This window comes from Vitis riparia, chromosome 2 (assembly GCF_004353265.1).
Source record: "Vitis riparia cultivar Riparia Gloire de Montpellier isolate 1030 chromosome 2, EGFV_Vit.rip_1.0, whole genome shotgun sequence".
NCBI lineage: Eukaryota > Viridiplantae > Streptophyta > Magnoliopsida > Vitales > Vitaceae > Vitis > Vitis riparia.
In genome coordinates, this window is record NC_048432.1 from 6,302,313 (window position 1) to 6,374,401 (window position 72,089).

At 35.6% G+C, this 72,089-nt stretch overlaps 2 protein-coding genes across 5 annotated transcripts; one reads left to right on the forward strand and one right to left on the reverse strand.

Annotated features, from left to right (window-relative positions):
* Positions 1-9,132: 9,132 nt before the first annotated feature.
* LOC117907624 lies at positions 9,133-25,192 on the reverse strand. Of its 3 annotated transcripts, none has more exons than XM_034821241.1 (5): positions 24,921-25,192; positions 24,385-24,485; positions 24,210-24,294; positions 10,453-10,579; positions 9,133-9,470 (listed from the first exon to the last, which is right to left on the reverse strand). In XM_034821241.1, the coding sequence occupies exons 1-4, from the start codon at positions 25,143-25,145 to the stop codon at positions 10,490-10,492; spliced, it is 501 nt and encodes a 166-aa protein (XP_034677132.1). In that variant the 5' UTR covers positions 25,146-25,192; the 3' UTR covers positions 9,133-9,470; positions 10,453-10,489. The 3 variants fall into 3 exon arrangements, with proteins under 3 accessions (XP_034677132.1, XP_034677138.1, XP_034677122.1); XM_034821247.1 differs by having other exon boundaries at positions 9,133-9,483; XM_034821231.1 differs by lacking the exon at positions 9,133-9,470 and having other exon boundaries at positions 10,149-10,579.
* A 9,499-nt stretch (positions 25,193-34,691) lies between these two features.
* On the forward strand, positions 34,692-56,857 carry LOC117932296 (CSC1-like protein At1g32090). Of its 2 annotated transcripts, XM_034853484.1 has the most exons (11): positions 34,692-35,194; positions 36,577-36,731; positions 39,431-39,564; positions 41,713-41,814; positions 42,014-42,136; positions 42,290-42,370; positions 42,607-42,947; positions 44,413-44,658; positions 48,019-48,343; positions 48,846-49,079; positions 56,473-56,857. In XM_034853484.1, the coding sequence occupies exons 1-11, from the start codon at positions 34,881-34,883 to the stop codon at positions 56,737-56,739; spliced, it is 2,322 nt and encodes a 773-aa protein (XP_034709375.1). In that variant the 5' UTR covers positions 34,692-34,880; the 3' UTR covers positions 56,740-56,857. The 2 variants fall into 2 exon arrangements, with proteins under 2 accessions (XP_034709375.1, XP_034709383.1); XM_034853492.1 differs by lacking the exon at positions 34,692-35,194 and having other exon boundaries at positions 36,608-36,731; positions 39,430-39,564.
* Positions 56,858-72,089: the final 15,232 nt, after the last annotated feature.

The following is a 72,089-nucleotide window of genomic DNA, read 5'->3' on the forward strand; positions in this document are numbered from 1 at the left end:
CTCACCTAGTTTGATTTGGCTACCCACTTACCTTTGTTGGACATCCAAACATCCTACATCTGATACCATTATACCTACATCTATCTTGTCAAAGCCTTGCATATCTTCTTTTGAGCCCACCTATTTTATCATCCTACATGACTTTATCCCCTTCTCTTGATCATGAGAGGATGTAGACCAGTCTTGAGTTTTTTGGTCGAGTTTTCACATGCCTTTGAACATTAGGTTCAACATCTTCCATGATGGCATAACCTATTAGATTGTTGATGTATTTGTGATGATGTTTTCACATTGATAGTTGACATGTCATGTCTTGACTTGCGTGCATTTTAGACTTAGAGTCTTGGTTAGCATTTGTTTGGCCTATATTTTAGTTTTTGTGATGCATGGTCTTGTTTGAACATTTGTTGATTGAGCCTATATGTTTTCATTGCATCATCGTTGAGCACATCCTAGAGTGTCTTGTATGGTGACATTTTTTGTCTTATGTTGGTTACTATCTTACACTGGGGCATACCTCCATTTTTGAGTTCATCATATCTTTTTGCAAATTTTCTCACTACTTGATCTATTTCTTGATCTTTGTGAGCGTCATACTAAGGCATACCCCCTTTAGCGCTCTTACGCTAGGGCATACCCCCATCCTTAAGTTCATCAGATCTTTTGCAGATTTTCTCACTACTCGATCTATTTCTTGATATTTCTGAGTCGTCATATTGGGGCATACCCTCTTTATCATTCTTCTACTGGGGCATCCCCCCTTCTTTGGGTTTATCACATCTCATGTTGATTTCATGGTTGTTAGACCCATTTTTCGATCTTTACGAGTTATCACCTAGGGCATCCCCCTACCGTCAGTTTGTTTATGGCATCCCTTCTTCTTCAGTTATCTCACCACCATGGATTAGACATCCATGGGCATTTCAGTGTTTCTCACCACCATAGATCAAACATCTATGGGCATTTCAGTTTCACCACCACTGATTTTCATCTATGGGCCTTGATCAGTATTCACCACCATAGATTGTGTATCTATGGGCATTTGTTATAGTTATCTCACCATCATAGATTTTCATCTATGAGCATTTGTTTCAGTTTTCACCACCACATATCAGACATCTATGGGCATTTCAGATTCACCACCATAGATTATCATCTATGGGCCTCGATCAGTTTTCACCACCATAGATTAAACATCTATAGGCATTTTAGATTCACCACCATAGATTTTCATCTATGGGCCTTGATCAATTTTCACCACCATAGATTGGATATCTATGGGTCTTTTAGATTCACCACCATAGATTTTCATCTATGGGTCTTGATTAATTTTCACCACCATATATTAGACATCTATAGGCATTTCAGTTTTCATCACCATAGATCAAACATCTATAGGCATTTCAGATTCACCACCATAGATTATCATTTATGGGCCTTGATCAATTTTTACCACCATAGATCAGATATCTATGGGAATTTTAGATTCACCACCATAGATCAGACATCTATGGGAATTTCAGATTCATCACCATAGATTATCATCTATGGGCCTTGATCAATTTTCACCACCATAGATCAAACATCTATGGGCATTTCAAATTCACCACCATAGATTATCATTTATGGGTCTTGATTAGTTGTCACCACCATAGATCAAACATCTATGAGCATTTCAATTGATTCACCACCATAGATTATCATCTATGGGCCTCAATCAGTTTTCACCACCATAGATCAGCCATCTATGGGCATTTCAAATTCACCACCATAGATCATACATTTATGGGCATTTCAGATTCACCACCATAGATTGTGTATCTATGGGCATTTGTTATAGTTATCTCACCATCATAGATTTTCATCTATGAGCATTTGTTTCAGTTATCTCAACACCATAGATTAGACATCTATGGCCATTTCAATTGATTCTCCACCACAAATTTTCATTCTTGGGTCTTTGAGATTATCACCACCATGGATTTTTATATGTGGACCTTTGAGAGTTTCACCACCATAGATTGGCATCTATGGGCATTTCAGTTGTATTACCACCATAGGACTTCACCTATAGGCTTTTTGATTTAGCGTTTAGAGTTAGCTTTTTGGTTTGGCTTCCAAAGCCATTCTTTTCTCAATTTAGCGTTTAGAGTCAGTCTTGTCATTTAGAGCCACAGCTCTTGATATTCATGATCATTAGCATTACATGCTTTGTTCTCACAGTTTCACATTTCATCTTACTTCTCTCTTCGTTGCATATGTGTTTCTCACTTCATTATGATATTCTAGAGTTTCTTCTCATCCTTTATGCAAAATATAGCTCTATGAGCTAGTAACATGTGTCTTGATTGAATCATTGGTACCCTATGCCTTGTGCCCTCGTATGGTATACGTATGATTTTTCTCTTTGTACTCATTCCTATGTTCTTTGGTAGTTCAACTGCTACTCGACTTCAACATCAATTTTCAAGTCACTTTTGGAGACTTTTCAAGGGTAGTCTGGATCCCTAGTGTAACTTTAGGGGCACTAATTCGTCCCCAATTGGTGTACCTATTTGATTCAGTCCTCAGACGGGAGTTATCAACAAAATTTATAAACCTAATTCACCATATACTAGGGTAGCATAGCATAAGGTTCTAAGATCATCCATAGGGATGGGTTTTCATTTCACACATGATAATAGTTTAAAGAACTGGATTGGTGTTTTTTCTTTTCTGAGTTAGCTTTAAAAGAAAACATGAAGATGGTTGAAAAGGTTTGGTTTTAAGCTAACCAAAAATAGTAACTGGGTTTAATTACAAAGAAAAGGTTTCTTGGAGTTTCAAGTCACTAGGTTCAGGTTCCTTATACAAAATCGGAGATTCCAGATCTTTTCCTCGCATTGGGGATTTAACCTATAGTTATTTCCCAAACCAGTGTGTTACACTGCTTCCCATTAATGGTTTCAAACACTAAATCCCAATCACTGATGCATCTTGCAATGGTTCATACCTCTCACCTAGTATTGGCCATTCAAGGTGATCTTTAACCTTGGATTACCCTTCAAAAGCTCGCAAGAAATAACTAATGGATGTCTCCAGGGAGTCCAAAAGCTTACCAAGTGTTGGCTATTCTAGGTAATCCTACCTTTAAACCACCTCCTAAAGGCTCGCAAGAGATAACTAATGGATCTCTATGGATTAAGTCCGAAAAGCTTACCAAGTGTTGGCTTAAGTGATTATAAGGGATTTTAAGTTAACTAAAAATATAAAAACCATTAACGGGTCACAACTTCTCTTCATTTAAAACTAAAACAAGGAGAACTCATACTTTTGTATCCGGATCCCTTACCTAGCTTCCTTCAGTCCAAGAAACAAAAAGTCTAGCCACTCATCCTCTTAGAAAACAACCTCAGAGGTTGTTTAGCTAGAAAGAAAATAAATACAAAATGAGTAGGTAAGGCAAAGCAAGGCTTTGTATATTTCTTACTAAAAATGTACAAGTGATCCCTAAGAATTTCTTCCAAGATTCTGAGATATTACAAAAAAAAATATCTTAAGACATATATAGATAGATATTTTTAACCCCTCAATTAGATATCCTAAATATCTAAAAAGATCTTTAGCTGATTACAAGGAGAGAATAGGTAATTACACAAAATATCTTGAGATAAAAATCTAATGGAGTCGGTGCAAAAATATCTAAAGATTACATGAAGATTTCCTAAGGCTGCGAAATTCATCAGTTTCGTAAGGCTTGCGAATTTCCTTCTAGCTTGCGAATTTCCTTCTGGGTTGCAAAATCCATCCTCAGTTTTGCAAGGCTTGCGAAATTCCTTCTTGGCCAATTCGCAAGCTCGCGAATATTTCGCAAAGGGTTGCGAAATTCTTGAATGATAGATTCCTTCTCTATTTCTCTTCCTTGCATACTTGATTGATTTGGAAAAGGCTTCGAAGCTCTTCATAACTTGGATTTTTCATGTACTTTAGCTTCAATCTTGCTTTGCCATGGACTATACCAAGTTCTCCCTCATTCTTGGCTTGTTTTAATGATCAAAAAGCTATCAAAAACACTAAAACTTGCCAAAAACTGATTAGTAACACTTGCAAGGGTCCTTAATGTGCCAATTGAGTTAAAAGGTAATAAATACTACTCAAAATTGTTTAAAAGAGTTTACAACTAGCTATAAAAGAGCACTTTTTGAGGAGTAATCAGGCACCTTAGGAGTTTTCGTTCTTGCCATTTCATTTTTGTAGGGTTTTAGAGCCTCTTTTTTCTTGTTTTGATTTAAGAGAGCTTGTGTCATACTGGGACAAATTTGGTGGTCTTTCTTGTTCTTCGGTAGAGTTCACTTCATTTTGCTTGTGTACACTCACTTTACTCTTCACTTCATTTTGCTTGTGTACACTCACTTTACTCTTGGACTTATTATTATTATTATTATTATTATTATTATTATTATTATTATTATTATTATTATTTCTTTTCTTTTCTTTTTTTCCTTTTTTTTCTTTCTTTCCTCTCTTCTCTCTCCTCTCTCTTCCTACCTTCCCCAACTACCCCACCCACTCTCTCTCACCCATACCCCCATGTCACCTTCCCCCCTCTCTTCTCTCTTCCCTCTTCTCTCTCTTCTCATTTTTCTCATTTTTTGGTTTTTTAGCTTCCCATTCCCAAGGTTGGCCGACCCCCTCCCCCCCCATATTTTTTTGGGTTTCCCCATTTTTTTTTTTTTTTCTATTTCTCTTCTCCTCCCCCCAACTCCCACACTACCGGCCAGGACCTCTCACTTCTTCTTTCCTATTTTTCTTTTTCTTCTCCTACCCCCAACTCCCACACATGGCTGGCTCCCTATCTCCTCTCTTCTTCTTCTTTTTTCTTTTTTCTTCCCCCCTAAACACCCACACACCAGTCGACCCCCCATTCTCGCTTCCTCTTTTTTTCTTCTCCCCCTACACCACTCCCCACTGCCACACGACCAGACTCCCTCTCATTCTTCTCCCTAGCCTTTTCTTCCTTTTTTATTTTTTTTTCTACTCTTTCTTTTCTTCTTCCATTTTTCTTCTCCACACCACTTCCCATCTTCAGCAATCCCCATCGCCACTACCGGTGGCGTGACACCAACACCATTTTCGACACCCCTCCATCCCTTTTTTCTCCATTTTCTTCCTTCAATTTTTTTATTGTCTTCCTTTCTTTTTTATTATTATTTTATTTTATTTTTAGTTTTCAAAAAGCCATCAACTCTCATCGTCGCCAACGAGCCACTATCGATCAGCGACCCCCTCCTCTTTTCTCTCATTCCCCCACTTACCCATCTTATTATTATTATTATTATTATTATTATTATTATTATTATTATTATTATTATTATTATTATTATTATTCTTTATTTTTCTTGATTTGATTTTAATAGTAATTGTTGTTTGTGAGATTTGAATTATTGAATTAATATGAAATTTGAGTTTTGTTAATTAACATGGAATTTTGGTTAATTTGTTATTAGAGAATTAATAGGAAATTTGGGCTAATTTATTGTTGGTGAATTAATTTGGAATTTGTTAATTTGGTCTAAATTAGTTATAATTTATATGGTTGTGCTCATTTGAATTATTTAATTTGGATATGATATAATATTGTGGTAAATTTTGAATATGGATTTACATATTAAATTGGGTTGATTTTGGTTGTGGATATAGGTTTGCATATTAAATTGGGTTTGGATTATGAGACATTAAATTTAGGCCTAACAATATTTATTTTAATTTATCATGTTTTGGGTTTGATTAATTAACCTTATATTTTGGCTATTAATTTGGAAATTTTATATTATGGCCTATGACATGTGAAATATTTTTGTTGGGCTATATTTGCTAATTTGGGCCCATTTGGATTGACAAAATTTATCGGACTAATTTGAAGTTTGGATTTGGGCTCAAATATTTGTTTTGGACTTTGTACATTTCTAGATATTTACTTTGGGCTATTTTTGTTTTTGGATTGGCCCATTATGCAATTTTGTTGGTTGAGTACGGATTTATGACACGTCGAGCACGAAATTTCATGGAAGAAAGTGAGAATCAAATAGTTTTGGGAAGACATTGAGCTTGTTGTAAGCTTATTTTGATAAACGTTTTGTTTCCCACTTTTATTTGGTTTTGTTTTTATTAGTTCTAGAAATATTTGTTTATAGATATTTACTTGTTGTATACAAAATTAAACATCGAACAAATCATAAATTTTGTTTACATGAGAGGAATAATTCAATAAATATGTTTTAATAAAATAATAATTTTGAAATATTTTTCTTCATAAAAGAAAGTTTTTTTTTATTAATAAAAATTTAGAAAAACCCAAAAAAAAATTATTTTTAATAGAATTTGAAATTTTGTTTTTAATAATAATTGTCTAAAAATTTCTTTGTTTAATAAAAATTGTCCAAAAATTGTTTTGTAAATAAATTCGTCCCAAAAATTAATTTTAAATTAAAAATTCTTTTGCAAATAAAGTTATATTTTTTTTAATAATTTGTATAAGTCACTTTTCTTAAATGAAAACAAATTGAAATACTTTTGTAAATAAAATTATAAAAATTCATTCTTTTCTAGTAAAAGCAAATAAAAATAATTTTTGTACCCAAATTGAAATTTTGTAATAAATTCTTTTGATACAATAAGTGTAAATAACTTTTCTAAAATTGAATACAAATGAAATTTAGAAAATAAATTGACTCTTTTTCATAAATAAATAAATTGAAATCATTAATTCAAAATCATTTTTTATAAAATCCTTTGAAATTTCTTGAAAACTATTTTTTTAATATCCTTTTTTTTATTTAGTTTAATAAATCATTTTGCATAATTCTTTTGTTATTTATTTTGTATATTCTTGTAATTAGATTTCATTATTATTTTTGTATATATTAATTTTTTATTATGACTTGTACATACTTATTTGCATGATTATTTTCTTGGTATCCATAATTAATTAATTAATTGTCACAATTCTCTTAATTCGTTTAGTAGAGGTCGTATGTATACGGGCTTAGAGGGGTGCTATGGCTCACCATCGTACCTTCCCAATAGGTAACCTGATCCCCGGATCCAGATTCTGTTTTGTATACATGTCTTTTCCAAATAAGGAGACACATAGGGTTTTCTTTCTTATTTTGTTTTCCCTTTAAAAAAAATTAAAATAAATAGCAACTCCAAGTTTTTTTTCTAAAAATCATATTTTTCATCAAATAAATAAAAAGTGAGTTTCACCGTCGAGTGAGGACGCACGTAAAAAACACGGGTCCACACATTGTTTCTTACTTTTGGACCGTACATATTGGATGTTGATACATTTGACTTATATATGATATGTTTATATGTTTGATGACTTACATTGTTTCTTATTGCAAATTCTCTCTAGCATGTCTTGATTATCTTGGTTTTAACTTCGTAAATTTTGATTGTTAATCCATAATTGGTTTAAGGGGGAGATTCTTTTTCTCCTAGATAACCAAGGTTTATCATCATCAAAAAGGGGGAGATTGTTAGTCCAAGGGTTCTCCTAATCATGTTTTGATGATAACAAATCATAATTAAGTTACTAATTGGTTTGAATTATAAAGAATTTCAGGTGTTAGTTTGGAAATTCATCAAATGATCTAATGGATGCAAAATCTAGACTTTTGAAAGACCTTTAATCATAGGAAGCATATGTAAAATGAATGCATGGTGCACTTAGGATTTACATATCATTTCATGCATCTTTGAAAAACTCGGTTTATGCTTTAAAGTTACATTTCCATCAAAATTCAAGATCTATCAAATGAACCTTAAGCAAAACGTTTCAAAATTTGCATATAATTTTACCTAAAGACCTTGCCTAAGTGCTAGAAGCAAAAAGACCAGAAAGAGATAGGTTTTCAGGCCAAGTATGGTGAACCGATCGAGGCATTGGCCAAATCGACTCAAACAGCTAAGATACTAATCGACCAGTTACCCCTTCCCGGTCGAGGTCCAATCGAGAGGTGCAAAAAATACTCTCTCTCTTCCAGTAGCCTTTCTTTCCCGGTCAAGGGATTTGTCTTCCCGATCGAGGGTAACAATTATCTGTCAAGCATTAAATGCTCAAACGGCTAGTGAACCAATTGACCCCCAACTCGACCGATCGAGGTTGTTTTTTGGTTTTTTGGCTCCCGATGTAATAAACCTATAAATAGAAAACTCCACTTCATTTATGAGCAAGAGAACACCTAGATTTATTTGTTTGCTTACTTGTCCTTGCCTTAAAAACTCTCATTCTTTTCTTAGCGCATTAAATCTCCATTTGCATATTCTTTAGTGTACCTTTGTGATTCATCCTAGCCTTAAGTTGTATTTGAGTCATTGTTAAGCTAGGTTGAGAGACTTAAACTTATTATTTGAGTGATAAAGCCTTCAAATAAGTTGAGACTTGAAGAGATTATGTAAGAGTTCATTGGAGTCAGAATCTAAGTGTAAAGGTGATTAGAAGCTTGATTGAAGTTTCAAGTTAATGGAACCCTTACTCAGTTAGGAGTTTGAGGAGAGTGGACGTAGACAAGAAAGTGTCGAACCACTACAAAATCTTAGTTTGATTTCTCTAACCTTATCTCTTTATATTTGCTCTTCTTGTGCTTAAATTTGTTATGTTTAAAAGAAGATTTTTTAAATCTCAATTCACTCCCCTCATGAGTGTTTTCTCTTTTAAGATTAGTCTTTACTTTCTCATATACCATTATTAAAATCTAAACAACTTTCAATAGTAAAAATCTTATTTTATCTTAATAATTAAAATTTAAATATTATTTAACAAAATTAGAAATAGTAATAATTCAATAAATCTTTATATTATCCTTATTATAATTTAAGCTATAATATTAACGATAAAATAATAAAATATATTTAAATTTTTTAATTACTTATATTTTTTTAAATTCTTATAATTATTTTTAATCTTAATAATATATAAATTATATATTTATAACATCATCGATTCAACTAAAATTAAATCATTAAATCATGAATTAGTAACTTTTCCCATTATAAAAACATAGATCTAACTAGCTAATTTGCATACCAATATTATTTACCATCACTTTTCATAACTAGTCCCATTTGTTCACAAAAGAGGCACTCCTATGACAGCTTGTTAACCAGCAACATTTATGGGCTTTGTTAGAGAAAACATAAAATGAATATTTTACAAGTCACCATGTTCATATGTCATAAACACATCTCCCACATATTAAACTTAAAGAGAAGCTTGTCAACCAACATTTATGGGCTTTGTTAGAAAAGAGAGAGAGAAGCTTGTCAACTAGCAACATTTATGGGTTTTGTTAGAGAAAACATAAAATGAGAGAGAGAGAGAGAGTTGACAGCAGCATTTATGGGCTTTGTTAAAGGATGAAGTCCCCTGGAGGTTTACCCGATTATTAACTTCAAGGCCCTGTGGGATTAGTCGAGGTGCGTGTAAGCTGGCCCGAACATCCACGGTTATCAAAAAAAAAAAAAGGCTTTGTTAGAGAAGAGAGAGAGAGGTAAATGCGAATAGGTTGTTTTTATACAAGTGAAATATCCTCTGTTGATACTTGACAATACGAAATACGTTGGGTCAATCGTTGAGAGAGAGAGAGGTAAATATGAATAGGTTGTATTTATACAAGTGAAATATCCTCTATTATTGAGGATACGTTGGGTCAATCACAAGCACATATTTCCCTGGGCAATTGCTCTCCATGGTTTTTTTCCTAATCATGCCCAGAAAAAAGGTCCACTCATTAAAAAGGCTAACTGTTGTTTATGCCTTCTGTTGACACTGACAATACGCTGGGTCAATCACAAGCTCATATTTCCATGGGCAATTGCTCTCCATGGTTTTTTCCCTAATCATGCCCATATTAATTAAAGTGCATCACCATGAGTGAAGAATTTAATTGAATTTAACATAAGACTCAATCAAAATTAGAAATCCAGAAAAATGGTCCACTCATTAAAAAGGCTAACTGTTGTTTAAGCAACAAGGGCGCCCCTAACTCCATCCTTTTTTTGGTTGGATATGAAGACTAAGGTGTCCATTTCGGGCAACAAAACCCTTGTCCATCTCCATAACTGGATTGACCGTGTCTTCGCTAATTACACCAATCTAAATGCTCTTAAATAATACATCTTACATAAGCCACTGACTAGAGATCAATATTCTAATAAACCCAAAAAACAAACAAAGAGGCATAGTCAACCATTAAGTTCAAAGCAATATTCCTTGATTTAAAAAATTTGAGTTTCAATCTCCTAGTGATGACCCAGTTCCAACTGGAACTTATCAGTGATTGTAATCATCCAGACACTGCTCTATAACCGGTCTGGGATTCTGATATTAATGCAATTGAAAGAAAGTAGAAATGTGAAGCCAACCCAAACCACCCACAACACAAAGATGATATGTTACTTTTTTTATACCAGGAATTGACAGCACTTGGAGAGAACTCCCGATGTTTTAAGCACAGAAGTTGAGCTTCTTCATCACCTTGGCATAAGCTGCAGGAACAAGAGCAGGCTGTCTAAGTCTGCGCTTTGCTTTCTTGGACTGCATTGAGCACCAGATTTTCATTAGTTTCAAATACAAGTAATCATGCATAAAGTTACCAAAATCTCCACAATCAGGAAAGAAATCTAGGTTAATAGTACCAGAATCTCCACAAGGAGAGGAGCAAGGATAATGATAATTATTTAACTAAGAAAAGGTTTAGTGATTCAATTCCAAGGACATGAGAACAGATGAACAAGTTCATTTCAAGGGAAAACTCAACTGGCCACACAACCAGATCACTGATTATTCGCAAGTAGAAAAATGTTACCACAAACCATCTGACAAACTCAAATGTCTGAATGAAATGATTTCACCCATCATGTAATGAAGAATTTCACCCAGCTGTTTACAAAGTACAATGTTCAGATAGGGATCATTTCTTCAATCTTCTCCCAGAGTATCTGCTCCCTGCACTTATGCTAGTCAGAAATGCATCATATATAATAACAACTACTCCGTGTGTTTCCGGACAACATACAAGTTACCTATATTCCCTTATTAGGGTTTCAAATTTTTCTCCAACCCACTAGTCCTACCCAATCGAACTTGGAAAAAATTAGTTTATGAAATCATGTGGTTCTGCCAGATCAGTAGATTTAGACATTCTACATATCATTCCCTTAGAAATGGTAGCTGAAATATAACTAAATGTTTTTTTGGAGGATAATTTAAAACGACCACACTTTCCCTTCTCTCCTCTCTTTCCTTCTGTCCTTCATTTTTCCTCTCAGATTCCATGACTACTCATCTCTGACTCACTCCTCTAGTCAACAACCATAGCCTCAAAATCCTCCACAATCCTGAAGAGATCCAGAAATCTTTCCATTAGAGGGTGATCATAGTTTGTCCAGTTATTCTGTTCCCCTTAAGGATCAACCAAACCCATTGTTGAGTTACTTTCTTAGTCCTAGGAATTTTCTGCTAATCACCTCTCCCCTTCTCAGTTAACAAAAAATAAATTAATAAAAAAATAGAGCAGATGCAGTGTTTGGGTTTCTAGAGTCTTGTTGGTTGTATGTAGGTCATTGGTCTTGTTATTCTTATAAAGATGGTTGCAACATACTCAAGAAGTCACTTGTATCAGTGCCTACTAATTGCCCAATGTGATGGATTCTAAGCAATTAAGTGGATCCCTATCCGTTTTCACTGAGAGAAAATATAGCTCCAACACTCTGATAAAATATATATATAGCTCCAACACCTTGACTCTGAAGATGCTATTAGGAGCCTAGGAGGTGGTGGAATGAGGTCCAGAATAGAGGGCAGTATAATCACAGATTTGTGCAAAGTTTAGGGTGATTCAATCCAGTCCTACAGTGGAACAGGATCTGAGAATGAAGAAAGCATTGGTGCTTGAGAATGTTGCTGAGATCAATGCCTCAAAGGTTGGACCAATTAGCAGAGACTCTTAGGTTTTCTCAGAAGCTCCAGGACAGCAGATCTGAGAATAATCATGTTAAGAGATGAGGTGTATCGGAGATAAAAATACAGAGTGAAGTGGCGTATGATTGGGGATTGTAATTCAAAACTGTGCTATAAGGTGGTTATTATTAGGAGTAGAAAGAAGCTGATCAAGTTTATACATAATGAAAATGGGTCTAACTCAAATTATCAGGATATCATCTCAAGGTAAACTTAAAGGTTTTACAACCTTATATATCTGAGGATTATAAGGTTGGTTTGGTCTCTTATATCTAAGAAGAAATCAAGATAACTGAAGAAGCCATTATGAGAGGAGCAGATTAGAGAGTACATTCTTCAGATTTATAGAATTGATGTCGCAGTTCTAAGCAAAATGAGGGGCCTATTAACCACCTCTTGATTCCTTATTCCATGAATAGAGATTTGTAGTCTAGTTTTTTCTTCCTTTTTTTTAATTTTCATCTATTTGTCATCATTTGGGTCCTTCAAAGTCAATAAAAGAGTCTTCAACCAATCAACTGTCGAATTTATTCAAAGGTGGAGGAGGAAGGTATGGAGTTTAGACTTGGCATAGACCAATGGTGTATTTGAGAGGGAATAAGATAGGGGGATCTTTATCAGAAGTGGGAACTTGCGAAGGAAGCTTAAAGGTATTGTAGTACACTCTATTTGTCTATAATTGGGAGCTTGCTCAAGATTTTAGCCACTAGTTCCTAGCCATCATTAACAGTCTGCACTGCAGTTGGTGATGGGTAGCATGCCATTGCATTTTGTTTGTTGTCCCTATCCTTTTTTGTTTATTATTCTTGGTGTATATGCTTTTGACAAACTGGGTCTCCCTACCTTCAGTAATCTACCATGTGCACTCTAATTTGCATTTGTTCACTAAAGAAAGAGAAACACACAACTTGGACATGAGTTAATTTCAATCAACAATGAAAACTAAAGTTAACTTAAAACAGTTATTTATCTTAGAAACAAGCAATGACTCTCAAACAGAGACTTAGTTAAGGAACTAGTAGCTTCATACTACAGTTGTAATAATCTAGTGAGACCCCTCACAAACTCTTCAAAGGAAGGGTTAATACAGACTACCGACAGCAACCCCCTTGCAACTTACAAAGTAAAATCCAAGGGAGTACGTTGGAATAATAAGGTAAGAACTCTTCCATTGTTCTTTACTATTGAAAAAATCCCTTTGTTGAAATAAACAATACCCGAAAACAAGAGATAAAGACATAAGCTATCATTTCACCCAAAAAGTCCCAATGGTTTGACATGTCTCTAACAACAACTCCACAAGTTCCCATTATCTTGTACCAGGCTTCTAATTTTTTTTGCTCCATAACAACCATGAACTTCTTCCCACTATGAGTTCTATAAACTAAAAACAAATGAAAATCTGTATTCTGTTTTTTCTTTTTTTGATAAGAAACAACAATTTCATTGTGATACAATATTAAGTACCAAGAATGAGGAGAAATCCTTCCAAGAAGTATGTAATCCTCTATACAAGGAAGGATAAAAAAGACAAATGAGTGTATACTAGTCCAAAACATCAAATCTAACAACAATTCACAACAGTAGAAAATAACCTACAAAAGAAACCATATGTCCACATTTTGCTAACATATTTGTTGTGACATTGCCTAAGCAAGGAGTCCAAGAAAGGGAACATCGTAACTCTAAAGAAATGTCTAAAAACTAGCGCAGCCACCCGTGAAACTTCCATGGTCCCCTTTCTTTCTTAGTCTCTCATGATATGATAACAACAAAATTACCTTCTACTAGAAAATTGGAAAAACCCAAAGCTTTCGCCTCTAACAACCCTTCTTTGGATGGCAATGGAGTGGGTTTTTTAAGTACTGTCCTGCCCCACCCCTAGTGGAATGAGTTTGAAATTTAAATAAATAGGTTTAAGGGGGAATGGGGTTTGAAATTTTTTTTAAAACTCAAGACGGGTTCGGGTATTGTCTTGTCCCACCTCGCCCTGATTATATATAAAATTAATTTTAAAAAATAATTTAATTTAATTTTTATTTTCCCATTTTCAATATTATTATTATTATTATAATAATAATAATAAATACTTTTATAAAAAATTATAATATTTTAATTATTTATAAAAATATATTTATTTTAATGTAATTAAAAAAATTTACAAATAATTGTTTTAAAAAAATTTTCAAAAATTTCAAAAAAATAAAATAACGAGGCGAGGTGATGTGGGTATGGGAAATTTGCATACCCATCCCACCCTGCCCGTCCCATTTAATTTTTTTAATGGGACGGATATAGGAATTATTTTGAATAAACGAGGCGAAGTTGGGATGGGGGTGACCCACCCCGTTGCCATCCCCAAACTCTTATAAAAGGGCCAAAATTTCTACCTCAATGGCTAGACCCTAATCTACAGTTTTAGAGAATTCTCCTATTAGAATGATCTCTAATTAGCCCTCCAATCCATAACTACCCTAGGTTGCCTAAAGAACATCAATCAAAATTTAGCTTGACAAAAACCTACTAATGGTGGTAGTCATTCACAAAGTGACTCCTTGGTTAATCTCGTGATTCTGCAAAGTGGGCTTTAATGAAGCATAATAAGGGTTAAATGGATGCCTGCAAAAACTTCACCAATAAAAGCCCACAATGATGAAGAGAAATAGAGCAAGGCCCAAAATGCTTCTAAGGTCCTCTATCTATCCTAAAAAATCCTTGCGTTCCTTCTTGCCAAATGGTCTAAATCAAAGTGAGGCTGGCAATGCGCTAAAGAGTCCTACCTCGAGGAAGTACCCCAAAACCTCTAAACAATATAATCAACATGTCCATCTTTCTAAGTGGAATCTAATCAATTCTTACAAGTCAGAACAATCTACACCATAATGTCAATGCAAAGGTCTTCACTTTGATGGGCTTTGGATTTCTATATAAGATTAGCAAAGTTAAGAGGAATTGAATCAAAGCAAAGATAGCATTAAAAAAGGAGCTAATTGAAAACGATCACAAGGAGGTCAAGAACCAAAATTGGGTAACAAGCAAACATTAGAAAAGCTAGCTCCTCAATTTCCTACTTTAAAAGGTTATGGCAAAACTAAGGGCTCGTTTCGTAACTATTTTCGAAAACAATTTTGAGAAACAATTTTTGAGAATAGTTTTTTAACATTGTTTTTTAACATTTTATAGAACAATTCGAAAGCTAAAATGTTTTTAACCTATTTTAATATTTTTAAATATATTTTAAAAATAATTTTTATATCTAGTGTTTTAATTTTAATCATTCTACATGTTTGTATAATTATTTTTTAAAACAACCCTCAGAAAACAAGTGAAAACAACAAAAAACAATTTAAAAATATTCTCTGAAATACTCTGTGTTTTATTGTTAAGAATAACAAACAGAAAACAGTTATTGATTGTCAAACAATGTTTTCCTGATTTTTTGTTATAGAAAACAGAAAACTATTCTCGAAAACAGTTGTCAAACAAGCCCTTATTTTATGTTTTTTAAAACAAAATCATAAAACAGTTTTTCAGTTGTCAAACATGTTTTTCTTTTTTTTTTTTTTTTTTTTTGTTCTGAAAAATAGAAAACTGTTCTTAAAAACAGTTGTCAAAAATACTCTAAAACTCTTAAAACATCATATTTTCCGTTTTTAAGAAACATCAAGTCATTTAGCTCTTTTTGCTCTACCTTGTTCCTCTTCTTGGTATGAATTCATAAACATTTATCAATAAATGTTACAGCATGCTATATGACGACTTAACTAATAAAATTTCTAATTTTATAAATTTATATATTATATAATTAACAAAGTATTAAATACTTACTTGCTCAAACACACTCTAATTACATTCACAACCCGATGCACTACAAATCAAGCTAAGAATCTTTATGGCTAGTTGTTACAAATTTAGGGTTGTGTTTGCATATAGTTTTCACCATTTAGCTATAATGTCAAATGTAAGTAAAAAATTAGTAAACTAGCAAGTAACATTTGATCTAATAGCTAACAAAATCAATAATCTAATATCTTATTTAGAAATATAAACTTGCTTAAAGTACTTAATGCTTGGAGCTAGCATCTTTCTTGATCTAATGGCTATCAGAATACCAAAGAGACCCTTCTGCGTTTTTATGAGTTGACAATTCACAAATGATCTTATCTTACACATCAAAGACAGAAACTAATCTATCCATGCAAGAATATGATCCTGATGTCACTTCTTGATCAAACTTCATATAAGGGTTGTCATAAAAAAATTCAAGGTTTAAGAAGTGACCTGTTGCATGCAAAGGACAATGGAGTTGACATTCTTTCTCTCATCAATTATAGAGAATATCTCTTTGTACCTATTTTCATTCTCATCAATTATAGAGAAGATCTCCTTGTACCAAATAAAATCTTACCTACCAAAGCATAGTTAGATCCATTGTCGGTTATTACTCGAACAACATTCTTCTTCCCAATATGCTCCACTAACTTGTCCAATAATTTAAATGTCTTCTCCCCAGTTTTCATGAATGAACTAGCATCAATAGATTCCATAAACATTGTTCCAACTGGGCAATTTACCAAAAAATTCATCACGGTTCAATTTCTTCTATTTGTCTACCCATCAAACATACGAGAAACTCCATACTTCATCTATGAAACATTATGATCTTTTAATAAATTTTTTATGTACTCAACTTCTTTCTAAAGGATTGGAACTCTTAATTCATAATCACTTTGAGGTTTCATATTTAGATTTTATTTCCCAATAGCTTCAACCATCCATTTAAAACTATCCAAATTTGCACAATCAAATGATATCCCTACTTGATAGAAGAATTGACCAATGTATTGGCATACACTTTCCCTTTTCTTTTTATCAAACACATCATTTATAGAACTTTGTTTCCATTTTCTTTTCGAAGTTGAACTACTTTTTTTGGCTTTTGAGACACAAAACCATCAATAGGATCTTTTGATGTTGACTGCATCTTCTTATTCTCTCCCATATCACTTCTATTATCGATCATTTTTTTTTCGATTCAAATTGACTTCTTTAAGTTCCTCTTCCTCATTAATATCGACAATGTTTTCTAAACCACCAACCTTAGGAAAAGAACTATAGTTGTCTTTTTTATCATCTTTACTAGTCATGTACTACTCAAGCTCTTCTCTTTCTTCCTCCGAACATTTTAAACACCTTGTAGCATTTCCTTTTTTTTCTATTTGATGTTGTTGTTTTGCTTTAAAGATTCCACCATTTGTCTCCTTCCCACAAAATAAACATGTTATTGAATTTGTATCCTTGGGATCTTTCAAATAATTGTTTTTTTTTTTTATAAGTAAAGTATTTTCATTAAAGGCCAAAAGGCAAAGGAAAGAGTATACACGGAGAATACCAAGATACAAAGAAGCAAAACACCAAAGGGCAAACAAACCTCACCCTTAAGTGGTGGCTAGCCAATCTACAAAATCTATCAAAGAGAAAGTGTGCTCCTTTATATATACCCTAGCCCAATTCACAAAAGTGTACAAAAAAATGAACTTAATATCTTGGTCGTTCCTCTCAATATCATCGAAGGCCCTCCTATTCCTTTCTTTCCAAATGGTCCACATCAGGCAGAGGGGGGTCGTTCTCCAAGCTTTCTCTCTTTTCTTGCCCACAAAAGAACCATGCCAACCCAGGAGGTTCTTTTTCACAGAGGAGTGCATCACCCATTGCACCCCAAAGAGTGAGAGAACCAAAAGCCATAACATTCTGGTCTTTTCACAAAACAAAAGAAGGTGATCTATGGTTTCCTCCTCATTTTTACACAAAAAGCACCTGTTGGGGATGCTCCAACCGAATCTCTTCAGACGGTCAGTGGTGAGCAGCCTACTCCAAGCCGCCTCCCAACCAAAGAAGCTAGCTCTAATTGGGACCCAAGGCATCCAAATAGTTCTGGCCGGGAAGGGGGTTTTGATACCCCTTGAGAGAGAGCTATAAAATGATTTAACTGAAAAGGTTCGATTCTTGTTCTCTTTCCACCGGAGCGAATCGTTCACACCTCTTCTAAATGGTCATAAGGAGAAGCTTGCCTAACAAGCTTTCAACTTCTCCCACCTCCCAATCATTAAGGTGTCTGTTAAAACGAGGCGCCCTGCTTCCCCCAACTTCGTCTTCCTCCCAAGCCTCAGCAACCCAGCTGTCTTTGTTAACAGAGAGATTAAATAAGGTGGGGAAAGCTTCTTCCAAGGATTGGTTTTCACACCACACATCTTTCCAGAACTTCACTCTAGTGTCATCCCCTACAAGGAAGCGGGAGTGAGAACAGAAGCTCTCCCAACCATTTCTGATGGCCTTCCAAACCCCCACCCCATAACGATCTCTTACACCTTTGGAGCACCATCCCCCATCTTGAAGGTCATACTTACTAGAGATAATTTGCTTCCATAGGGACTCATTCTCATTAGCAAATCTCCACAACCACTTCCCAAGAAGGGCCTTGTTAAAAATAGCTAGATTGCGAATGCCCAAGCCTCCATCCTTTTTAGCATACAGATAACCTTCCAACTTACTAAGTGGGGCTTGTTCTCTAAGGCACCACCACCCCATAAGAAATCCCTTTGGATCTTTTCAAGCCTTGTACACACCTTCTTAAGGATCACAAAAAGGGAAAGGAAGTAGGTTGGGAGGCTGGAGAGGGTGCTTTTTAACAAAGTGAGACGGCCGCCTTTGGAGAGGTATTGCCTTTTCCAGAGAGACAACCTTTTCCTGAATCTTTCTTCCACTGTGTCCCATACCCTGGTGGATTTGTAGGGGCCTCCAAGGGGGAGACCCAAATAGGTGGTAGGAAGGCTCCCTATCTTGCATCCTAAAACCGAGGCGAGGGTCTCCATAGGAATGCCTTCCCCCACTGGAAAGGCCTCAGTTTTGCTCAGATTGACTTTTAATCCTAAAATCGCCTCAAACCACATGAAGGTCCAGCTAAGATATTGCAGTTGATCTGCTTTGGCGTCATAGAAGATCAAGGTGTCATCGGCAAATAAGAGATGGGACACGATCAGCCCCTCTCTTCCTCTTCCTCCCACTCTGAAGCCAGAAATAAAGCCCTCGTTTCTTGCACAAGATAATAGTTGGCTAAGGGCTTCCATGGCGAAAAGGAAAAGATAGGGGGAAAGGGGGTCCCCCTGTCTCAATCCTCTAGAGCTACGAAAGAAACCCGAGGGGCTCCCATTGATGAGGATCGAGAAGGTTGCCATAGAGCAGCACCATTTCATCCAATTAATCCATCTATGCCCAAATCCCATCTTGGACATCACCTCCATGAGAAAGTCCCAATTGACATGGTCAAAAGCTTTCTCAATGTCCATCTTAAGAAGGAGACCCGGTTTGTTGTCTTTCAATCTAGAATCAAGGGTTTCGTTAGCAATAAGAACGGCATCCAAAATATGTCTCCCTTGGACGAAAGCTTGATGAGAATCAGAAATCACCTCCCCCATCACTGATTTCAACCTATTTGTTAGGACTTTGGCCAGCAGTTTGTACACACTCCCTACCAGGCTGATTGGTCTGAAATCTCTTAGGTCTTCGGCCCCCTCCTTTTTGGGAATGAGTAAAAGGAAGGTGGAGTTTAAGCTTCTCTGGAAGGTTCCGTGGAGGTAAAACTCCCTGAAGAGACCCAAAATTTCTGGTTTAACAGCGTCCCAACAAAACAACCAAAATGCCATTGTGAAGCCGTCCGGGCCTGGGGCTTTGTCCCCACAGCAGCTACTAAGGGCTGCAAAGATTTCCTCCTCAGAGAACATCACTTCCAGGCTGCTGGCCACTCCTTCTCCCAGCTCCTTGAAATTGAGGCCATTAATACTAGGCCTCCAATCCCCAATTCTGAAATGAGGGACTGGTAGGTTCTGCAAACACTATCTTTTATATCTTCAATGGAAGAGAGAGTCACCCCATTCACTCTAATTTTAGACAGGAAATCTCCTTGCCCTGGCATTGGCCATTTTGTGGAAATATTTGGTATTTTTGCCGCCTTCTCTTGACTTCTGCCTCCAAGAAGTATCTTCCATAAGGGTCCATTTCTTATTGTCCTCAAGAGCCAGATTTTTAGCCTCCATATCTCCAGGGTTAAGCAGGTTCTCCTTCTCCTTGGCTTCCCAATACTGCAGGCGGGCGAAGGCCTCTGCTCTATTGGAAAAGACGTTGCATACCACCTCCTTGTTCCAGATTTTTAGGTCCTTCTTAAGAGCTTTGAGTTTCTCAGCAATGCAGTGGCTAATATAGCCTTCTACAGAATACCCATTACACCAGCTCCTTACTAGGTCTTTGAATCCGTCTATTTTCAGCCACATATTTTCAAAACGGAATGAGCTTTTTCCTGAAGAAAAACCTCCAACTTCTAGGACTATGGGGTTGTGATCGGAGACCAAACGAGGTAGAGCTGACTGAGTGATGGCTGAAAAGTGGTCCTCCCATTGATCCGAAATCAGGAAGCGGTCTAACCTAGAGGCAGCTTCAGAGTTCAAACCCCCTATCCAAGTGAAGGGACCTCCGGTCAGTGGAGAATCCCTTAGCCCCAGCTCCCCTATCACCTCTAAAAATCTCCTCATTTCAGCTGTGAGGCTAGGGGCGTTCCTTCTTTCCTCTGGGAATCTTACAAAGTTAAAGTCCCCTCCTACGCACAAAGGGTCATCCCAGTGGCCACGGATGGCTCCAAGTTCCTCCCAAAAATCTTCTTTTTCGCTGCCAATCACTGGCCCGTACACTCCAAAGAAAATCCAAGAGAAGCCATCAGCACAATTTCTAAATCGAACAGAGATGGAATACCCTCCGCTTTCAACCTCCAAATTTTCCAAAACTCTGTTATCCCAGAAGAGAAGGAGGCCTCCTGCCGCTCCCCTAGCGTCCACTAACGCCCAATTAAGAAATCTTCCTACACCCACACTTTTTACCATTTGCAGAGACATTTCTTTCACCTTCGTCTCTAAGAGGCAAACCAAATCTGGTTTTTGATTCCTCACAATAGAAGCAGAGAATATTTTTTTATATAAAGTTGGATTTAAACTGTGAAGGACGGAAAAAGAAAACATGTAAAAGAGTTATAGAGAAAGAGGTGAAAAACTTGTCAAAGTAAACCACACTGCCAAAGTTAACCATGCTATTGCTGAAATCTTTTTCCCTCCACCTCATCTTCTTGCTAAAAGGTAACCACGAAAACTTTCTTTTCTTCTTCCCTCCATCTCATCTTTTTCTTAATCCCTAAATCTTCTTATTCTTTTTTTTTTTTTTCTTTTATCAAGGCTTTGTTTTCAAGCTTTCAAATTCCACATATTTCATCTTTCAAAATTTTATTTTTAAAATTTTACTCATTTTTTTCTAAATTTTCAGCCTTGTGAAAGAAGATAATTGTTGTTAAAGTCGCCTCGCTTGGGTCTTCAAGAGGCGATTTTTATTTTTCTCACCTCACCTGGTGGCCTAGGCGAACCAGGGAAACCAGGCAATCACCTCTGACAATATTGTTTGTTGTCATACTCAAGTTTGACTAATATTGATACCTATCAAGGATGTCATACTTAGCTAGCACAACTCTTTTGTTGGGAAGAAAAGGAAAAAGGTGCAGAATGCAGCCCCTTTATGCTTATTCTGGACCTTATGGAATGAGAGAAATAGAAGAGCCTTTGAAGACATCGAACTAGCAGACCAATCTATTTTACGGTCCTTTTTGTACATGTTTTTGTAATGGATCAAGGTTCAAGTAGGTTTTAGCTCGTGGTCTTTATTTGATTTCATTGATTGATTGGGATGTAAGTAAGGTGGTGTTTTTTTTTGTGTTTTCCCTTTTCTTTTTGGCCTTAATGCCTTGTATGCATCATGCATACTTTTAGGTGTACTTCTTTAGGCATTCTTAATTCAATTGCTTTTACATATGAAAAAAAAAAAATTATACCAGACAAGGTACTCTTATCCAAATTCACCTTAAGCCCAAAAAATGTGTCCAAAAACCAACAAAGTTAACTTAAGGTTGTACACATCCTCCTCTCTTGCTCTTGAGAAAAATATTGTCATCAATGAAAACTATAAATGCATCACTCTTTTTTTATTTCTACCTACCAAAAAGCCCTCTAAGAATTCCTTCTCTACTCTCAACATCAAACTACTCAACACATTTGCAACAATGGTAAAAAGAAAACGGGACAACGGGTTGCCTTGCCTTAAGCCCTTACATGTCATATTAGTATCACTTATTTTTTCCTTTCTCTATCCTAAATACTAGTAAAATCCAAGGATGAAAATATCGGTAATCACAGATATATCAATATTTCGTTTTCACGAATATATCAGATATATCAGCGAATATTTTGGAAAAAAATTCGGTATGCCTAAAATTCATCAAAACTCATGGAAATGTAAGAAAAACCTCATAAAGAAAAAATCAAGGCATTTTTTAGCTAACTATGCCTGACTCTCCCATTTGATTGCACGATTTTTGCCAAAAAAATCGATGATTTTTCGCCAAAAAATCAGTGAAAAAATGCAGCAGATGGCGATTTATTCCACACTTTGTCAAATAATCGCCAAATACCGAAATTTAAGTGAAACATGCTAATTTTTTTCGACATTTCTGTCCTCCGATATTTCTTTTTTTTTTTTATGGGTATATCTATCCTCCAATATTTTGACCCCCTGTTTCGCTTCCACAACCCTCAAAACGCGATATTTTGGCGATATTTCACCAAAGTTTATGAAAATTTTCATCCATGGTAAAATCAAACCACAAATACAAAACAACAATATAAATGTACTTAGGCATGCACAAGATACAAACACAAAAGAAGGCTAAATAAGCCACAAGCATTGTTGTTAACTCATAAAATGTATCATGTACCATTTTTCTATTTTTCTGTATTGTATATCATAAGTGTTTTTATATAGTGAAAGATGAATAGAAAAATATGTATATGTGTGCATATTTATTCCAAGTGTGAAGTATAAAGTAATATATAACCAATTTTATGAAAGATAGCATGATCTAAAGAGTTAAACTATATCATATAATATGAGAACATTGAATATTAGAGTTTTGACAAGTTCAAATTAATAAAATATGACTTTAATATATTGATTCGTCACATAATCCACACTAGCAATGATTTTTAGTTCCAAATTCTAATTATGAATATACACTTATTATGTTTTTTATCAATATATCTATATACCCTAATATTCAATTCGAACTTGTCAAAACTCTAATATTCAATGTTCTCATATGTACCTATTGTGGATTATATATTGAATATTAGAGTTTTGACAAGTTCAAATTGACAAAATATGACTTTAATATATAAGTTTCATCACATAATCCGTAAAAATAAAATTTTTTCAATTTTTAGCAATGATCTTTAATTCCAAATTCTAGCTAGGCATATGCACTTATTGTGTTGTTGATTGATATATCACATATTGTATCATGTATCATTATATCGAGTATCGTATCATGTATCATAAATGTATTGAAAGATACACTTTAAGATAAGATATGGATTGTGATACACATCGATTTCCATAAAAAATGTATCTTATCGTTGTATTGTATCATTTATCGTAAGTTTTTAACAACTATGGCTACAAGTATAAGCAACAAGTCATACACAACTATATCCCACTCACCAACATTCAATCAAAAGTGCAGTAAGATGTCATCATAAGCAAAATAGATTTTGCATACTGTCACATTTGGCTCTATGAAATCTTAAGTGAAAGAAAAATGAAACCAAACTTCTAAGTCTTACATTTTTTACTTTTATCAATCTATTTGGTTCCAAATTATCACAAAATGAATCTAACTAAAGGAAAGGAATTAGTCATTGCCGTTTATCTTGTTTAGGAAAAGGAAACAAAAGAGTTTATTTTCCATTGAGTTCTACCGCCCTTAGTTTTATATTTAAAATAAGGGCAACTTTTCAATGCATAAATATTTAATTTAAACCTCTAGCAAGTTCCACTTTTGCAATCATGTAAGCCAATTCCTCCAATTTCCTTCCTTACCAATTCCAATGGTTCCCAATAAAATTCAAATTTTTAAAAGCAAACTTTCTACCCCTATCCAAACAAAGTGTCAAAACAAGAATTTCAACAATTTATATCAATGATGTTGAAATGCAATAATCCTTTTGAGAAGTTTCCTTCATTGGGTTACCAGTAAAATTGATAGGCAAGAAAAGGTAAAAACCTTTAAATGTGCATTGTGGCGTTTTCCCTCTCTCCAACGCCGGATATTCCCATCATTCATCACCCGGAACCTCATTTTAAAGGACCTGATCAGAAAACTCAAAGCCATATAAATTTGATATAATAGCAACAATTTTAAACTAGAATAAAACGAAAAAATGTATGCAGAAACCCACGAATAAGATTTCATTTTGATCTTCTTGATCTTGGAAGTCACTGGTGTAATTGGCCTTCTCTTGTTTTTGTCTTTGGAAGAAAAATGACGGACTGGAACCACCTAAATATCAAATGAAACCATCAATGGACAAATCAGTGTTTCGCCCTCCCTATGACTAAAGACTAAGGGGTTCTAATTTTATTCCTTTCTTTTCCTACCTTTTCTCGCCAACCAAATGAGCAAAAAGAGAATAGAATGGAAAATTTATAAATGATTAGATTACCCTCCATTTGGTTGCTGAGAAAAAGGGGGGAAAGTAAAGGAAAAATGGCAAATTGTCTATGCTTTTCTTCTATACATTTTCTCGGCAAGCCAACGGATGAAGAGAAGACAATTGTAAAATGAAAAGTCACTAAATTACCCTCTGGTGGGTTTCGGGCATTAGGGAGAAAAATATGTTATCTTTATGAGAATGGTTGCCTTTCCCACATTTCTCAGCATCCCATCAGAAGGGGAATAAGAAGGGAAAAAAAAATGGAGAAAACCCTAACTTACATAGAGAGGGAGAAGAGAAGAGCGAAAGAAGTGAGCTGCCATTGAAGAAGAAGCTGCGGCACTGAAAAGGGGCACAAAGTGGGAAGTGGTGATTGAAGCAGATGGGAGAGATCGATGAAATTGAGGAGAATGATGGAGGAGACGACGCCATTGAGGTGCCATAAATGGTTGGTTTTGCCATGAAGAAGTGGCCAGAGAGCCAAGTTTGGCGCACCATCTCTGCATCGCGTTTGCTCCAAAACTCAGATTTCCCACAATTGCTTTACCCAGAGCCTAGACCCTGGTCCATAACATGTACTAATTGACCGGGCCTGGGTTTCGGGCCTAGACTGAGGGCCTGGGTTCGAACATTCATGCCAAATCTATTTTGCTTTTATTTTTAAATTTATTAAAAATAAAGACCCGCTATAAATACTCGATTGATTCGTTACCAAGGATTAAACTATAGAAAGTAACAAAAATATCGGTAATTTGATTCTACGAAAATATTTAAAATATCAATAAAAATTTAATATATATATATAATTTTAAGAAATAATAGAAATAATACTATACATATTAAAATCATTGTACTAGAAAAAAAAATTACATAAATATATGTGATATATAAAAAAAATGATTTATGTAACTATTTTTTTTGTTTAAAAATGTTTATAACTTATTTATTAGTTATATATATAAAACATTGTTTAATTGTATTCATTATAAAAGTTATCATGATGTTTTTATATCATGAGATAATTAAAATTTTATTTTTATTTTTATATTTCATTAGTTTTGGAAAAAGTTTTAAGTAGTATATATTTAATATGACTTAAAATAAGTAAGGGTAACTTGCCCTAATGGATGGAGTTATCTTTTGTATGCCCCCGGATCATGGGCTCAAGCCTCCTAGTCGTTGTCAAAAAAATATGATATAATCTATATCTGATATATTTTGTTGAAATTTGATTGTATTTCCTATTGGCGTAACCAAAATCCGAATTTTAATCCATGGTCCATGCTTACTCATGTCACACATACAATTTGGTCTCGTTGTAATCAAGTTGCATTACCTTGTTTTAAATGTTAATCTCATGCTTTTGTATGTTAATGTCATTTATTTGTACCTAATTTCATCTATTTGTATAATAGTAATTTATTGTATACTTTCAAAGGTTGAGATCATAAGTTCAATTGGTACCAAATTGATACCCTAAAGTTTTCCTAAATTAAAAGAAAAAACATAAATTTTTATATGCTCATTGGCACCTCCACCAATCCACATAAGAGACAAAGATCTATTATATGTAATTACTAGTAGAAACAAAAAAAAAAGTACATGTTGTAAATGAAGAATAGTGAATGACCACATTGATGGTCATTACGAACTCCATTTACTCATCTTTAAGATGAGTAATGGGAGTTCATATTATGAAGCCTATAAAAGGCTTCTTACACCCCATGTAAGAGCATCCCGAGAAAAAGAAAGAAAAGTTCTTCCTCTCACTCTCTCTCTCTCTCTTTCACTTTCTCAATTCTCTTATTTGATTCCTTCTTCCATATTATATATCAAAGTAAGATATATTTTATCTCTACTACTTTGATTTGCATTATATTTGTCTTTGTTTTACAACACGTTATCAGCACGAATTGCTCTGAAGGTAATTCTCGTATCTTAAACTTGAAGTTATTTATATAGAATAAAATTTTACATATTTATATTATTGTTGATTTGTTTTGTTACATATTGTTAAAAGTTATAAACAAATTATTTGATTTTGTTTATAATCAAAGTTATACCAATGCTATCAAGTTATTATAACTGATTTTAATAATATTGTTTTGTCATATATATGAAGTTATTTGACAATGTCGAATATCACAAAACTCGAATTTGTGGCACTTGACATTTCGGGAAAGAACTATCTATCTTGGATCCTTGATGCTGAATTACATCTTGATGCAATGAACCTTGGAGCTACGATCAAACAAGGAAATCAAGCATCCCTGCAGGATCGCGCAAAAGCATTGATTTTCCTTCGCCATCACCTCCATGAAGGTTTAAAAAATGAGTATCTTACGGTAAAGGACCCATTTACTCTATGGAGTAATTTGAAAGAAAGATATGACCACCAGAAAACTGTGATTCTCCAAAAGCTCGATATGATTGGATGCACCTAAGGTTGCAAGATTTTAAAACTGTTAGTGAATACAACTCTGCACTTTTCAAAATCAGCTCTCAATTAAAGCTGTGTGGAGAAAAAATCACAGAGGAAGACATGTTAGAGAAAACTTTTACTACGTTTCATGCCTCGAATGTGCTCCTGCAGCAGCAATATCGAGAGCGTAGATTTACAAAATATTCTGAATTAATATCATGTCTTCTTGTTGCTGAACAAAATAATGAGCTTTTTGATGAGAAATCACCAGTCTCGTCCAACTGGATCTGAACCATTCCCTGAAGTGAATGCAATATCGTCCCAAACTCGTGGACGTGGACGAGGACGAGGACGTGGTCGTGGAAGAAATCCCCGATACCATGGTTCTTATAGTAATAATTCTCAGAAAATGAAAGCCTCATTGCACCACCAGAAGTGGAACAATACTGAGACAATACAAGAAAATGGGAAGCGTATACAAGATAAACCTCCTAAGAACCATGAGAATAATTGTTATAGATGTGGTATGAAGGGGCATTGGTCGCGTACCTGTCGTACGCCCAAACATTTGGTCGACCTTATCAAGCATCAATAAAAGCTAAAGGAAAAGAGATAGAGATGAACTTTACCGATGGTGATGGATTGGACCTAACCTACTATGACATTGATTTCTTTGGAGGTCCCAATGAAAAAACAGACCATTTGATAAATGATGAAAAAATTAACATTGATTGATGTTACTTTATATATAAAATAATATATTATTATGTCTTATATTTACATCTGATTTACTTTGTTATTTACATTATGCCCTGTTTTTTTTTGTTATATTGAAATCCATGTGTTATTTGGTCTCAAGATGAATGAGGATGATGTATGTCTCGCGGACTGTGCGACCACGCACACAATTCTTCGAGATAAAAGATATTTCCTCGAATTGACATTAATAAAAGCTAATGTAAGTACCATATCTGGTACTACAAACTTAGTTGAAGGCTCTGGAAGAGCAAACATAATGTTGCCAAATGGAACTAGATTCCATATAAATGATGCGTTATATTCTAGCAAATCCAGAAGAAATTTGCTCAGTTTTAAAGATATCCGCAGAAATGGATATCATATTGAAACTATGAATGAGATAATGTAGAATATCTTTAATTACTTCTATTATATTTGGTCAGAGGGCTTATAATGGAAAAACTCCCGGCTTTCTCCTCTGGTTGTATCATACAACTATAAAGCCTATTGAATCATATGTTGTCGTGAACCAGAAGTTCAACGACCCAAAAGTTTTTATCCTTTGGCATGATAGGCTAGGTCACCCAGGGTCTTCAATGATGCGTCGAATAATCGAACACTCACATGAGCATCCACTAAAGAACCAGAAGATTCTTTCGCCCAATGAATACTCATGTGCTGCCTACTCACAAGGTAAATTGATAATCAGATCATCTTTACTAAAGTCATATCTGAGTCACCAATCTTTTTAGAAGAATACATGGGGACATATGTGGGCCTATCCATCCACCATGTGGACCATTCCGTTATTTTATGATATTAATAGATGCTTCGACTAGGTGGTCACATATTTGTCTCCTTTCTACATGTAACGTAGCTTTTTCTAGACTCCTTGAACAAATAATCAAATTACGAGCACAATTTCCAGATTATCCAATTAAGACAATACGTCTTGATAATGCTGGCGAATTTACTTCTCAAACATTCATTGACTATTGCATGTCAGTAGGGATAAATATTGAGCATCCTGTTGCTCATACTCATACCCAAAATGGTTTAGCAGAATCCTTCATCAAACGTCTCCAATTAATAACTCGACCATTACTAATGAAAACCAAATTACCTACTTCCGCCTGGGGACATGCTATTATGCATGCTGCAGCTTTAGTCCGTATTCGACCTACAACTTACCATGAATACTCCCCTTCACAACTTGTGCTTGGAAAACAACCAAATATCTCTCACTTGTGAATCTTTGGTTGTGCAGTATATGTACCAATTGCACCTACACAACGCACTAAAATGGGTCCCAAACGAAGACTTGGGGTTTATGTAGGTTTTGATTCTCCATCTATCATAAGATATCTTAAACCTTTGACAGACGATGTTTTTACAGCTCGCTTTGCGGATTGTCATTTTAATGAGAGTGTTTTCCCATCATTAGGGGGAGAAAAGTCGATTCCTGAAGAATGACGAGAAATTAGTTGGAAGGCATCTACTATGACCCATCTTGATCCTCGTACAAATCAATGTGAACTAGAAGTTCAAAGGATCATTCATTTGCAAAATCTTGCAAATCAATTACCAGATGCATTCATTGATACAAAGAAAGTGACAAAGTCACATATCCCGGTTGCAAATACTCCAGCACGGATTGATGTCCCTATAGGACAGTTAACAAATGAACCTAAGATACGCCTGAAGCGTGGTAGACCTGTCGGCTCAAAGGATGTAACTCCCCGGAAAAGGAGAACCCAAGAAAAACTTGGCACTTTAAAAGAGACCATCAAAATGACTTATCAGTTTAAAATTGATAAATCTATAGCCCTAGAAGAGGCACAAATAATGTAGAAAGCCCTTGAAGAGACACATATTGAACAAGAAGCCCCTGAAGAGGCACAGGTACCTGAAAATTGTGAAATCTCAGTAAGTTATGTACAAACAGGAGAAAAATGGGATCAAAATAATATTGTTATTAACAATATTTTTGCTTTCCAAGTGGCCTCTAATATCATAAGAAATGATGAAGATCCCGAACCATGAAATGTGGAAGAATGTCAACATAGAAATGATTGGCCAAAATGGAAAGAAGCTATACAGGCAGAATTAAACTCATTAACAAAACGAGAAGTTTTTGGACCTGTAGTCCAAACACCTGAAGATGTAAAGCCTGTTGGGTACAAATGGGTATTTGTACGAAAGCGCAATGAGAATAATGAGATCATAAGATATAAAGCGCTATTAGTAGCATAAGGTTTCTCGTAGAGACCTGGTATTGACTACGAGGAAACATATTCTCCCGTCATGGACGCAATCACATTTCGTTTCTTAATTAGTTTGGCAGTCTCAGAAAGACTGGATATGCGTCTCATGGATGTTATTACAACATATTTATACGGATCCATGGATAATGATATATACATGAAAATCCCTGAAGGATTTAAATTGCCTGAAGCAAATAATACAAAGCCTCGTAGCATGTACTCAATCAAGTTACAACGATCCTTGTATGGATTAAAGCAATCTGGACGCATGTGGTACAATTGCCTTAGTGAATACTTGCTAAAAGAAGGGTATGTGAATAACCCTATATGCCCATGCATCTTCATTAAGAAATCAAAAATCGGATTTGCAATTATTGCAGTATATGTTGATGACTTAAATCTTGTTGGAACTCCTGAAGAGCTTACAAGAATAAGAAATTACTTGAAAAAGGAATTTGAGATGAAAGATCTTGGAAAAACAAAGTTTTGTCTCGGCCTGTAGATCGAGCATTTTCCAAATGGAGTTTTAGTACATCAATCAACATACATTAAGAAAGTTTTGAAGCATTTTTATATGGATAAAGCGCATCCTTTAAGTTCTCCAATGGTTGTCTGATCACTTGATGTGAAAAAGGACCCATTTCGTCCTTGCGAAAAGGACGAAGAATTACTTGGTCCTGAAGTATCATATCTTAGTGCTATTGGTGCACTTATGTATCTTGCCAATTGTACACGTCCAGACATTGCTTTTTTTGTCAATTTATTTGCAAGATACAGTTCCGCTCCAACTCGAAGACATTGGAATGGTATCAAACATATATTGCGTTATCTTCGCGGAACTACTGATATGGGTTTATTTTACTCAAGGGAATCAAAGTAACAATTGCTTGGATATGCAGATGCAGGATATCTTTCAGATCCACATAAAGGCAGGTCACAAACAGTGTATGTGTTTAATTGCAATGGTACTGCTATTTCATGGAGATCTGTCAAACAAACAATGGTGGCCACATCATCAAATCATTCAGAAATACTGGCAATTCATGAAGCAAGTCGTGAATGTATATGGCTAAGATCTATGATCCAGCATATTCGGGAATCATGTGAACTCTCCTCTATCAAAGGTGACCCGACAATATTATTTGAAGATAATGCTGCATGCATTGCACAAATAACATGGGGTTATATTAAAGGAGATAGAACTAAACACATTTCACCAAAATTCTTTTATACACATGAACTCCAGAAGAGTGGTGAAATTGATGTACAACAAATACGCTCAAGTGATAATCTAGCAGATTTATTCACAAAATCATTGTCAACCTCAACATTTAAGAAGTTAATACATAGGATTGGAATGCGTCAACTCAAGGATATCGACATGAGGGGGAGTATGCTTGTAAAAGGGTGTTAGTGTACTGTACTCTTTTTTCCTTCATTCAGGTTTTGTCCAACTGGGTTTTACTAGCAAGGTTTTTAACGAGGCAGTCCTAATATACCAAGAAAAGAATATTGTACTATTTTTCCTTCGCTAGGTTTTTCCTATAGGGTTTTTTACTAGCAAGGTATAATGAGGCATATTCTTTTAATATGGTGGTCATCCAAGGGGGAGTGTTGTAAATGAAGAGTAGTGAATGACCAAATTGATGGTCATTATGAACTCCATTTACTCATCTTTAAGATGAGTAATGGGAGTTCATATTATGAAGCCTATAAAAGGCTTCTTACACCCCATGTAAGAGCATCCCGAGAAAAAGAAAGAAAAGTTCTTCCTCTCACTCTCTCTTTCTTTCACTTTCTCAATTCTCTTCTTTGATTCCTTCTTCCATATTATATATCAAATTAAGATATATTTTATCTCTATTACTTTGATTTGCATTATATTTGTCCTTGTTTTACAACAGTACCATCTATTTAAAAAAAAAAAATCATAAAGGAAAAAGGAGACAAAATTTAAATTTAACCCCATGCACTAATTGATAACGTAAACATTATCTTTAGCATTACTATAATCATGATCAATAAATAGATATTTTATATCTTCAAACATTTTGTATTTTAAATTTAGTTCTTGTTTTGGTATCATCTGTCATCACAACATAAGGAAATAACCAATGTCTAGGCAAGGTTGCTAAAATTGACCCTTCTTCAATGATCAAATTTGTCAAGGTTTAAGGAAGACAAACAAATGAGAGATTATTGAGTAGGATCGGTGTTGGTGTATAACTTATTCATGGTGAAGTTTTCTTCTTATAGTTGCCCCCTTGTTAGGCAGTTCTGGGAAATCATTAATGGTAATTTAAGTGATTTGATGTTTTTAATGACATCTTTATGTCCCTCTTTAGTGCCTTAGGAGAGTGAGTTTTATGATTCATCCATTTAATAATTGAATATGGGGTTAGATGGTTACGTTGATATGCTTTCCTCTAGGACAATATGGGGTTTGAGTCATCGAGTAAAAGATCTTGGGTATAGGAGACTTTTGGACTTTTCAGACTTCATCTTCATTGAGTGGAATTGATATGGGAACATCCAAATTAAAGGTAAAGTTTTATAATGACTTTTCTTTGGATCCTAGAATGTTAAAAATTTTATTTTTTGCTTCCATTACATTGGATCTAGAGGCCTAGGGTAATTTGCATGCATCTATACGATATAGGGTTATGGAAATAGAGAGATCCAAGGTTCTTAGTGTAACTTGCATTTCGTTTGCAGTGGTTTGTACTCAATCAAAATAATTTGAGATCAATTTAAATTCATTTATGCAAAGAGACTTGAATTCACTTCTTAATGTTTACAACCCCATTCGTTTGATACGATCATCACATTTATAGAATTGTTGTAGAGTAACCTACTTTTTTTTTTTTTTTCCTCTGAGATTTTTTAAAATATGGTTTCATTTATTGCTTGGAATATTGCATAGAGTACTTTCTGATATTTCTTTTGAGAATCCTTCAATGAATCTTTATACTCTTTAATAATGTTTTGAATTCTTTTGAATTTGTTAGTTTGATGTAACCACTATTTACTATATCTCATAAATCTTGAGATCTAAACAAGACATATATTTGAATATATCAATTATCAAATTTCTTACTAGTGAATTTTGGGAGTTGATGATAAATTAAGTTATTATTTGTAGTCATAATTTCACCAACAAAATCAAAACTTTCTTATGATTTTGCATATTCCTTTGTAATTTTGTTTTGATATGCCATTTCACATTCCCTAATCTTTTGGCTTTGATACCATTGGTTGGAATATACACAATTGGGTATTGATAATATTTTCGCTAAAATAATATTTTATTGCATTATATTATTCAACATAATAACAAACCTATTCACAACAAACAATCATACTTGCATTAAGACTTTAATTCATATTATTTGTAGTCATAATTTCACCAACAAAATCAAAACTTTCTTACGATTTTGCATATTCCTTTGTAATTTTGTTTTGATATGCCATTTCACATTCCCTAATCTTTTGGCTTTGATACCATTGGTTGGAATATACACAATTGGGTATTGATAATATTTTCGCTAAAATAATATTTTATTGCATTATATTATTCAACATAATAACAAACCTATTCACAACAAACAATCATACTTGCATTAAGACTTTAATTCATATTAGACCAAAAGTCCTAATTAACATAACAAACCTAAATAACTAACAATTCCTAATGTTTCTCAAATTCTTAAAATTCTTTTAATTTGACTTTAAGTCAAATTATAATTTCAACATGTTCATGTCTAATGCACTTTGGGTAAACAACTTCATATCAATTCTATTTCTAAGTCACCTATGATTTTTTATTATATTTTTATTGCAATTTTTTCTTTACAAATTGTGACTTTTTCTTTAGTTTCAATTTTCATCCGAAGAATAAAAAAATTACAATGGAAAGATAATTGAAGAGTTAATTCTCACATGAAAGAGAATTAAATGAAAAATAATTCTTCATTTAAGTTATAACATCTTTGAAAAAAAAATATTAGGAAAGGAATTAAGAAAAAAGACAATCTTAGGTTAAATAATCCATAAATAGGATGGCATTTATGAAATTGGGATGATATTTATAGATTTTGAAATGTTTAATCAATTTGAATATTTTGGACTAAAACCTTCGTAAAAAATGGGGTAGGGTGAATAATAAGAATATATTGAAGTTATGAATAGAAACTACAACATCCGGGTGGCATCATCATAACTGAACAGGAGGAGATCTGGAAAAATAAATACAAAAATGGAAGAAAGGAGGAGGGAGAGGCGATGATTGTGGACAGCTTTCCGCCGCAAGACGCATGTTACGGAGAAAAGACTTGTTTTATTCCTTCAAGAAACCGTTGGAAAAGGTGGAAACGCACGCATTCACTACACGACAACTTTCCAAAAGCTGCAAACCCCACCACCTCCACCCCAGCCTCTCTGTCTCTCTCTCTCTCTCCCTACCTCCTCTAAGTCCTCTCTCCCCTCTTTGAATTGAGAATTAGAGAGGATTATTGTATCACGAAACATAAACGAACGAAATAAACAACATGCCACGAGTGACGAGTGTGAGTCACTTGTTCTAAAAGAAGAATGAAAGCATGTGAGGATCGAGTTTGACACACCAAAAGGGCACCATGGCATTCTCAACTTTCCACTATCCTATAGACTACCGATAATGGCAAAAAGTAATAAACAAAATAAAGTAGCACAGCTCACGTTATTCTTTCCCTTCTGCATCTGCTATTCCTCTGCTTCTCCATTCCCATTTTCATTTCCATTCTCTCTCTCTCCTTCCTTCTCTGCACTCTTGGCGTCCAATGGCCACTCTTGAAGACATAGGGGTCTCGGCTTCCATCAACATACTTGGTGCATTTGCCTTCTTGCTGGCCTTTGCTCTCCTCAGGATTCAGCCCATCAACGACAGGGTCTATTTCCCTAAATGGTACATCTGTGGAGGAAGAGCCAGCCCAAGGCGCTCTGCGAATTTTGTGGGCAAGTTGGTCAATCTCAATTTTTGGACTTACCTCACTTTCCTGAACTGGATGCCTCAGGCTCTGAGGATGAGTGAAGCTGAGATCATTCAGCATGCCGGTCTTGACTCTGCTGTTTTCCTCAGAATTTACACTCTCGGGTATCCTCTTTCTTCTCTTCCCAAATCTTGTTGTTCCGGACAAATTGAATTATGGGGAATTCGTGTTTTCCTTATTTTTTTCTTCTCTCAGCGTTTCTGCTTCTGGGCTATGTTTGTTCCCTTTGGAATTTTGTGCTTCTTTTGGACTTGCATCCCGGGAGTTCATTTTCCTTATCTTTCTTATTTCTCAGTGTTTCTCCTACTGGGTGTTGTTTTCTCCTTTGAAATTTTGTGTTTTCTTGTGAATTTTGCATTCTGGGGAATTTGTTTATTTATCTTTCTTATTTTTCTCAGTATCCTGCTTCTGGGTGGCATTTGTTCTCTTTGCAAGTTTGTGATTTCCTGAGAGCTGGGGAATTCATTTTCCCGCTCCTCCTTATTTTATCAGTGTTTCTGCTTCTGGGTGTTCTTTGTGTTCCTCGGAAGGTTGTGTTTTTCCTTAGAATTTTCAGTCCAGGGATTTCGTTTTTGGCATCTTTCTTATTTTTCAGTGTTTTAGGTTCTGGTTGTCCTTTATGTTCTTTTTCCTAGGATTTTATGTTTTCCAGAGAATTTGAATTATGGGGAATTCCTTTTCCTTGTCTTCTTTATTTTCCCAATGTTTCTTCCTCCCTCCGAGTAGTGTTTGTCTTTCTGGAAGTTTGCATTTACACTCTGGAATTTATTTCATCCTTTTTCCTTTGGGCTTTGGTAGGTAGAGCTAGTTTGTTGATGGCTCCACAAAGCGCATCGTTTTCAAAACGGTTTTGACCTGTGAAATCGATGAAATTGAATACCAGGCCGTTTTCATATTTTTGAACGTTTTTGGTTCAAAATTCTCGTGAAAACGGATTGATCTCTACCAAAATGTTTGAAAATGATATTTGAAAACGCCCTGCCAATTGTGTTTTTCTTGTCAGCGTTTTATTTTTTTCTTTTCTTGTTGGTTTATTTCCAGAAAAACGGAAATAACATCAAAACCCATGGATGTTATAGCGTGCTTTCTTCTATCTTTTCTTATTTGCTCAGTAATTTCTACTCTTGCTGTTTCTTTTCTTTTTTTTTTTTTTTTTCAGAAAAATCTAGGCTCTCCTGCTTGACTGGCATTAAAGTCTGAGGATATGCTGTTATATTTTATAGTTTTTTTTTTTTTTGGTGTAAAGTATTTTTGGGCCTCTCTTTCTTATGCTGCAAATAGATTGGGTAAAGGTAGGAAAGAGCATTCATGAACAGTGGGTCATCTCTCTCTTTCTCTCTCATCTTTTTTATTTTTTTACTTTATTGTGTTGAAAAATGACCAATTTCTTAGCTGTGATTTTGACATTTATATTTGATGTATTTTGAAGCTTCATGGTCTATGGATAATCTTATCACCAACCAGTTTTTGGTTTGTTTTTTGCCAGATTAAAAATTTTCTTACCAGTGACTGTTCTGGCGCTCCTTATTCTTGTTCCAGTCAATGTATCTAGTGGAACATTATTTTTTCTGAGGAAAGAACTGGTTGTGAGCGATATTGATAAGCTTTCAATATCTAATGTCCGTCCTGAATCAACAAGGTAACTTTGCTTTTCTCTTAGACAAGGAGATATATTTTCAAAATGTGAAGAAACATATTTATAGCTTCCTGCCATATATGTGATTGACTTTGCTGTTGTTTCCCTTTGGTCAGACATAAATCACTGTGTTAATGAAATATAAAAACATTTCTGGATGAAATAAGATTAAAGTGAAACTACAGAAATGCATATTGGAGGATTTAGATGTAGTTTGTTAGCAAATCTTTGAGATTGGTTGACAATGTGCTTTCCCAACTGAATTAAAGAGGTTTGATCTATTCTCATTGGATGAACACAAGTTTTGAAGCACATGACTTATCTCAAGAGAACTTGGGGCAAATTTTTAATGGTGCAGACAATAATAAATTAGGAGAGGATGCAAGATTTTAATTAGAATGTTTCTTAAAGATGCTCCAAGTGGGCAAAGATAAGAAACCCTTGTCTAAAGTAGCTGTTGATGATGCAAATGGGCCATGAAAAGTGGCCTAAAAAGCCAAGCACTTGTAAGATGACGTCCTCTCAGTTGAGAGAGTGGCACTATATGGCAGAGAAAAAGAGAGAAAAGTAGTGAAGGAAGGCCAAGTGTGCAAATTCTAGACCTTGGTTTGCACCACCTTAGCATGTTTGTGCCAACACATGAAAGAAGAGGGTAACATGATTCATCAAGCTTGTCCAATCCAGCTCATAATGCCACCCCCACTGTAGATGATTCAAGGCTTAGGAACCTTTTCCCTTGGTTGTGCTCCAATTCTTAGGTTGTACAACTTATCACTTACATCATAAATGCATGTTGTCAGGGCTATTGTAACCTTGAAAGCTCCCTTAATTTGCCCTATTCTCCTTCTTGAGCTGCATTCCTTCTGTCCATGTCATTGCTAAGGTAACAAAGAGGGCATATGTTGGATTTTGTTGATTTATTAGACTCTAGCGCATTCCTTAGTTTTCCCCATTATGTTAGACACTGTATAGGAGAGATATCTATGTCCATGTTAGATTTTGTAGATTGGTTGGGTTCAAAGTAGGCGTGGGAAGGATCTACACTTTTCTTTTATCTTGTTTGCTTGGCACCCTATGTATATGCTCCTTGTATACTCTGGTTTGTCCTTGTTGTAGCTTCTTTTGTATCTCCTCTTTTTATATATTCTGAATATATCTTATGCTTATTAGGAAAAAAAAGTGCCTCGCATATGATGAAACTGAAAGAAAAGTACAAAAGTTTCAGTACTGTTAGTGCTGACTGCTTGAAGCACTGATTTTATAGGTCCAAAAACCCGTAGGTTAATTACTGATTTCACTTAATAGTTTGGTATTGCTTTCCAGATTTACCATTTCACTCTTGTGGTGACATTCTTTAGACTTGCAGTGATATTATCTCCATAGATATCAGTAACTACATATCTTTATGTACAAACCTTTCTATAAAGCTATGATAAGATTCAGCAACTTGCACGGTAAACATTATAGTAGCGAATTTCTGCGCTTACTAAGAGCAATTCTTTAGTTGTAAGTTCTCAAGCTAATTTCACTTGGAAATCTCAAGTTTTTCCCAAAGAGAGCCTTCAGATGGTTAGGGGCTAATAAAAGAGTGAATATTTATCTGTTACAGATAAAGAGACCATTTAAAGCTTTTCAATACTAAGTATTCTGTTCTTTACTTAAATAGCAACAAGCCAGCCAGTGGTTCATCTCTTTCTTCATTGTACTATGGCTGGGAGTTTATGAAAATGTGCTATTTCAGGAGGTGGGGTTGCTTACATACCCCTAGAGGTGTTCTGAGATGATATTCGTTCTTCATGTATCCCTTATTTCTGTTTATAATTTAATGGAATGCTTGTTTACTATCAAAATAAAAATGTTATATCTTGTTTAATTTTTTGAAATTCATTTCTTTACCTGTTTGACAACTAAGAAATAAAGCAGCAATTTTTGAGGGCCTCCTAGAAGGGAATGAGGAGTTCTTATGGGCTCAAGGAATTTTGACAGGTTATGCCAACCTAAGATTTGTTTTGAAACAGTTCATTTCAAGGATGTAATATCATATCCAAGATCTGAGTGTGGCTTTGAGAGAGCTGCAGTTCTTTGCTTGAGATTGAAGCTGCATTGTTTTATAGCTTTTTGAATAATTGACTTATTAGATTTATGGTTGTATTGTGTGCAACATTGAGGACATCCAGCTCATTATGGCCGGAAAATTACTTTCTGTAGAGGGCAAGATAGAAGTCAATTAATTTTGGATGTCACAGGATATGCATTTGCTCGCTTCATAGTAGCAGGACCATGGGCAAAAGTTATTTCAATTAATGACTATTTTCAATTGCTAGCTCAATGCCATTTTCAGCTATCAGCAAAAAGATGGCTCAAATACTGTGCAATATTGGCTGTTATTGACTTCATTCTGTGTCAAACATAAGTTTAATATGTGGTCAATAAATAGAAAATTTTCTACTGTTATAGATATCATTTTTTTTCCCTGATAGGAAATGAATTTAGGTGTCATTCTTATAGATGATGCTACTTTGGTCAGAATCCAGAATTTACTGTGGGATGATATTGCTCTATTGCCAATTGTAATTATAAAATGTTTAATTTACTTTTCTTCTCTCTCACCCACTTTTATCTCTCTTTTTCTGAATGAAAAAGTTATCCTGTAGATATTGTATGCTTGTCCTGTGGAAAAATTGTTAATATTTGAATTTTCAGGTTTTTTTCCACATAGGGATGGAGTATCTGTTCACGATGTGGATTTGTTACATGCTCTACAAGGAATATCATAATGTAGCATTAATGAGGTTGCATTTCTTGGCTTCACAGCACAGGCGTGTGGAACAGTTCACTGTGAGTTGAATGATGTTTGCATTACAGTACTTTGAACTTTGGTTATCTGCAATAATCTTATAAAAAATTTATATCGTGGCATCTGCTAAGAGAATACAGTGATGTGATTATTCTTTGTTCCAGTCTTCAAATATTAACTACTCAGTCAAGTGGAGTTGAGGGTCATGAAGTTTCATAATTATTACTTATGTTACATGATCTTATTTTCTATTTCCTTTCCATTCTTTCAGAGAAATTTTGGTATGCTGTTGGTTGTCTGTTTATCAATTAGAATGGATTCTTTTTGTCCTTGGATAATAAAGATTGTATATGCAGGGAAAATAGGAAGATGAGCAAGCAGTAAAGAAAAGGACCAGAACTGGAAAAATCTAGCCTGGAATATCAGGTTCTAAACCACTTCCATTATGAGTCTGGGAATGCATAAAGAAGTTGAAGATTTGCATATACAAAGATAAAAATTCAAAACCTACCTAGAGGAAGAAAAAAGAGCATCCTCTTCACCCTTTTCCATGAGTCTCCAGATAATCGAAAATCATGTTGACTTTCTGAACACTGGGCACAGAGAAGTAATATTACCTCCAAAACATTTGCACTTCTTTATCTGAGCCTTGGAATACCTAGAATGAAAAAACTTTCTGAACAAAAGAAGGAATATATATCATCCAACACTTGCAAATGAAAGCTCTCAAACAGCATCTGCAAATTGATTGTGGATGCTCAATGGAATTTGAACTAATTAGAATGCTCAGACATGGGGCAACATATTTTCCAAAAATAAGATGATCAATTACTATTACCCAAGGCAGCTTGCAATTGATTCAGTTCTAATTATATTGTCAAAATGGGCACAGTATTGGTCATGGAAGGGCATGATTGTGGTTTTGGGGACATACATGGACATTTTATTCTCTTGCAAAGACATTCATAAAACTCTCTAAATGGAGAATGCTCACATATGTTTGGAGAATGTTCTCTGATGTCAAACATTTCTTAAGGTTCTGTTCATCTTTTAGGTAAGTGAAATCTTGGTAAGGGAGTGTTTAATGTTAGATGCTGTCTGTATCACCAGGATTAACTGCCAAAAGCTCTTTCTGACTGCTAAAGTGCTTTGGATTGTGTCTACTTACAAGCTAATCAAGTTGATTCAGAATATGCACCTTTATCAAGGAGTAATTTAATCCAAGTTGAAGGCGCAAAGTTACAAGAAGTATGCCAAAAAAAGACATGGTTTGGCATGGAGAAAAAGCATGATTGAGGCCTCTAATGTACAATATGGCTCCAGATAGGACCGGATGGTAAAAAGGATTCATGTAGCCAACTCCCTCAGGGCAAAAAAATGCTGCCTTTGCATAAACTCTCCTCCTATGTCAGAGAAATTTGAAAAAATGTTAAAGAAAAATTCCAATCTAATAATTAAGTAAATGCAATATAGTAAACAAGCTAATATAATGCAAAAGTCTTACTTTCTTGCTGAAATATTATTTCATAGTGAGAAAATGGTGATCAGATAAGAGGCCTAGGGAAACACTCTTAGACATGTATTTTGTGTGTGTGTGTTTTTTTATAGGTAAAAATATATATTTATAAATTAGTAATAGGAAAAAGTACACCAAAGTACACTGGCATATACAAGGAGAACCTAAAGGAAGACATCAAAAAACCTCCCTGACTCTCAACAAGACCCCACTCAATCTACAAAATCAAACAAAGGTATTGAGCCTTCACTCAAGTACATGCTAACCCAAGCTGAAAGATTATAAAGGAACAAAAGTTTTATCTTCTAATCAGTCTAGAAAATATGCAATTCTTGTCTGCAGATCTTCCATTTTGCACTATTAAGTACTTGCGTTTTGAAATCCCCTAAAAGAAGTCCTATATATCTGGATTCCTCCTTATGCATACTGATTCAAAATGTATGATCAGTTTTAACTAAATGGCACAAAATGCTGCAGAACTTTTGTGAAAGAAAAAGAAGTATAATGCATTTTATGATGGGTTTTGTAATTTTGTATATCATATATCTTAGGTGTGAATAAGCCTAACTGCTCTAGTACTCACATTTGCTTTGATGTGTGATGAATTCAGAATTTACTGTTGTGATTTATGTTAGACAAGATTTTAGATTCTTTTACATTGATGTTTTTGTAGGTGGTGGTTAGGAATGTGCCGCATGTTTCTGGTCACTCAATATCAGATACTGTAGACCACTTCTTTCAAACAAACCACCCGAACCATTATATTGATCACCAGGTAATACAGTTCTTTTAGAACTTTCATGGGAAAAAATCCCTGTTCCATATCTGTCTTATAAAACTAGTCCAACCATAATAACTCTTATTAGGATTTATTGGATTAACTCTACATGTATGATCTTTGTGCCTGTTCTTTATCTTAAAGGACTTCATTTAGTTTTATAATCTATTCACGTTATTTAGGTACTTTTATGCAGGCTGTCTATAATGCAAACAAATATTCCAAACTTGTGAGAAAAAGAGAGAGGGTCCGAAATTGGCTGGACTATAACAAGCTTAAGTTTGAAAGACATCCAGACAGGAGGAGACCGACTACAAAGATTGTAATTCATTTAATCAACCCAAATGGTTTAAACTGCAGTAGTTTGGTATTTTTTATGTAGTTCCATGGACCATTTAATTATGCTAGTACAAATCACCTATAAACATTTGGAACTTTGGATGTGACAATCTAGAATCTTTTCATTTTTCAGATTGGATTTCTTGGGCTCTGTGGTAAAAGAGTTGATTCGATTGAGTACTACGAACAACAGATAAAGGAGATTGATAAAAGGGTAATTCACAAATGTTACTTCATCTGGAATCTATTGAATGCTGCAGTTTTTTTGGCATAGGAATCTATTGCTTCATGATGTTATCCATGAATTGTTGCACCTTTAAAAAATTTCCGTTATCTTTTTTAGGGAGATTAACTTATCTCAGTAAATCTGATGTCCTAGTATTTTTTCTTCCCTTTTGAATGTTGAGTTGCTCTAATATATGGATGCTTGATCCTTGTATTATGTGCTAGATTGCATTAGAACGCCAGAGAATTCTCAAGGACCCAAAATCTATTATGCCAGTTGCTTTTGTTTCATTTAATTCACGTTGGGGTGCTGCAGTATGTGCACAGACACAGCAAAGTAGGAATCCCACACTTTGGCTCACAAATTGGGCTCCAGAACCTCGTGATGTGTACTGGCAGAATTTGGCTATTCCATTTGTTTCTTTGAGCATCCGGAAACTTATAGTGTCACTAACGGTGTTCGCTTTGGTGTTCTTTTACATGATACCCATTGCTTTTGTGCAATCCCTTGCAAATTTGGAGGGTCTTGAAAGGGTTGCTCCTTTCCTAAGGCCAGTGATAGAATTGTAAGTGAGATTTTCATTGTCTTCAGTATTTGGTTCATGTTATCATGTTTCATTTTCAAAACAGGAGCTTATTGCTTATGGGGAAAGACTTGAGGATGTTTTACATCATGCTCTTGGTGTTGATGGTTATCTCATTTTATCATGTACTATAATACTAGAAGTCCTGGGCACACAAAATGTGTCCTTTGCCATCGATGTAAAATTATATTATGGTAAAATACCTAAGGAGCTAATCTTCATTTTAAAATAAAAGTAACATTAAGCTAGAATCCAAGCACTAACATTAAACATAAAAAATTTAACATAAACATTTCCCTAACAGTTTTAACCAAACGAAAATGAAATGAAAACCATGTAAAAAACTAAGGTGGTGTAGCTTGGATAGACTTCCTTTTTTTTGTTTGTAACTCCTATATAAATGTGTGAACTTTTATACCAAAGTAGAGACTAACCATAAATACTTAAAAACTGTTTTCCTATTAAAAAAAAAAAAAATACTTAAAAACTGTTATAAAAATTTTTAAATCCTGAGGTAGTAAAAGTTTTTGAGTACTTATATTTTTTTTTAAAACAGTTTTTAAAAGACCAATGCCTTTCTAAGATAAGTCTTTACTATTTATATAATAGTTCCTATATTTTATATAGGGCAGATTAGGTCAAGTTGGTCGCAACCCAAATTAAAAAAGCAATCAACCCAAGTCCAACCCAACCCAAAGTACTTGATCCAAATCACAACTCAACCTCATTTTTCTAAGCTTGGGTTGGTTGGATTCAACCCAAATTGGTCAAGTTGATCAGGTAGTATGATTCAAAGTCTATCCACGATGTCTTTTTAAAACTTTTTGCTATATATTTATACCAAAATTTAATTCCTAAATGGGATAAAATTTCAACATAAAAACAAAAAGGTAAAAATAAATTTATATAGCTTTATCCAAAAATGAAAAGGTATATGATATAGTTAGAATTTGATATCTTTTATTAAAAATCTAAAAAGAGAATAAATAAAATGAATATTATATATTGGACAATATAAATTATAAATATTATAAAAATATTAAATTGGGCTTGGGTTAGACTTGGATTGTCCAAACCTTAACATGAGTCCAACCCAAATTGAGTTTAGGCTTAAAACTTAACCTCAGCCCACATCTATTTTGGCTGTGGGGGTTCTTCCCATCTGAACCAGCAAGCCTGCTTTTGTTAGTAGTGTCAGAAAGGAAAAGAAAAGGGAAAAAAATGAAAAAAAAAAAAAGAAGAAAAAAACTATTAAAAAAAGTTAAAAAGAAAGGCAGAAAACTTAAAACAGGACAAGGGCCTTTAGTCCTTTCTCTACCAGGGTAAGGGCAACAAGAATATGGATGATTTTGGATTTCGCTGGAACTGCTTTATATATGTGTCTAGATATGGTGTGAATTTTTTCTCGAGTCATACTTACAACTAATTCACTGGCAATTTTGTGCAGGAAATTCATCAAATCATTCCTACAGGGTTTCCTTCCTGGTCTAGCTCTTAAAATCTTCTTGTATATTCTTCCTACAGTTATGATGATTCTGTCAAAAATTGAGGGATATATAGCATTATCAACACTAGAACGAAGGTCGTCTGCCAAATACTATTATTTTATGTTGGTGAATGTGTTCCTGGGGAGTATAGTGACAGGAACAGCTTTCGAGCAACTTCATTCATTCCTTCACCAGTCACCTACTCAGTAATGTTCCTTATCCCTATCAATGGAGCAGTGATGTTCACTTTAGAATTTTTTTTAGTCTGAGGTTCTTTGATTGTGTTGAATTGATAGTTTCCTCAAGTTTAGTTCTGCCATGGTGGCATTGGCTCAAAGACATCAAACTCAGTTAATAAAGTTCATCAGAATACCAAGTTCGTTTATTACAAAAACTGGTGCTCCTTGTTTAGTTGTTATAGTATACTGTTAGAGTGCTAGGTTTAAGACAAAAGAATGACTGTAGTTGTGTGCTTCATTATCTGGCCTTAGATTCTCTTATCCTTGTAAGGGTTATTCTAGTTTTTGTTCTTGAAGTTTGGGTTATAATCGATTTGATTTGATAATTTATATTTCATTTGGAGGTACATCCAATGATACAATTTATGTATTGTTTTCAGTTCAACTCCATGCAGAGGCTCTGAGGTTACTCGCTCATAGTTTTACCTTTTTGTCTTGTTATTAAGTTTTTTTTTTTTGGATTTTGATTGTTTTATATCTACTGTTACAGATATGTGTAGTTTTTCCTAAACAGCTCATTGTTTGAGGAATAGTAATATTTCTTTTAAATACAAATTATGGTTATATTAAAAAATTTCAATTATCGTATATTTGCAATCCAACTGCCAGTTTTTATCCATAATTCTCTGGTTTTTTTTAGAAGTAATTAAAATTGTCATACCATAAGATTTGCCAACTTTAAATTTATGTTGAATGAAAAGTGGAAATTTCCATGACATAAGTACTACATTGACTATATTTTTAGAATCATAAAATTGTGATTACATAACTTTTACTTTTCCAATTCTTTATAGGATTGACATTAGTCTTGTTAAATTTGTTTGTTTAATTAGGCAATTGGTTGTGAGAAGGATAGCTGTAAGGAATGAAGCCCTATTAGGGAGTGGTTGTGGAGGGTTCCCTAAGGGAGTAATGTTGCATGGCACAAGATCATTCTGAACATTTACAAAATACACTCTATTGGGATGCTAATATTGTTGTTAAATGATCATATCGGTGTCCTTAGAAGGCTATTACACTGGTATTTTTGTGATTTCACTTGGTATTCAATTGGTGATTGTACAAAAACTCAATTTTGGAAAGGTACTTAGCAATGTGATCTACCTCTTTATGTTCAATTCCCAAATCTCTATAGAGTGGTGAAGGAAAGCGATTCTAGTGTTTCTTCAATTTTGAGTTCAACTTCCTTTGTGTTATAGAATCTTCGCTTTTGTCCTAACCTCTTGGACCATGAAACAGAAGAACTTACTTGCCTTATGGTGACATTAGACAATGGGTATTTATCATCTACTTTTCCTGATGAGAACATTTAATCTTTGACATCCTCTAATCTATTTTTGATCAATTCTTTTTTTAAAGTCTTCATTGTCTCCACCAACTCGAATCCCTTTCAACCTACATTCTGAATCTAGAAATCTAAAACTCAAGGCTTTGACATGGCTAGTGGCATATAAGAAGGTTAATACATATGATTTATTATAGAAAAGAATACCTTATATGGCCTTCAACTAGAATGATATGTCATGTGTAAGAGAAGTGGGGAATCAATAAATCATCTTTTAATATAAATGATTTGTTACAAAAAAGGAGACCTTATGGCCTTCAACCTTGAATGATATGCCACATGTAAGAGGGGGAATCAGTAAATCATCTTTTTCTACATTGCTTTGTAGCATTAACATAGTGGCACAGACTATTTGAACATGCAAGGATTCCCTAGGTTCCATTTAAAAGTTTAGTGGAGATGGTGACTATTTCTTACTAGTTTGAAAGCCTTCCTAAAGGCAAGTCTTTATGGCGCATTTATTGTCTCTCCTTATTATGGACATATTGGTAGGAGAGGAACACATAAATTTTTAAGGTTAGAAAGAAGACTTTTTAGGGCATTAGGGGATCTATTTTATTTCTCTTCATCTTTTTGAGCATCAACTTGTGCAACATTTGAGGGTACTCGTTTTAGATAATATTGTTAGATTAAAACCTAGCGTGCAGATCTACTAGGCCATATTGGATACACTACCTATTTGGACTCCTTTTCTAGCTAAACTTTGATGGATATTTTCTGGGTAACTAGGAAGTGGGGATCATCTTAGAACATTAGTATGAGCATTCTTGTAACATGCTGGAGAGAGGCTAGCCCAAAGGTGTTAGCGTTGCTCAAAGATTTGAAGCTAGCTAAAGCTAAAGGTCTCTCCAATATTTTAGTAGAGGGAGACCCGGCAATAGTCATGTCTTAGATGAATAAGAAACAAACAGGTTGAAGGGAGTTAGATAGGTGGGTTCACCAAATCCTTTAAATTGCCTCGAAGTTGGAGTGCTATTTTTGTTGAATTCTTTATTTAACTAATCAGATTGTGAATTCGTTAACAAAGAGGGAAGCAAAACATTTGACCTCCTTTGTGGGGGATTTTCTACCTCTAGGAGGAATTGATTTTATAATTGTGTCTTCTTTCTAGTTTTTGATTAGGGATTGTAATTTTGTTAAGGGAAAGGATCTCTCCCTTCCTTGCATCTAATTATTTTTTAGCAATTAAATGTTTATTTTTGATAAAATGGAAAAAAATGTTTGTTTAATTAGTCTATTTGTTGGTTTATTTTGTTCTTTTCAAGGAACAACTTGTATTGAAAAGGCATAAGAGATAAGCAAGGGAAACTACATAGAAATGTGGGAATTAGGCTACATAGAAATGTATTCTATTCATGTTCTGAAAGGCAGTGGCTTTGCTTTCCTGCAAAAGGCTTGCATTAGATTTGGGCTGATGTAGGGAACCATGGAAATATCATTCTGAAAGCATGGCAATGGTCACCAATCTCCTCAATGAAATACATGGTAGGGGTTGCGATGATACATATACATAACAAACCAATTTGCTAGATTTCGTTCTTTTTTCCTTTTTCCTTCTTGGAAAATTAAAAGGAAAAAAGAAAAGGTTGAACATAACTGCGATATCATTTATTAGAGTGCCACAACATTTTCAACTTTAGGATAAGAACACTGTTTGATTCCACATCAAATTTATGATGCCACATCAAAGTCTAAATACCTACTATGATGTAGATATTCCCTTTCTTGACTTTGTTTCCATCTGAACAAACTGATTCAAATTTGAGAAGTTCGTTTTCTATTGGCAAATCCTAAAAATTGTAAAAATGACAGCCTTTCCAGGAAACTAATTGATTCATAGTAAAAGTAAGGGACTGAGCTTGCTTGTAAAAAACTGTTTGTCAGTGTAGCAATTCTTCCAAAATCTTCCCTTTAACTTAAGCTGATATCTGTCTCCTTTTATGTGCATGATTAATCTCTGTTGACTTTTCTCGGTACTGCAGGATCCCTAGAACCATTGGGGTGTCAATACCGATGAAGGCTACTTTCTTTATTACATATATAATGGTTGATGGATGGGCCGGCATTGCTAGTGAGATTCTTCGATTAAAGCCTTTGGTCATATTTCATCTTAAGAACATGTTCTTGGTGAAAACTGAAAGAGATAGAGAGCATGCAATGAACCCTGGGAGTGTGGATTTCCCAGAGACTATCCCAAGTCTCCAATTGTACTTCCTTCTAGGGATTGTGTATGCTGTGGTTACTCCAATCCTTCTTCCTTTTATACTTGTCTTCTTTGCCTTTGCGTACTTTATTTACCGGCATCAGGTTAGTTTCTTCACATTGCTTGATACTTTGTTTTCCACTTGATACGTGTGAGGTGCTATATTGATGCTCTGAAGCAAACAATGAAAACTTTCTCATTTTACAAAAAGAACTAATATTATAATCTGGACTTGGTTTTCATTTGCAGAATTTTCAGTGATATTTTTGGGTTATGAAAATTATTTGGTGCCAGGATTAGCTTAGAATTCAAAAAGTTGTGCATATTAAAAAGAGGCATTTAGGCATGAAATTGGCTAATAGTTCAGTAATTGTTGTCAATTGCAACATTCATGAATGATATGAAAATTATGAAATTATGCTGATAAGTTCTGCTAAAGTATGCTGAATGGAAATTTGTGCATAAATAAAAACTTATTTGTTTAGCAGACTCTCTTAATGCCTGTGGGATATTTGTTTTGCTTAAAATATTGAACTAATATATTGTCACACATTTTTGCTGGTATAAATTCTTACTTGTGATTCTGGGCATTATTTGATTGTGTAGGTCATAAATGTGTACAATCAACAATACGAGAGTGGTGCTGCATTCTGGCCACATGTTCACAGCCGCATAATAGCAAGCTTACTAATATCTCAACTTCTTTTGATGGGTCTGCTCAGCACAAAAAAAGCTGCTAATTCCACTCCATTGCTGATTGCTTTACCCATATTAACATTAACATTCCACAAGTATTGCAAGAATCGATTTGAACCTGCATTTAGAAAGTATCCTCTAGAGGTATGCTTTATTCTTTCTGAATAACTATATTTTGAAAATTATCCCGCAATCTTTTTGACAGAAATGTCTTTGTTTATGTTATGCCATCCATCTACCTATATTATAGCTTACATGAACTGAATTATTCTCATAATTTATAGATACTTTTACTTAATGTGGCTAGCCAAATTTAAGAACAACCTTTAGTCTCATACATGCCATTCCTGATATCTAGGCATAATGCTTCTGTTGGTTTGAGATAATTCTTAGGCTCATTTAATGTAGTTCTTAAATGTTTATCATTGACTTCAGATATTGGCCGTCAAGAATATTAAGGGTGTCAGCATCTCAAAATATGTTTAGTTTCATGAGCATAGTTGTTAAAGGTGCTCTTTAAGCATGCCTAGGCCAAAGGCACAATGATTCCCTAGCTATAGTGAGTTGCCTACCAAAGCACTCCTTGTTGGAGAGGCACACCTTGTCCTGTTTTTTTTTTAAAAACACTTTTTATTTTTAAAATTTCTAATTGCATATTGAAATTTTATATGATTTCATTAGTTTTCTATAGGATGTGTTTCTTTTCAATGCTTGGAATCTTGAAATTTTTTGTTTCATGGATTGGTCATGGAGCATATTTTATAAAATTGATATGTACCCTGGGTTGTACCACACTTTGCTTGTGTGTGTGCCTTATGGTGTGTCTTGCATCAAAGCCTTAGAAGACTTTTGCACCTTATGTGCTTGCTGTCAAGGACTTAGTCTTTTCCTAAGCTCTTGCGACACTTAAACAAGTCAAGACACTTGATCTTGCTAAGTCAGTCTTACTCCCAATGCCTAGCTTGTTAGGCTAAGATGCTTACGACTTGGAAGCTTTAGAAGGCATAGTAGGCAACTCTTAAAGAATGAAAACTTTTATTGCTCAAAGGAAGCTTTACAAGTGCTTTGGGAACTCACTTGCTTGGTGCCTTGGCCAAAGGAGACCTTACCTATTTATAGGCACCAATGGAACTCTTTGGAACCTTGGAGGGTTCCTTACAAATCATAAATATTCTAAAACACCCTACACCATTCTATGTACAAGCCTATGTACAAGAATATACAAAAGATCTCTAGAATTCTCTAGAAGGCCTTGGACTCCTCTCATGCCTTCCACCATAGTGCAGAGATGTGTGGACTTCTCTAGGCATCTCTAGAACCTTCCACATTCTTCCTACTAATGGCTAAGTGTAGGAGTCTTTAGAAGCTTCTTGGGCTCTATATAAACCTATGGGGAGACTCATTTGAAGCATCCTGTGACACTCTCCCCCACCTAAGCTGCAGATGTCTTTGTTGCGCCTTCCGCTCGAAACCACTCAATATGCTCCTGCAACTGCCATAGTGCATCTGTTGGCTCACAGTTAGCCTCGCTCTCTGGTAGTCCTTTCCATTTCACTAAGTACTCCATAGCAGGAGGCACACCTCGTCTCATGATGACTCGATTTGCAAAGATGTGTTTTACTTCCTTGTTATAGGAGGTCACGACCATTGTAGGTGCCTTCTTAGAAAACCCTCGGCTTGGATCATCCTTGTCTTCTTGATACGGTTTCACGTAACTTATGTGGAAGACGGGATAAATCTTCAACCTTGGTGGTAACTCAACTTTATAGGACAACTTGTTGACCTTCCCAAGTATGGGGAAGGGTCCTTCATACCTTCTCACAAGGCCCTCATGCACTGGCCTTAGCAACTTGAATTGTTGAGGAAGGAGCTTGACTAGCACCATATCTCCAGCCTTGTACTCTGTGTGACGTCGCTTCTTGTCAGCCCACTTCTTCATCTTCCTAGCGGCCTTATCCAAGTATGAGCGTGCTATGTCAGCTTGCTCGTGCCACCCTTTTGCGAACTTGAAAGCCACTGGACTTCTCCTCGTATAGCCTATTGTTAGTGTGTGAGGAGTTAATGATTGTTACCTTGTGGCTAGCTCGAACGGTATCTTGTTGGTTGCCTCACCCCTTTGCAAGTTGTATGAGAACTGGGCTATATCTAACAACTTAGCCTAACCCTTCTGGTTGGCACTTCATGAGTGCCTCAAGTAAAGCTCCAGTAAGGCATTCACCCTCTCAGTCTACCCATCTGTTTGTGGGTGAAAGCTTGTGGAGAAGTGAAGCTCCGAACCCATAAGCTTGAAAAGCTCCGTCCAAAACTTCCCAATGAAACGTAGATCGCGATCACTAATAATGTACTTAGGCAACCCCCAATACTTGACTACGTGCTTTAAGAATAGCCTTGTCGTCTCCTCCGCAGTGCAATCAGTTGGGGTTGCTATGCAGGTCGCATACTTAGAGAACTTGTCCACTACTACTATGATAGAGCCATTGTCCTCCGACTTGGGTAGCCCGATGATGAAGTCCATGGTGACGCTGTCCCATGGGCGCTCTGCTATTGGTAGTGGTTCCAACAGGCCTCTAGGCTATCGTTGCTCCACCTTGTCTTGTTGTCACACAAGACAAGTCTTCACATAGGCCTTAACTTCATCCTGTATTTGTGGCCAATAGTAGGCTGACTCAAGTAGTGCCCTTGTGCGTCGTTGCCCAGGGTGCCCAACCCACTTGGTGTCATGACACTCCTTAATCAGATTCCGCCTTATGGTCCCCCACTTAGGCACGTAGAGTCGTCTTCCCTTAGTGTAAAGTAGGTCGTCCTCTACCCAAAACCACTTAGTTTTCCCTTCATGAGCCAGGGTGATGAGGCTCTTAGCCACTAGATAATGTTGCAGCCCCTCCCTTAGAAGATCCATTATGTCTCCTTGAGGCTGGCTCGTCATGGATGCTAGTTCTGCCTTACGGCTTAGGGTGTCGGCCACATGATTAGCGCTTCCTAGGTTATACTCTAGCGTATAGTCGAACTCAGCTAGGAAGTCTTGCCACCTAGCTTGCTTAGGACTTAGCTTCTTTTGTGTTTGAAAGTAGCTAGTGGCAACATTGTCGGTCTTCACTATGAAGTGAGACCCTAGAAGATAGTGCCTCCAGGTGCTCAAGCAATGGATGATGGTGGTCATCTCCTTTTCTTGCACTGTGTAGCGTCTCTCTATGTCATTTAGCTTGCGACTCTCGAAGGCGATCGAATGCCTATCCTACATAAGGACTCCCCCAATAGCTAAGTTTGAGGCGTCTGTGTGTACCTCAAAAACTTTGGTGTAGTTAGGTAGTGCCAACACTGGCTCCTCAGTCACAACCTTCTTTAGATCTTCAAAGGCTTGTTGTCACCTTCCATCCCACTCCCATGCCTTGTTCTTCTTGAGAAGATTAGTGAGTGGAGCTGCCCTTGTGATGTAACCCTTGATGAACCACTGGTAATAGTTAACCAAGCCAAGGAAAGACCTTAGTTGAGTTACCTTAATAGGTGGATCCCATTCCTAAATGGCCTTCACCTTGCTGTCATCCATCATCAACTTGCCATCTTTGATGCGATGTCCTAGGAAGCTCACTTCTTCCTTGGCAAAGGAGCACTTCTCCTTCTTTACGTATAACTCGTTCTGCCTTAGGATCTTGAAGACCTTCCTTAGATGCTCTACATGCTCCTTCAGGGTGTTACTGTAGATGACCGTCATCCAAGTACACCACCACGAACTTGTCTAAATATGGGTGGAAGATCTTATTCATGAGCGTGTAGAACGTCATTGGGGCATTGGTGAGGCCGAAGGGCATCACTAGGAACTCGTATGAGCCATACCTGGTCACACATGTAGTCTTCGGCTTATCCCCCTCCATAATCCTTACTTAGTAGTAACCCAACCTCAAGTCTAGCTTCGTGAAGTATCTCGCCCTACCAAGTTGATTGAACAAGTTGGCGATAAGTGGAATAGGGTACTTGTTCTTTATTGTCACCTTGTTGAGTGCCCGATAGTCGATGCACAGCCGTAGGGACCCATCATGCTTTTTCTAAAACAAGATCGGCGCACCATAGGGAGCCTTGGATGGTTGGATGAACCATGCGTTCAACAACTCCTTAAGTTGTCTCCTTAGCTCCTCCAGCTCGGGTGATGCCATTTTGTATGGCCCCATAGTGAGGGGCTTAGCTCCCGGCTCCAACTCAATCTTGTGATCCTCCTCTCTTCTAGGAGGGAGTCTCTTAGGCAACTCGGGCGGCATCACGTCCTTGAACTCATCAAGGACTCCCTTGATTTCCTTAAGCATGGGTTCTCCCGACCCATCATCCTTTTCTTCCTTAAGGGTGGCAAGGTAGGTCACCTCTTTCCTCTTTAACCCCTTCTTTATTTGCATAGCCGATAACATAAGGGTCTTGGGCGAACCTTCGGTGATTGTAGGGACCATGCATGACTTCTCCTCCTCTAGGATAGCCATTGAGCGTAGGAAGGGTAGTGGCACGACCTTGACCTTCTGTAGGAAGTCCATCCCTAGTACCATCTTGAAGTCGTCCATGAGTGCCACTGTGAAGTCAACCCTTCCTTCCTAAGAGCCCATGTGCATAGCCACCCTACGAGCTACTCCGTGTGATGGCTTGGTAGCTGAATTAACTACCCTGAGCCAACCTCCTTCCTTGGATGCTTAGAGCTTTAGCCTCTTTTCCTCATCCTCCTAGACAAAGTTATGAGTGGCACCAGTGTCCACTAGGGCCTTGGTGGCCATTTCATTTACAAGGGCCTCTACATACATTAGCCATTTGCTTTGAGGCATCTTAGGCACAGGCTTGGCCTTAAGGGCGTTTAGGAGTTGTAATGATCCCACATGAGCATTACCCTCCTTCTCTTTTTCCTCGATCATAACATTTAGGGCTTTTCTCTTGGGGTAATCTCGCGCCCAGTGTGGCTTATCACATAGGAAGCAATTGGTCCTGGGCGTGAACTCCTTTCGTTTATCTTTGTCCTTACCATCCTTGCCACTAGAGGTCTTACTTGATCCTTCTTTAGGAGTGTACCCCCTTGATCCCTTGTCTCCCCCACCTTTGGCATGATTACCCTTGGACCGTGGCTTGGGCTTGGAGGAGTCTTCCCTTTTATATTCCACCAAGGACTTTGCTACTGCCATGGTCGTGGCTAGGTCTTAAACACCACATCTCTTCAACTTTTGCTCGGCCCAGCTTTGCAAGTTGTCCATGAAGTTGAACAGTAGCTCCTCCTCGGACATGTTGGGTATCTCAAGCATAAATTTGGAGAACTCTTTAACATACTCACGGATTGAGCCCGTGTGCTTGAGACGCTTCATATTTTTCCTTGCTAGGTAAGCCACATCCTCAGGGTAGAATTGCCTTTTGATTTCTCGCTTAAAGGCATCCTATGTGTCTATGATGCACGTCCTTTTTTCTATATCGGTAAACCTTCGACGCCACCATAGAGTAGCATTATCAGTGAGGTAGAGGGTTACTGTACGTACCTTAGTTGTTTCATCCGTCAGTGCGATAGCCTCAAAGTAGCACTCCACGTGCCACAAGAAGTTTTCTAGCTCCTTAGGATCCCTCTTGCCACTGAACGTGTGTGGCTTGGGCACCTCCACCCTTGGTGCCTCATGAGTGGCCATGACTCGTGCTGATACAACAATCTTATAGATGGCCAGCTCTTGTCAAATCTCCTGGTCTCGGGCCTCCATGCGCGTAGCCAAGGCCTCCACCCTTGACTCCATACTAGCGAACATGCTCATGACCTTGTCTTGGAAGGACATGAACTCCTTGTGTGACACCGGTTGAAATTGTGAGCCTAGCACCCCTTCACGAAGGTCTTGAATTTGCTCCCTTAGATCCTCTAAGCCCTTCTCCATGCCTTGCTCAATCAAGTCCACCCCCTTCTCGGGTGTTTACCATGGCTAGCTCCACTTTGGCTAGCCTTGCCTCCATGTTGGCTATGGCATCACGAGATTTATCCTTCCTGCCCCTACCTCGTGCAGTAGGCTCGATCTTCCTCCTATGGGTTTGCTCGCTAGTCTTCTCCACGTTGGAGCCCAACATGCTTTCTTTACTATGCCCGCTTCGTAGCCGTGCTCTAATACCAATTGTCACAGACTTAGTCTTTTCCTAAGCTTGTGCGGCACTTAGACAAGTCAAGATAGTTGATGTTGCTAAGTCAACCTTACTCCCAATGCCTAGCTTGCTAGGCTAAGATGGTCACGACTTGGAAGCTTAGAAGGCGTAGTAGACAACTCTTAAAGAATGAAAACTTTTATTGCTCAAAGGAAGCTTTACAAGTGCTTTGGGAACTCACTTGCTTGGTGCCTTGGCCAAATGAGGCCTCACCTATTTATATGCACCAATGGAACTCTCTGGAACCTTGGAGGGTTCCTTACAAATCAAGAATATTTTAGAACACCCTACACCATTCCATATACAAGCCTATGTACAAGAATACACAAGAGATCTCTAGAATTCTCTAGAAAGCCTTGGACTACTCTCATACCTTCCACCATAGTGTAGAGATGTGTGGACTTCTCTAGGCATCTTTAGAACCTTCCACACTCTTCCTACTAATGGCTAAGTGTAGGAGTCTCTAGAAGCTTCCTGGGCTCTATATAAACCCATGGGGAGGCTCATTTGAAGCATCCTATGACATTACACCCTTCAAGACTATGTTCACAAGTAGCTTCTTAAATGTAATAGAACACCAAACTTTATATTGGGAAAATGGTTTTTTTATGAGACATTTTAGCTTCTAGAAATCAGTCTTTTTTCCTTTTTCTCCTAATTGCTGGGGGGAAAAGCGGAACATGCATTTGTTGTATCTCTGAACATAGTAAACACTCAAAGATATTTTAGTAATACATCCATGATCCAACTGCCAACACTTGCCTCTAGGACTGCATTTGGTGCAGCAGCCTTCTTATACTTGTAGAAAGGAGTTCTAGACCTTAAAAACCCATTTGGACAATACCCTGATCTGTGATGGAGCTGGAAGTTCTGTGGAAGCATGTACAAGAATGAAGTGCTGGGTTGTTCTCAAACTGTGCTCTCAGGAAGGTGGATGAAGCTGTTTGTGATGTTCTGAGAAGAGAGCGAGATAGCTCTGTCAAATGCATTCTAATTCTTCATGAGGTGTTTAGATGTCCATCCTAACTATTTGTGCTGTCATTGTTTTTCAGTAATGGTCCCACTTGTGTGCATAAGTGGTGATCAGTACACAATGAATTGTTTCAAATCCCATAAAACATCCTCCTTCCTATATAGGCACTTTCCTAAGTTTGCCCCTAGCTTGCTTGTAGTTGAATGTGACCGTATTCGACCCACATTCAAAGGGATCAAAGTGCTTCTTTAATCTAGATCACTTGTCTATGGTAGAAGCTCTGGTGCATACACATTGCTCAAGGCAGGTGCTAATCTGTTAATCTATTTGTATTGAATAAATTTCAACATGCTTTATCCTCTATATTTTTTAAGTTCGTTGGCTTTTAGAAGTTATCGTTTTATGCATTCTTTCACTTTTGTTTTTCAGGAAGCCATGGCAAAGGACACAATGGAACGGACTACAGAACCCAACCTCAACATAAAAGCCTACTTGGCTGATGCATACCTGCACCCAATTTTCCAATCTTTTAAGGAAGAGGAGTTGGTTGAAGTTAGGGTAGACAAAAATCAAACTCACATCCCCAGTCCTTCAGAAAGCGTGGTCAGTTCCCCATCCCCGCCTCATTATGCCTATCATTATGAAGTCCAGCCTCCACCTCATTATGTACATCATTATCATGAAGCTGAGCCCTGAATTAATTAATATTGGTATAGAGTTGCTTATAGAAAACACTAATCAGTTTTTCCTGTTATTTGACTTTTTAACTGGTGAGATTATTTCCCTTGTGTAATTGTAATTTCCAGTGTGCATATGCCTGAGTTCTCATATCCAAAGTGGCATGTAAAATTCTGAAAAAACAGAATTGAAAGTTTTTCACAAAAATACAAAAGAAATGGCAAGGCCGTGGATGAGAAACTCAGAAAATGCCTGAATTAGAGATGAAGAATTTGTTCCAATAGTTCAAAGTCAATCCGTAAACAAGAAATATAAGTTGACAAGTGGGGGAGCCCCTTGGAAACTTTGACAGTCTCTCTCAAGAATCGACTCCTGGGTGGTTGTGTAGAGCTCCAACACTCGACCATTTTTCAGCAGATAACATATTATGATTTCAAGCCTATCATCTTTCCCACTAAAATTTTTAATCTCAATTTGCTTGACGGGCAACGCCAGACAAGTTGTCACGTACCGCAGCACAATGAAATTTTTGGCTGGATGATGGGGATTGCTGCTAGTCAAATGTGCATTCACAAGGATGAGAAGTTGTAGATTAGGTGACCTCTAGAGAAAGTGTTCCACCCATCCCCAACAATAGTAGTTGCAGTACTTGAGCTCCAATTTAGTCACATTTGGGAATATAGGGAGATTATTGTAATCAGCATCACCACTCGGATACTGCCATGCACCACATGTAAATGTATAGTACGAATCAGCTTCATTTAATAATGGATAATAATATGATATTTAATTTAGTTAAGCAGTATATATATATATATATATATATATATATATATATATACACACACATGGATGCATGCCTAGTTGCAGAACTGATCCATGTATTGACGGAGGCACTACTCAGAGGTCTGCGCCATCTTAGATGGAAACTTGACATGCATGAGATATCGCTGAGATTGTAACACCAAAACACTACTACATCCTATTTATAGTCTGTTCATTCCTTGCTGAAGTTGTGCACCCAAAGCAAGGGTTTTTGGCTATTAAATCCTAGAGGTAGGTAGCTACTTCCCTTATGCACTGAGTTTTGATACCTAAAAGGACGGACCTGCTTTAAGGACGGTAATTTTCACGCCTCAGCCTAATCCAATATAAGTGTCCTCTTTCAATTTTTTCCCCATTTGTTTGTTTTGGGCTTGGTCAATTCTTGCTTAGTCCCTTTTTTCGAGACCTATTTTTCTAACAAAGAAGAGGCTTGCTTGAACCTGATTCTTCTTAGACATCCTCATCCTCATCCTCAAAGACGAGTAGGGGAGGAAGCTTAGACGTATCTCCATTTTGTTGATAGAATGTTGCATCTCACTACAATTTTTGTTGGAAGAAACGAAAGGATATGTCAGAGAAGTGCATCCAGTAGATTGTTGATACTATCTCTACTTTCTCTGTCTCCTGAATCTACTACTTGTATCACCTCCTCATTCTTGTTCCAAATTCAAAACCAACATTATTATATATTCAAAATGATAAATTTGTTTAGAAAACAAAAAACAACATCCAATCAACCTCATGGCACATGGATGGTGCAGTTATTCATAGATGGCTTTGTCATCGCACTTCCAATGTGTTTGCAATCAAGGATTTCAATGGAAAAGAAAAGAAAATATTCTAATGTTTTCAAAAGAAAAATATAGATGGTGGACTTTACAATCCTTATTATTCTCAGAGGGATTTAAAGACATTTATGCTAATTGTCATAGACACAAAAACTCCTATATAATTTTTCGTGTCTGTGCGGGACTTAGATACCCCTTTAAGCCAACCTTCTAAAAACCACACAAGATTAGAACAAGAAAACCCACACAAGGCACACAACAAATTACAAGGCATCGATCCCAACTTGTATTTTATTTCTTTATTAAATAAGAATACAAGACATGGTTCTCAGCAAGACTCTCATAATAGCACTGGTGAGTTCATACTCTCTAAATCTCTCCATCTAGATCTCACATTAGGCGGCTTTCCAACCTTTTCTATTTATAGAGTAGCAATACCCACTCCTTGTTGGACTAGGAGTACACATCCTAGTTCTACTAGGATGTTTTCTAATAGGCTATAGCACTAACCACTCCTACTAAAACTTAGAGTCCTAAACTTACTAAAACTATAATTACAATAGGAATAAGACTCCTACTCATACTCAACTTGTAATCCCACTTCGAGTCCATCTCTTATGTGTTGTTACATGAGCTTATATAAGAAGCTATTGTGTGTGCCAAGCCCTTTTCTTGGTCTGCACGTCTGAGTCTCATCCATGTCAAGGCAACTAGCCATCTTTATGCCCACACCCCATGATGTTGTGCGCATAGGTTGCATCACACCTTGGTCTCCTTACCCATGGTTGCACGCTTTGGCAAGGATCACTACCACCCTTTGCTCATGGCTAAAGCCCACACCTCTTCCTATTGTTACGATGACACCATGCCATATCTTAATATCTCTTGGTGCAACAACGAGTCATGGCATTGCACCCATGACTCCTTATCCATGCACAAGGCATTGCATCCTCATGTGTTTTTTGTTGCTGCTACATTTTCATACCTTTAAGCAACATACCATGGCATTGCACCCTTGTGCGCATTGTCAGGAGGGGAGTCCACTTCATGCTCTATGCTATTGCGGTGATGGGTTGCACACCACTACATGTCTTGGAGCTCATGTGTAGGTGCCAACAAGGTTTGCCTTTTGTACCTTACTCATGTCGGAGGCCTTGCACCGAGCCCCCCTTGGTGTGGCCACACTTATGCCACCTTGAGCTACCCCCTTAAAGAGCATTTCAAAATGTTTTAGAAGTTTCTAGAGAAGTCATCACCTATGCTTGAGGAGGAATAATGGAGTTATTAAATAATTTTAACAATATAGAAATTCCTATAAACCCTCTTGTTGCTTGCGTGTGCGCCCTATGCGCACGACTTGTTGTGCATGCGTCCCATACGTGTGTGCACTTACCATGTGCGAGTCCCATGCATGTGGCCTGTGCTCGATGCTCGTGCACCTGGTGTGTGGCCTATGCACAACCCATGTGTGTGCCTCATGCATAACCCATGCATACACCCCATGTGGGGGCTTATGCACAGTCCATGTGTGTGTGCAACCTATGCACACCCACCTAAGTGTTGCAACCCTTTGCCCATCCGATGCCACAAACCCGTTCCCACCTTGTCTCTTTCACCCATGCATACACCCCATGTGGGGGCTTATGCACAGTCCATGTGTGTGTGCAACCTATGCACACCCACCTAAGTGCTGCAACCCTTTGCCCATCCGATGCCACAAACCCGTTACCACCTTGTCTCTTTCCTCAGAGCGAGCTCCCCTATGGGTGCAAGGTGCCCACCCATGACGCCCTTAATGGCCTTAGTGTTCGAGTAAGGGTGCGGGTGCTAACACTAGTCACAATGTTAATGCACCAAGCATGTGAAAAAATTTATTATAAGAAATTATTACTTTTACATGAATACGGAAAGAACATGAGTGAAAAAGATAAAGGGAAATAAAGTTTGACAAAAGAACCTAGACTTGTTAGGGAAGAAAGAAAAAAAAAAGTAATTCAAAACCTAATTTATAAAATTAGGTGGTTATTCTTTTCGTTGTGATTTAGAAAAAGGAAAAGGAAAAATTTTAAAATATAATAAGAATAATCTTTTAATAAAAAAACTACCACACATATCTAACTCAAAATAATATTAATCTAGGATGAAAAATATACAAAAACAAGCACAATTTTCGTACAACTTCAAAGAAAAGAAAAGTATTAAAAATACATAAAGGTAAAAGAGATATGGAATTTCAAATAAAGAAAGAAAATTGAAATTAAAAGTGTAATAAAAATATGATAATGGTAGTAACAAAGTTTCCATTTTTCCACTCTCTTTTTTCATCGAAAAGAATATTAAAAATAGAAGATCAAAGATATGACAAGAAAAAAAATAAATTAACGGGTAGAAGTTAAAAGGTGAGATAGATTAAGATTTTCCCAATTTAAATTTTAAACCACAAAAATAGAATCCCAAACTATAAATTGCTTGAAAATATAAATTGAAATAGGGTTGTAACTTGGGCGGATTGACTTAATACAAACCGAATCCAACCTGACATTTGGGCGGGCTTGGACAATCATTTTCAATACTTGGGTTGGACTTAAGTTAGGTTTTTTCAACAGAACTCAATTTGGGTTGGGATTGAGCTAAGGTTTAGACAATCTGATCCCAACCCGAATTTTATAATATTTATGATGCATCTTATCCTATATAATAATATTCAAACCTGAGTTTATGTTGAACAACCCGAACTCAACCTGAAACTTAGAAAAATGAGGTTGGGTTGGGTTTGGGTTGAGTACCTCGGGTTAGAGTTTGAGTTGAGTTGAGTTTGGGTTGATTATTTCTTAATTTGGGTTGAGTTTAGGTTAGTCACCAACTCAACCAAAACACTTAAGTTACAACCTTAAATTGAAATAAGAAAAATAATTATAATAGAAGGGATGATGAATATTATTTCACGAAAGAAATTAACCTTTTCCCACTCTATTAGATAGATAAATAATGGGACTGATTAAGTAATTTTATCATGTAAACCAGGTATAAGAAATGGATCTTCCAATTAATAGTATAGATAATCTTTTAATTTTTTTAAAATACTAAAAGTAACTTTTCATTTTTTTAAGTGAATCAAGAACTTTTAATATATTTTTTTATTCTTAAATTAATTTATTATTTTGAGTATTCTATGCCATTGAAATTTCATTTATTTTAATATAAATCCTTTATTTTTATTTATTTAACATGATAATATTAAAATTCAAAATAAACTCTACTTATTAAATGGTCAATGAAAAAGTAAGGTGTCATTTGGATATCATTCTTATTTTTTCTTTTTTAAAATAGAAAATAGTAGAAACTTGTGCAGATTGGGCTGGTTGCAATCTGTGTAGATTATATTGGGTTAATAACATTTTATGATAAATCGTTTCATAATGTTTTTAAATTTTTTTATATATTTATATCAAAATGTAAATAGAAAATGAAACAAAATTTCAAAATAAGAACAAAATTTTTTAAAAAGTATATGATATAATTATAATTTGATATTTTCTTTAAAAATATAAAAAATGAATTTCATAATATAACATGATAAATATTATAAATATTATAAAAAAATTAAATGAAGCTCAATTAGGCTTAATGTAGACCCATACTTTTCACATGTGTTGCTACTCAATGGCAAAACTCAATTTTTATGTGAAATTGATTTTTGAAAAATTGGAGTCATTGCTTATTTTAGTTTATTTTTAAAAAGGGAAAACAAAATAAAAAAGAAAACTCTATGTGACACTTTATTTAGAAAAATGACAAGTCTGCAAATCAAAAATGATTTGGGGTCAAGTTATTTAGAAAGAAGATATAGTGATAAGTCATAACACCCTTCTAAACTCGTATACATATGGTCTTTATTAAACGAATTAAAGACATTATGACAATTGATTAATCAAACATGGATACTTAGAAAAGTACGATAGAAGCAAACATACAATATGACATAAGGTAAAAAATAAATTACAAAAATATACAAAAATGATATAAGATAAGTGGGCAAAATAATATATTAGAGAACATGTTTATTATTCTAAATGTCACAACACAATTTCATAGAAATTCAATTATTTATTTACAAATAAAGCTCTATTTATTAGCAAAGGATTTGATTTATTTATTCACATTAAATTTATTTTCAAAGAGGTTTTTTCTTGTTTTTTATTAATAGAATTTATTGAATACAATTTCATTTAAAGAGAAAAGTTTTAATTTGATTTTATTTACAAGAAAATGATTTTATTTATTTTTGCTCGAAAAAGAATGATTTTTTACAATCCTATTTTCAAGAAAGTATTTCAATTCAAATTTTATTTACTAAGAAAATGATGTTTACAAATTATTTAAGGAAGGAATTTTATAAATTTATTTACAGAAGAATATTTCAATTTAATTTTATTTGAAAAAGAATTGATTTTTATTACTTTTATTGAAAATAAGATTTTACAATTTTATTAAAAACTACGTATCAATTAAGTTTCTATTCAGGAAAAGTGATTTTACAAAGAAAAAATTTTCACTGTTTTAATTACAAAAGAAGATTTCAATTCAATTTTATTAAGAAGGTGACTTTTTTAATACAAATTTTTGTACGCATAAATTTCGTAAAAGTCCTACAAAATTAGCAAAACAAATAGGAAAATAATGAGAACAAAATATTTATTGAAATTAAAAATATTGTGGGTACAATCTTAAATATAATATTTTTTACAAAAGAATATTTTCCCTCTAATTCTTTTGCGTTGACCACAACTTGAAGAACAATGATGAAGTTTTCTTGATTTTGAAGATCAATTGAAGGCCACAAGTGACTTATTCCTGAATGAATTCTTTGAATAGTGAAGAATGTGTGTAATAGTTTTTTTGCCGTTTACCAAACTCGTAGAGAGATTTGATGAAACTTTTTCTTTGTTGTGAAACCTCTTTTCCCATACGATTTTCTTCTTAAGATTTTCCTTTTTGGATTTTTCTGATTTCTCAATTTTTGATTTTTGATTTTTGAATTTCTCCTCTCTTCTTTTTTAAAAGAAGACATCTCTATTTATAGATAAAGATAGAGAATTTGAATTTCAAATTCTTGGATTTTAGTTGCTTAATTCAAGGGATTTAGTTACTTGATTTTAACAAATTTTCTTCTCCCGAGAGGTTTTACCAATAAGATAATAATAATAATAATAATAATAATAATAATAATAATAATAATAATAATAATAATAATAATAATAATAATAATATATTCCTTAGAAAATTCTTGAATTCTATTAGAAAATTCTTTCAATTTTTTAGGTGATCTACAACCCAATTTTAAGAAACTTGACTTGAATTCACCGCGAGAAGTCTTCATCTCTTCAAACCTGTAAGTGCTCTTTTTTTATTATATATATATGTCATGCCACGCCAAGATCATGTCATGGGTGGTATGTCAAAATTATGTTGGTGTAGTGTAGGACATCATGCCATGGAGAAGCATCAATAGTGGCTGTTTGTGGCCTGCATGGCATCTAATATACATATAACACCCAATCTATCCATGAATGCTTTGGAAAGTGGTGGAATATATATATTTAGGAAAGTCAAACTTACCATGGAAAAAGTATATATATAACACCAAAATCAAATATACTACATATATATATATATATATATATATATATATATATATATATATATATATATATATATATATATATGTGTGTGTGTGTGTGTGTGTGTGTGTGTGTGTGTGTGTGTGTGTGTGTGTGTGTGTGTGTGTGTGTGTGTGTGTGTGTATTTGACACGTGATTTCTCATTTTTTTTTTTAATTTTTTTTGTAAGGAATGAGAAAACCTACTTTTTTCGAACGCATGTTGACCTTCATCATTTGCAAAGACGAATTTGATTTTAGGTAATTTAATTTTTTTTTAAAAATTACCTTAATACTTGAGGAGGAATTTTTAATAAATTTAAATATCCATAAAAAATGAATATTTAAAGTTTGACCCTCATGTAATCAAGTCGTAACCTTGACGCAAAGTGGTGTTGTATTTTTGGCACTTATGTGCTAAAGTCTTCACCCATGCAAATTGGCTTGACTTGAATGCATAGTGGTGTTCAAGTTTTAACATTTAATTAAAACTAGAATAATACTCGGTATCTATGCAAACAAGTTATGACCCTGATGTTACGTGGTGTTGTATTTTTGGCACTTATGTGCTAAAGTCTTCACCCATGCAAATTGGCTTGACTTGAATGCATAGTGGTATTCAAGTTTTAACATTTAATAAAACTAGAATAATACTTAGTGTTTATGCAAACAAGTTATGGCCTTGATGCTAAGTGGTGTTGTACTTTCAACACTTAATACGACTTAAGTGCTAAGGTCTTCACTCATGCGAATTGACTTGACTTAAATGTATAGTGGTATCTAAAAACTTAGACCCATATTTTATTCATTTCTCTCTTTACTTTTTTTTTTTTTTTTGAGTAGGATGATGTTCTTCAAATGTTTCAAAGAGAAGACAGTAACCATTCTTGAGGATGATAGTGAAGATTTTGAGGAGGGGACTACCTTGTTAGTGCATAAGTCACTTGCTAACCTTCAATCTTTGTCAGTGCCAATGACAAAGGATCCATTACACATTTCTTCCTAGTCCTGAGTTGCATCTTGCAAGCTTACATATATTAGCAATTCAAAACTCAATAAGGTGAAACTTGTTTATGATGTTTTGTTGTTGAATTCCTCTCACCCAACTACTACTGAAGTTCATGATAAATTTGGATTGTTGGGTTCTCATGTTCGTGACGGGGAGCCAAATGGGGAAGCTCCTTCAAGGTACATGGGGAATCCTTCTTTACCGAAGGATATTAGGAATGGATAGAGGAGGTATTGGGTTGGCATGGACCATTTCTTAAAGGATGCAAGCTTTATGAAACTATTTTTGCATCCTTATTTAGCTATGATTGTCATGCCTCTATGATTAGGGCCTTTCGCGAACGTTGGTGTCCTACCACTAACACCTTACATACTTCCATTCGAGAGGTTTCCATCTCTCTTGGGACTAGTATCATATTGTTGGACTACCCATTAATAGATCTTTTTATGATGAGATGGTACTGAGTGCGGAAGACTTATCTAATGATGCAACAAAGTCCTCACTCCCACCAAGTTGTCGAAACTTATTCCTTGCATATCATCGAATTTGCTCTTATATGAAAGGGAAGTCTTCAGTCAAGTTAGCCTCTTGGGTGTCATTTTGGTGCAAAGGCTCCATGAAGTATGCAAAACCCCTAAAGAAAAGTTTTTGTTAAATCTCGTACTTAGTCAAAGATGGAAGTTTTTGACAACCTTGGTGTGGCCGAGGCAGATGTTAAGGAAACTTACTTGGTCGCTTTCCTGACATGTTGGTTATGCAAGTTCATTCTTCCTTTAGGGGCCAGGGGAGGGGGGGGGGGGGGGGGGGGGGGGTTGTCAATTTGATTTGTCTTGGAGTCTTCAAAGTAGCTAGTAGCATGGCTCAATGTGAGACATTTAGCCTTATTGTTATGATGTTAGCAAGCATTTACAACAACTTAAATAAAATCGCTTGTTCTTTGAAGCCTGAGACTAATGCATCTATTTTCCCTATTCATTATTTATACAAATGGTTAGGTGAATATTTCGATGCCTATTTCATTTCTTCTTCTTGGAACCATCCCTCATGGATGACTTATTACGCCGAGGAGTTTTCTGCTAAGTGTTTTGATGATTTGCAAGCTTAGGCTTTGATAATGTCTTGTAAAGGTGTAAAGCTGGACCACTTGGCATTGCGACACAAAGAGCATGTGCACTGGACTGATAATGAATCTATTAGTGTTACCAAAGCTTCTTATCTCATAAGTATTCGCTTTAGCTATTTATCTTTGCGACAAGGTAGCCATCAGGTGATCCAACCGAATTATCCTCATCAGTTTTCCAAGCAGTTTGGGTACCCTCAAGACCTTCCAAGGGGTTTGCTAGAGATTTTTTGGACTAGAACTTTAGAGGCGGTGTATCAACATTGGTAGTCATGCACTAGGCTTGGTACTTACTCCAAATTTACCATACTAGATTATCATAGTCTTGAAAAGTTTTCAGTCACTAAGGCTTATGCAGATTGGTGGATCAGAGTGCGCAATCCTGATAAGGAAATTCTTACTACTGCTTGTATGGAGCCCCTTCTTGATTCTTCTTGACAAATACCCTTAAAATCTTTAGAGAGAAGAATGCACAAGGTTGACTCAAGTGTTTCTACTAAGGGGAATGTTAGAGACAATGTTGAGAAGGATTTTGATGATTTACCTGATGATTCAAGAGCTTTTTATAAGCGCTCAATGGGTGGTCATCAAACTAGTACCTCCACACACTTGGAGCATGAGGAAACTATTTTCAATGGTGGTAATGGTCATTGTCACAAGAATTTTAAGAAAAATAACAATGCACAGGGTCTTTATGTATTAGGCGACGACTCTGAAGATACAAGTGAATGTCACTTTAAATGCTGAAAGATTAGGCCCAACCCTATATACTATGATGAGACTAACTATTATCCTCTTGATGCAGATGTCTTCTTTGCTGACGTCCCAATTTCTACTCAACCAATGGAACTTGATAGTGAAGAGGCATTTTTTTTTGCATTGATAGTAACAAAAATAAATATTTGTTTTAGGTGGAGGGTGACAACAAATTTATCGATGAAGAGGATGAATCTTCTCTTAAGGATAGGTTCGAAAGTGTTGTTGCTACTAGGGAGTCAAGACCTTTAACCCTGACTATGCAATGAGAGGATCACTCTATCATCCCATTACCTTTGCCTCATTCTCATTTGGGTGATGAAGGTATTACTAACATTTTAAGTGATGTTCCAATTGAATCTCAACGTCAAGAAACTATAATTGGGGATACAACATATGATGAATTGACACTTTTGAAAGTTGCATGTTTAATTGTTGAACAACAATCTCCATACCCTATTGTTGTGGCTCTTTCTACTTCCATTCACACATTCGACATCAAACAAATCATCCTTAATGCCCAACGCCAAGTAACACTTATGATAGGAGATGACATTAAGAAGATGATTATCAAAACTTCCCATGAGTGTTTCCCATTATTAAGAGGAAAAATGGATGACCTTTTCAATGTTATCGTGAAAACTGGAGTGGACCCTTCACCATTAAAGTCTTAGATTGAGAAGTACATGGAAAATGTAGATCACCTCGATGTAGTGAGATGCACCCATTCTATGAAGATATCTCTGGAAGTACAAACTAAACGTTTAACTATTATTGTGTCTCATATTGTGGATGATCTAAACTCTGAGGGTGTACAGGTGAACTGCCATCAATCATTAAAGGTTGACTTAACTACTCTTGATGCTAAACAAGAAGCACTTAAGAAGGAGTTGGACCAACTAAGTATATAAAAAGAGCACCTTCATAACTCAATCTTGAAGATTGATGAAATTATAGTCAATAAACAGAATGATGTTTCTCACTTGAGGAAAAAACACATCATTATTGCCCAAACCCCTGTGCTTACTAATGTTGATGTCAAGACTTTAGAGATACTTCAAGAAGTCTTAAGGACTCAACATGACGAGCTTGCATGCCTAGTGTGGATGTGACCGTTGTACTTTCTTGCTTAGTTTTAGCTCTCATTCTTTTCCCTCATTTATTTTTTTTATTAAGATGTAATAAAATCTAATATTTGTTAGCCAAATTTATTTATTAATGAAAATAATATATTTTTTTTGGTAGTGACTAAACAAGAGTAGTTTTTCCGAGTTGCCTACGCATCCTTCAAAGAAAAGAGATCAAGTCGAACTTAGTTTTTTTTTTTTTTTTTTTTTTTTTTTTTTTTTTTTTCTGTTATGTTCTAACTTCTGCCAAGACTAAAAGAAAGATTTAATCTTGTGAGCATATGTCCTAACTTTTTTCTAAGCCTCATTTTCAGGTTTTCAACTTAGTGGACTTGTTTTTTTTTTTTTTTTTTTTGGGTTTGTCATACGCAGTTTATGATCATGCGGGCCGGGAACGCAGTGTGACTCAAGCATATTAACACTTTAAGAATTTTCCATTGATAGGGTCAATTCATAATTCGTCTTCAACAACAATCTTATAAGCACCATTAGTGTAAACTTCTTGCATCACATAAGGTCCATCCCATTTTGATGTAAATTTGCTCCTAGTCTTATGTGTGGTTGTAGACCCTATATTTTCGTACAATGCGTTCCCACCCGATGACGTGACTCACTTTTAATTTATTTAGTGAAAATATGATTTTTAGAAAAGACTTGAAATCGCCACTTATTTTTATTTTATTTTTAAGGGAAAACAAAATAAGAAAGAAAACCCTAAACATGACTCCTTATTTACAAAAGACAGTTTGTGGAAAACCAAAGTCGGGTTCGATGGCCAAGTTACTTATTGGGAAGGCACGGTAAAAAGACCATAACACCCCTCTAAGCCCCTAAAAATGGGTCTCTACTAAATAAAGTGAATCAAGTGTTACAATTGATAAGGAAATCAATGGATACCAAAATGATCATAAATCAAAAGTAAGTCATGATAACGAATAAATAAACAAAGTGAGAGTGAGAGCATACCTTGGCAATTGGTAATAAAGCGCTATCATGAAACAAAGTTAGTGTACAATGATAAGTGTAAAATGTCTCACACAAAACCAATCAAAATCAAACAATATCAGCCATACAATTTACTTGAATTATTTTTGAAAGAAATGTTATGAATATTGGGCCCCCACCAAAGCCCAATTTATTTTGCATGAATTAATCCCACAAATTCCATTATTTTGGAATTATGAAAAATGCCTTCATGCTTATTTAAAATCAAGGAAAATGGAAAATTATTTTAAAATCAAGGAAAATTTGTGAAAGTGCTTACCTGAAAGGAAAGGTAGCAATATTTAAAAACGAGATTTTTAGTGACTTAAAACCCTAATGAAGGATGAAAAGTGGTAAAATTAAAAAATATTTGAAAATTGGAGTGGAATTAAAATTATTTGAAAGAAAACTAGAGTTTTGAAATTTATTTGAAAATTGAAATCTTGAAAATTAAATTTAGAAATTGGAATTTTGAAAGAATATTTGAAAATGAGAATTTTGAAAGTTAAATTTGAAAATTGGGATTCTGAAAAATTATTTGAGAATGGGATTTTTTTAAAAAAAAATTAATTTTGACAATTGGAATTTTGGAAAATTATTTAAAGATTAAAGTTTTGAAAATTGGAATTTTGGAGAATTATTCAAAAATGGAAGCTTTGAGAATTAAATTTGAGAATTGGAATTTTGAAAAATTATTTGAAGATGGAAATTTTGAAAATTAAATTTAAAATTGGAATTTTGAAGAATTATTCGAAAATGGAAGCTTTGATAATTAAATTTGAGAATTGGAATTTTGGAAAATTATTTGAAGATGGAAATTTTGAAAATTGGAATTTTGGAGAATTATTTGAGAATGATTTTTTTTTTAAAATTATGTGAGAATTAAATTTCTTAAAAAATTAAATTTGAAAATTAGAATTTTAGAAAATTGTTTAAGAATGAAAGTGTTGAAAATTGGAAATTTGAAAAATTGTTTGAGAATGAAAATTTTAAAATTATTTGATAATTGTTTGAGAATGGGATTGCTTAAAAATTAAATTTTTTAAAAGAAGAACTTTTTTTTTTTTTTAACATCAAAAAATGAATTAAGAGGGCAACACATGACTTGGGGAGTTGTACTAGAAGGTGGCCATGTGGGTTGTATGGGCTGCATGTGGGCTATAGTGGACGTGTGGTGGCTATGGGCTGCATGTGGGCTGTGTGTGGGTTGTGCATGCTACATGATGGCTGTGTGAGCTATGTGGGCTGGATGGTGGTCGTGTGAGTTGTGCGGGTTGTGTGGTGGTTGTATGGTGGTGCGAATGGGAAAGGGTTAGTGAAGATTGGCAGCTTTGGGACTGAAGTTCGATGGTGTTTGAGCGGTGGAATGAGTGAAGGAAGTAGTGAGAGGGGTGGGTATGGAAAATGAGGATATGAATGGTGATGGGTATGGGAGGTATGAAGAGTGGCCATGAGTGCATAAATCCTATGTGCATGGGTAGGAAATGGGTAGCAGGGCAACATGTTGGGTAGGTGTGAAGGAAGTAGGAGGTGAGTGTGTGGTGATGTGTTTGGTGGATGGATTGAAGGTAATAGGTATGGAGATGAAGGTGGCCACGCGCATTAGACTCCATGTACGTGAGAAATAATGAAAGTGAATTGAAGGTGGATTAGATGGTGTTGTTGGGGAGCATATAGGTTGTGTGTGGTGGCTGTGGTGGCCTTGGGGTGCATGTGGTGGTTGTGGTGGCTGTAGGGTGCATGTGGTGGCTGTGGGCTACATGTGGTGGTTGTGGTGGCCGTAATCAAGATGATGGGGATTGATGGTGATACAAATGGAGAGTGGTTGGTGAAAATGGGCAGCTTTGGAATTGAAGTCGGGTGGTGTTTGAGTGGTGGAATGAGTGAAGTAGGTAATGAGAGGGGTGGTTTTGATGGGTTAGATGGTGAGTGGAGCTATAGGTGGTGGATATGGTGTGAATTTGGTGAATATGAAGAATGAGAATTAGTAGGTATGAGAGGTGAACCTGCATGCACAGTTCATGCATGCTTGGGATGATTGAGAAGAAGTTTATTGGAGAGTGAATGGTGGAATTTGATTTTGGTGAAGGACCATCATCCTTGCAGTCCATATTCTTAAGGTTGCATCATCGGAACCAATAGAAATTGTTTTACCATCACGAGTAAAATTGTTACAGATCACACTATTAGCATGACCTGAAAACATGTTAAGGTAGGAACTCTTGTCAATGTTCCACATCCAAACCCTGCAATCCTCTAAACCAACCAAAACCAAATGTCCTCTTGGATGCCACTTGACTCACTCAAAACCCCCACTAGGGCCTTCAAGTGTGCACTTGAGGTCTCTTGAAGATGCATCCAGATTTTAACAAGCTCATCAAAGCTTCTTGAACAAGCAACTGTCCATCAGTACTAAAGTCTAAACTAAGCACAAAATTTTTATGACATCAAAATTCAAAAGCATAGTCTCCATATTAATTGGCTTTTCCAATCTTGTCCATAGGAACTTCATTTCCATCAATCTTGTTAAACTCAGTCATGATTGCGTCTGCAGGATACATGAATAGCTCTACCCAACAACTTCATCTAGAAGAAGCTTAAATATTGTTTGTAGAGGTTCAGGTTTCTGAGGAACCACATTGGGCCATTGTTTAGCTGAAGACATTCTTCTTCAAGTGCTAACTCCGAAATTGCAATTCAAAATCCCATCTCTCCTGATATGCACCCATCCCTCATACTTGTACTTTCATCACTCCCCTAATTCATACCCAAATACATAGACAAAGATTGAAACCACAGGAGAATAGAGGATGTGAGAATAGAGATAGAAACAATGGAAAACCCATGGAAGAGCAAAAAAAAAAAAAAAAAAAAAAAAACAAAAAAAAAAAACCAAATAAACATATGAAAACCTCATTTCATGTGGTTTCCATGGGCATGCTAGAAAGATTTTAAGAAAAAGAAACATGAAACTGTGAACAATCAAGGATGATTTCATGCACAGGTTCTTCAAGCAAGTATAAGAAATCAATAGATGCAACTGAATCACAAATGAACTCAGAAAAAAAAAAATTATTAGATATCAACAGTACACGCCTAA

Excerpts from the sequence above, each read along its gene's own strand:
- LOC117932296 (XM_034853484.1), top strand. The coding sequence starts at position 34,881 with ATGGCCACTCTTGAAGACATAGGGGTCTCGGCTTCCATCAACATACTT. Across the intron at positions 36,732-39,430 it reads CCGTCCTGAATCAACAAGGT|TTTTTTTCCACATAGGGATG; the intron begins AACTTTGCTTTT and ends TGAATTTTCAGG. Across the intron at positions 39,565-41,712 it reads GGCGTGTGGAACAGTTCACT|GTGGTGGTTAGGAATGTGCC; the intron begins GTGAGTTGAATG and ends ATGTTTTTGTAG.
- LOC117907624 (XM_034821241.1), bottom strand. The coding sequence starts at position 25,145 with ATGCAGAGATGGTGCGCCAAACTTGGCTCTCTGGCCACTTCTTCATGG. Across the intron at positions 24,486-24,920 it reads CTTCTCTTCTCCCTCTCTAT|GTGGTTCCAGTCCGTCATTT; the intron begins GTAAGTTAGGGT and ends TTTGATATTTAG. Across the intron at positions 24,295-24,384 it reads ATCAAAATGAAATCTTATTC|GTCCTTTAAAATGAGGTTCC; the intron begins GTGGGTTTCTGC and ends TTTTCTGATCAG.